This window comes from Dasypus novemcinctus, chromosome 22 (genome assembly GCF_030445035.2).
Source record: "Dasypus novemcinctus isolate mDasNov1 chromosome 22, mDasNov1.1.hap2, whole genome shotgun sequence".
NCBI lineage: Eukaryota > Metazoa > Chordata > Mammalia > Cingulata > Dasypodidae > Dasypus > Dasypus novemcinctus.
This window is the reverse complement of record NC_080694.1, coordinates 63,284,444-63,345,391: the sequence shown is the minus strand read 5'-3', so window position 1 is coordinate 63,345,391 and position 60,948 is coordinate 63,284,444. Positions and strand designations below refer to the sequence as shown.

General features: G+C 39.0%; 2 protein-coding genes and 1 pseudogene across 2 annotated transcripts; 1 reads left to right on the top strand and 2 right to left on the bottom strand.

Annotated features, from left to right (window-relative positions):
- Positions 1–14,434: 14,434 nt before the first annotated feature.
- On the top strand, positions 14,435–15,355 carry LOC101434709 (putative olfactory receptor 2B8; annotated as a pseudogene).
- Positions 15,356–26,588: 11,233 nt separating this feature from the next.
- LOC101435145 (olfactory receptor 2G6-like) lies at positions 26,589–28,083 on the bottom strand. The gene has a single exon (XM_023583381.3). The coding sequence runs from the start codon at positions 27,833–27,835 to the stop codon at positions 26,891–26,893; it is 945 nt and encodes a 314-aa protein (XP_023439149.2). The 5' UTR covers positions 27,836–28,083; the 3' UTR covers positions 26,589–26,890.
- A 10,124-nt stretch (positions 28,084–38,207) lies between these two features.
- LOC101435573 (olfactory receptor 2W3-like) lies at positions 38,208–39,149 on the bottom strand. Its single transcript, XM_012531231.4, has one exon. It carries the CDS (start codon positions 39,147–39,149, stop codon positions 38,208–38,210), a length of 942 nt encoding a protein of 313 aa, XP_012386685.4.
- Between the last annotated feature and the right edge of the window lie 21,799 nt (positions 39,150–60,948).

Here is a 60,948-nt window from a genome sequence, read left to right as displayed (position 1 = left end):
GAGTGAACTTCCCGGTTACTAGCTCCTGGGGGGAATTGGCTGGGAGGCGTCGGAGACTTTTTGGGACCGGCTGTTTCGGGATTTTTCCTGGTCCGGACGTGTCTGGACATCGATTTGGAGGGAAGGTAACAGAGAGGATCCGTCTGTGAAATATACACGGAGATCCCAGCTACGTGTGGAGGACTCCCTCCTTGGGTAGGCGGAGCCGAGGCAGCTAGCACCCCGCGGAGCCCCGGCGGGCGGCAGCCAGGGTAGCCTAGCTGGGCCGAGGTGGGCAGCGGGTGGGGGATACGAGCCACGCCGCGGCGGGCGGCGGGCGGGAGAGCCGAGCCGCGCTGTGCCGCGGCGGGAGGCGGGCAAGGGAGCCGAGCCCAGCCAAGCCTAGCCGCGCCGCGGCGGGCGGCGGGCAGGAGAGCCGAGCCGCACTGTGCCGCGGCGGGCGAAGGAGCTGAGCCCAGCCGAGCCTAGCCGCGCCGTGGCGGGCGGCGGGCAGGAGAGCCGAGCCGCGCTGCGCCGCGGCGGCGGGCGGTGGGCGGGGAAGCCGAGTCCGGCCGAGCCCGGCTGAGCCGCGGCGGGCGGGGGGGCGGAGCCCAGCTGAGCTGGCCGAGCCCAGCCGCGCCGCGCCGGGCGGCGAGCGGGAGAGCCGAGTCGCGCTGCGCCGCGCCGGGCGGCGGGCGGGAAAGCCGAGCCCGGCCGAGCCCAGCCGAGCCCAGCCGAGCCCAGCCGAGCCGCGGCGGGAGGGGAAGCCGAGCCCAGCCGAGCCCAGCCGAGCCACGGCGGGCGGGGGACCGGAGCCCAGCTGAGCCCAGCCGAGCCTGGCGGCGGGGTTTATGTTCTTTGGTTTTGTTTTTTTTTTTTTTTTCCAATTCTCTCTTTCTTGTCCCCAATATTCTTCTTATACTATTTTACCTTAACAATACAATAGGTCCTACAGGAAATACCTCACATTTGCTGGGTTTCCTCACCCTCCACTGCCTCATTTCTCTGTGAATAGATTTAGCCTATCTACACTATCCCCTTTCCCCTACAACTTGATATCCTCCACCATCTGCTATCTCTCCTATATTCCATCTCCCTTTCTTTGATCCACAAAGTGTCTAACTCTTAATTTCTAATACCTTTGTTTAGTTTTCCATCTGGTATTCATCCCTGAAACTATTACCTTTCTTTTCTCTTTCCCTCTCTCACGAAAACAATAGCCTCTTAGTACGTACCACGTTCCTCCTCCCATATTCAGTCGTCTACCTCATTATAGGTACTTTCCTACTACTATAACTCTACACAATTTACATGATCTAACCTCCATCCTCCCAGAACTCATATTGTTGCTTTGTAAACATATATCACCAATACTACTTCACACTTTTTCCTTCCTTACACAATTGACTTTCCCTAGCACTAATACTTTCCTTTAAAGTGAGCTTAACTAGCAATAAGAAATTGGAATAAGAAGAACAAAGTGACAAAGAGAAGATATAACACTTACACAAAAACAACAGCTAATTAATCTCCAAGACTAGACAAAGAAGCTAAGGAACTGATTAAACCCGTCAAGAAAAAATGTTGACAAGACAGCAACAAAAATCTACAAACCAAACCAGTAATCAGGAAAACATGGCTGAATCCAATCAACAAACTGAAAATCAGGAAGGGGGGCAGGACTTCGCACAAGCAATGAAAGATCTCAGAACATTTATCACCGACAAATTTGATGAAGTAATGAAAGAGGTTAACAGCGTGAAGACAACACTTGGAGGGGAAATTGCAGACATGCGCAAAAAAATAACAGATATGATGGAAATGAACACCACAATTCAAGAAATCAAAAATACACTTGCAGCAAATATCAGCAGACTAGAAGAGGCAGAGCAGAGAATTAGTGATGTGGAAGGCAGTGCATTGGAAATCAAACAGATAGTAGAAGTGGTCAATAAAAAGGTAGAAAAAATCCAGATAGGACTTAGGGACCTGAATGATAATGCAAAACGCTCAAACATACGTATTATAGGCATTCCAGAAGGAGAAGAGAAGGGAAAGGGGTCAGAAGGAGTGTTGCAGGAAATAATGAATGAAAACTTCCCAAATCTACTGAAAGAGACCGATGTACATATCCAAGAAGCACAGCGCACTCCACTGGTCATAAACCCCAACAGGCCCACCCCAAGACATATACTTGTCAAATTATCCAATGCTCAAGACAAAGAGAAAATTCTAAAAGCAGCAAGAGAAAAGAAAACCATCACATACAAGGGAAACTCCATAAGATTAAGTGCTGATTTCTCATCTGAAACGATGGAGGCAAGAAGGCAGTGGTATGATATAGTCAAGGTACTCGTAATAACACTGAATGTCAATGGATTAAACTCACCTATCAAAAGATTCAGACTGGGACACTGGATAAGGAAATACGACCCATCTATATGCTGCCTACAAGAGACACATCTTAGACCCAGAGACTCATGGAGGTTGAAAGTGAATGGCTGGAAAACAATCATACAAGCAAACAACAACCAAAAAAAGGCAGGAGTAGCTATATTAATATCAGACAAAATAGACTTTAAATGCGAAACAATTGTGAGAGACAAAGAAGGATACTATATTTTAGTGAAAGGGACAATTTGTCAAGAAGATCGAACAATCATAAATATTTATGCTCCTAACAAGGGCGCCTCTAAATATGTGAGGCAAACGCTGGAAAAACTAAGTGAAAGAATAGATGCATCTACAATTATAGTGGGGGATTTTAATACACCACTATCAACTCTGGACAGAACATCTCTAAAGAGAATCACTAAAGAAACAAAACATTTGAACAGTATATTAGAAGAGCTGGATCTAATAGACATATATAGATCATTACACCCAAACACAGCAGGATATACATTTTTCTCAAACGCACATGGAACATTCTCCAAGATTGACCATATGCTAGGCCACAAAGAAAGGCTTAATGAATTCAGAAAGATCGAAATCATACAAAACAATATCTCTGACCACAGTGGAGTCAAGCTGGAAATTTGCAAGGGACAGAGACCCAGACTTCACACGACAATTTGGAAATTAAACAGCACACTCTTAGAAAAACAGTGGGTCAAAGAGGAAATCTCAAAAGAAATCAATGACTACCTTGAAACAAATGATAATGATAACACAACATACCAAAATTTATGGGATGCAGCAAAAGCGGTACTGAGAGGGAAATTTATAGCCATAAATTCATATATCAAAAAAGAAGAAAGAGCAGAAATTGAAGAATTAACTGTACATTTGAAGGAATTAGAAAAACAACAACAAAGTAACCCAACAGGAAGAAGAAGGAAGGAAATAACAAAGATAAGAGCAGAACTAAATGAAATAGAAAATAAGAAAGCACTTGAAAAAATAAACAAGACCAAGAGCTGGTTTTTTGAGAAGATCAACAAAATTGACAAACCTTTAGCGAGACTAACAAAGAAAAAAAGAGAAAAGATGCAAATACACAAAATAAGAAATGAGAAAGGTGATATCACCACTGACCCCACAGAAATAAAGACTATCATAAGAGGATACTTTGAAAAACTATATTCCAACAAAAATGACAATTTAGAGGAAATGGACAAATTCCTAGAAATACATAAGCAGCCCATACTGACGAAAGAAGAAATTGATGATCTTAACAAACCAATCACAAGCAAAGAGATAGAATCAGTCATTAAAAATCTCCCAACTAAGAAGAGCCCAGGGCCAGACGGCTTCACAGGTGAATTCTACAAAACATTCTGGAAAGAACTAACACCAATCCTGTTGAAACTATTCCAAAAAATCAAAACAGAAGGAACACTGCCTAATTCCTTCTATGATGCCAACATTACCCTAGTACCAAAGCCAAACAAAGACACCACAAGAAAGGAAAATTACAGACCAATTTCTCTAATGAACCTAGACGCAAAAATACTTAACAAAATACTTGCTAAACGTATTCAACAACACATTAAACGAATTATACACCATGACCAAGTGGGATTTATTCCAGGTATGCAAGGATGGTTCAACATAAGAAAATCAATCAATGTAATACACCATATAAACAGATTGAGAGAAAAAAACCACATGATTATATCTATAGATGCAGAAAAGGCATTTGACAAAATACAGCACCCCTTCCTGATAAAAACACTCCAAAAGATCGGAATACAAGGAAACTTTTTGAACATGATAAAGAGTATATATGAAAAACCTAAAGCCAACATTATTTACAATGGCGAAATCCTGAAATCCTTCCCTCTAAAATCAGGAACAAGACAAGGATGCCCATTGTCTCCGCTCCTATTTAACATTGTCTTGGAAGTACTGGCTCGAGTACTGAGACAAGAACCAGATATAAAAGGCATTCAAATTGGAAGGGAAGAAGTCAAAATTTCATTATTTGCAGATGACATGATCCTATATATAGAAAACCCTGAGAAATCTACAACAAAGCTCCTAGAACTCATAAATGAGTTTAGCAAAGTCGCAGGTTATAAGATCAATGCACAAAAATCAGTAGCATTTCTATACACCAATAATGAGCAAGATCAGGAGGAAATCAAGAAACAAATACCATTCACAATAGTAAATAAAAAAATCAAATACTTAGGAATAAATTTAACTAAAGAGGTAAAAAACTTATACATCGAGAACTATACAAGATTGTTCAAGGAAATCAAAGAAGACCTAAATAAATGGAAGAATATTCCCTGTTCATGGATAGGAAGACTGAATATTATTAAGATGTCTATCCTACCAAAACTGATCTACACATTCAATGCAATCCCAATAAAAATCAACACAGCCTTCTTTAAGGAACTAGAAAAACTAACTATGAAATTTATTTGGAATAAAAAGAGGCCCCAAATAGCCAAAGACATATTGAAAAAGAAAAATGAAATAGGAGGAATCACACTTCCTGACTTCAAAACATACTACAAAGCTACAGTAGTGAAAACAGCATGGTACTGGCATAAGGAGAGACACACAGACCAATGGAATCGAATTGAAAGTTCAGATATAGAACCTCATGTATATAGCCATATAATATTTGATAAAGCCACCAAACCCTCACAACTGGGAGAGAATGGCCTATTCAACAAATGGTGCCTGGAGAACTGGATAGCTATATGTAGAAGAATGAAAGAGGATTACCATCTCACACCTTATACAAAGATCAACTCAAGATGGATCAAGGACCTAAATATAAGAGCCAAGACCATAAAGACCTTAGAAAGCAGTGTAGGGAAACATCTACAGGACCTTGTAATAGGAAATGGCTTCATGAATATCACACCAAAAGCACGAGCAGCAAAAGAACAAATAGATAAAAGGGACTACCTCAAAATTAAAGCCTTCTGCACCTCAAAGGAGTTTGTCAAGAAAGTAAAAAGGGAACCCACACAATGGGAGAAAATATTTGGCAACCATATATCTGATAAGAGACTTATAACTTGCATATATAAAGAACTCATAGATCTCGAAAACAAAAAGATAAACAACCCATTTAAAAAATGGGAAAAAGATTTAAACAGACACTTCTCCAAAGAAGAAATACAAATGGCTAAAAAGCACATGAAAAAATGCTCCAAATCCCTAGCTATCAGGGAAATGCAAATCAAAACTACAATGAGATACCATCTTACTCCCATAAGATTGGCAGCCATGAAAAAAACAGTAGAATACAAATGCTGGAGAGGATGTGAAGAAAGGGGAACACTCATCCATTGCTGGTGGGAATGCAGAAGGATCCAACCATTCTGGAGGACAGTTTGGCAGTTTCTCAAAAAATTATCCATAGATTTGCCATATGACCCAGCAATACCACTGCTGGGTATATACCCATCAGATCTGAAAACAAGGACACAAACCGATATATGTACACCAATGTTCATAGCAGCATTGTTCACCATCGCCGAAAGTTGGAATCAATCCAAAAGTCCATCAACAGATGAGTGGATCAATAAAATGTGGTATATACACACAATGGAATACTACTCAGCTGTAAGAACAAATACACTACAATCGCACGTGATAACATGGATGAACCTTGAGAATCTTATGTTGAGTGAAGCAACCCAGGCATTGAAGGACAAATACTATATGACCTCAATGATATGAAATAAGTTAACTGCCTCAGAGAGCTAGAGTCTGGAAAAGTGGCTTACTGGAAATCGGGGGGTGGAGGAAGGCTGTGAGTTAATGTCTGTAGGGGTGGAATCTGTGATGAGCTGGGGGTAAGTATGAGCACAAAGAAGGGACAAAATGGGGGCAAGGGGTTACCTTCGGGTGGGGTTTTCTGGGTTTGAGGGCGGCTGGGGATGGGAAGAGGGGTAATATGGTCCAAGAAATAGGTGGGAGGGAGGGGCAACATACAAACATGGGAGAGTGCCAGAAGTTCATTGAGAACTAAATGTTGAGTAAAACGTATCAAAGTATAAGTAGGAGGGTTACCTGGTTAGGACGCTCAGGGGGTATGGTCTGATGCGGGACGGACTCCGGAGGGAATAGCTGAAGGCTCATTTTGCCAAGGTGGGTTCTACCATTGGGTGGGGTGGACCCATATCCTGGGGAAGACTAATGCCGTCGAATAGAGAGAACTGTATCTCTCGTGAGAAAGGACGGCTCCCAGGGCATTAGATTGGCAGGCGTTGTGGGCCCTAAGGGGAGGGGAAAATGGACGTGCAATGGATGGAACAAAGGTAAATAAGGGGGCAAAAGAGGAGTTATGTGAGAGTACACGAGGATGAATATAAAACAGCTAATATTACACCAAAAACATATAGGGGACGACAGACTAATAATGAAAACCATAAGACAAAACATAGGATAACTAAAAAATTTAGAAAACTGTACAACCTAAAGTATGGACCACATAGTAAGCACAAATGTTACCTTGTTTGAAAACTATAGTTTTGGAATCTGTACATCAGTTTCAGGAAATGTGATATGAATAAGTTAAAAGATTATTGCTGTGGAAGGGAAAAGGTTTTATGGTGGATCTGGGGAAATACTGTATATTGTATAGATGAATTTTGGTGATCTAAGACTCTTCTGAAGCTGACATTATGTTGGGATTCACTTTACGGGAAGTTTCGGATCACAGAGTGGTTCAACAATGGCAGCGGAGGAATACTGATATGGGATGTTATTGACAGGATATATATGGTTGACAGGGAGTTATACAGGGCATATGCCCAGGGTATATGGTAATGTCTATATATACTCATAGTGGAAACAATTAAAAACAACAGCTGGGGGGGTACTGGGCTCCTGGCCGGGGGGACACTGTTGTGGGCCCTGCGAGAGCAGTGGCAATCCTCCAGGTGCAACGGCAAGAACCAGGAAGGAAGGAGGGCCCAACAGTGGGCTCTTGATACTAATGGCTACACTTTTGAGCCTATGCACCTGCAATAAGAACAAGGCCTAGAGTAGCATTGTGCCTGGGGGTTTCCTCCTGACAGCCTTCATGTTACTCAAATGTGGCCACTCTCACAGCCAAACTCAGCGTGTAGATGTGATGCATTCCCCCCAGCGTGGGACACGACACCCGGGGATGAGCCTCCCTGGCACCGAGGGATCACTACCACATACCAGCTGAAGAAGCAACTAGAAAATGACCTTGAATTAAAGATTCAATGTGGAACAGCAGAATATACCTGCCTACATATAATAACATGACTTCGGGAAGCAGTTTGACCTAATGTAAGGGGGAAATGGAAAGGAGAAATGAGATTATAAGGCTGTGAGTCTCTAAAAAAGAGTCTGGAGGTTGTCAGAAGGAATTCCCCTATGTACAACTGAACAGAGTCTAAGAGACAGATAGGGTGGATACAAACCCAGGTATTGGTTCTTTTGAGGGATAAAGAGACCCACGGGTTCTATGGTCATGGCAGAAGGGGTTCACTGCCATGACAGATGGCCCTTCTTTGGAGCTGGTGTTTCTGCGTGATGGAAATGGACTCAGAGGGGATCTCTTTTCACAAGACTTGCATGCTACTTTATTGGAATTGTAGTTGGTGCTGAGTTTAAGATATATGTAGGGGATTTGAATCTCTGGACTGATAATATGACACCCAGGCCCAGAGCCTCAACAGACTTCAGCTCCTACACTTTGACTTATTGGACTTACTCCACTCAGCTAACATGGAGTTGAAGAAGGTCAACCACCACAACATGGAGCCTAGAGTGTCTACAACTAGAAGCGGGAAGAGTGCATCCAGTACCCATGTGGAATCTAAGCCCTCACTTGACATAGGTGTGCAATGGACACAACCAATCCAATGTTCACAGAGAAAATGTGGAATGGGTGTGGGAACGGTAGCCATGGGGGCTGCTGGGTGTGGGGAACGGGAGGAAGAGATGAGATGTGGAGGCGTTTTCGGGACGTGGAGTTGTCCTGGATAGTGCTTCACGGACAATTACGGGACACTGTAGATCCCCCCAGGGCCCACTGGATGGAACGTGAGAGAGTCTGGGCTATGATGTGGACCATTGACTATGGGGTGCAGTGATGCTCAGAGATGAACTTACCAGGTGCAATGGATGTATCACGATGATGGGAGAGAGTGTTGCTGTGGGGGGAGTGGGGGGCGGGGGCGGTGGGATTGAATGGGACCTCATATTTTTTTTTAAATGTAATTAAAAAATAATAATAATAAATAAATATTAAAAAAAAAAGAAAAAAAGAAAAAAAAATAATAATAATAGGGTGGGTTGGGGAAAAAACACACCAAATGTAAGAACTATGATTAGTAGTAAGATTTTGACAGTGTTCTTTCATAGTTTGCAACAAATGTCTCATTACAATATAAGTGTTGGTGGAGGGTTGATATATGCGACCCCTGTATGACGTTATGCATGTTTGCCTTGTAAGTTCACAACTTTTATTATACACTTAATTGTTTGTGTATGTTCATATATAAATGATTTAGAGATAATAATAATTGGATTAGGGGAAAAATTGTTTAGTAGTAATATTTTGACAATGTTCTTTAATCAGTTAAAAAGTTTTAAAAACAATGCAAATTATTGGTGGTAGGGTGAGATGTTATACATGTTTGATGTTATATGTTTGTTTTTTAAGTTCACAACTATTATACATTTATTGTTTATGTATGAGTGATATATTTCAATTTTTTAAAAAGTTAAAAACAAAATAAAAAAACAACATTAAAAAAAAAATCCCTGTTCTCTTCACTGCTAATGTAAAATTGTGTTCTTGGGGGATATCATTTCCCGTTATATTCTTTTTTTCCCCAGGATATTCATTTTTTAAATTAAAAAAATTTTATTGAAGTATATATTCATATATGGACACACATAATAAGTGTATAGTAAAGATTGTGAACTTACAACATAAACATACATAACATCACACAGGGGTCTCATACATCACCCCTCCACCAACTCTTTGCATTGGTGTGAAACATTTGTTACAAACTATGCAAGAACATTGTCAAAATATTACTACCAACTGTATTTCTTATCTTATATTCGGTATATTTCCCCCCCAACCCCCATACTATTTTTTTAAATGTATTTTTGTTGCAGATATTGTGAACTTGCAAAACAATCATACAGATGTGTAGATTTCCCATACAACTCCACACCCTGGTGGAACATTTGTTGCAGATTATGAGATAATACCATCAGCCTATTACCACTAATCATGATTCATAGCATATATTTGGCACACTTTTTCCATACACCTCCATTATCAACACAGTACAGTTTTGCATTAATTCAAGAATATTATAATATTGCTGTTAACCACAGTCTATAGGTCACACCAATTGTAGTTTTCCCATATTTCTCCATATTCCCATCATCCTGCAATAGTGATGTACATCTGCTCTAGCTCACAGAAAGACTCTCTTGCATGTGTACCCTTAACCACAATTCTCAACGCCTCTGGGTTCACTGTGTTATTCAGTCCCTGAATTATTCTTTAGCTTTCTTTCTATTGACGTTTACTTCCCTAGACTACTTTTTTCGGTCACAATCCCATTTACGAACCAGTTGTTACTCACTATATTGTGTTACTATCAACTCTAGCCATCTCCACACTTTTATAATCAGGTTAATTAAAACTTCTACATACATTAAGCATCCATAGTTCTTCTAAACTCTCCTATCTCCTTATAACCTATACTCTAGGTTTTAATTCCATGTGTTTATTATTTGTATTTCATTCATATTAATGAGACCATGCATATTTGTCCTTTTGTGTCTGGCTTACTTCGCTTAGTATAATGTCTTCAAGACTCATCCATGTTATCACATATGTCCCAATTTCATTTCTTCTTATTGCAGCATAATATTCCATTGTATGTATATACCACATTTTGTTTATCCATTCATTGGTGGATGGACACTTGGGTTGATTCCATCTTTTGGCAATTGTGAACAATGCCACTATGGACATCAGTGTGCAGATGTCTGTTTGTGTCATAGTTTTTAGTTCTTCTGGATATATTCCTAGTAGAGGACTTCCTGTATATGTATATGGCATATATATGGCAAATATATGGCAGTTCTATATTTAGCTTCTTGAGGAACTGCTAAAAGGTCTTCCACAGAGGCTGCTCCAATTTACACACCCACCAACAGTGAAGGAGTGTTCCTATTTCTCCACATCCTCTTCAGCACTTACTGTTGTCTGTTTTTTAAATAATGGCCATTCTATGTGGTGTTAGATGATATCTCATTGTTGTTTTAATTTACATTTACCTAATAGCTAGTGATATGGAACATTTTTTCATGTGCTTTTTGGCCATTTGTATTTCCTCTTTAGAGAATGTCTATTTAAATCTTTTGCCCATTTTTAAATTGGATTGCTTGCTCTTTTATTGTTGACTTGTATGATCTCTTTATATAGAATGGAAATCAAACCCTTATTGGATAAATGGTTTCCAAATATTTTCTCCCATTGACTGGGCTGCCTTTTCACCTTTTTTAAAAATTTCTCTCCCCTCCCCCCCCCGCCCCCTGCCCCCCTGCCCCAGTTGTCTGTTCTCTGTGTCCATTTGCTGCATGTTCTTCTTTGTCCACTTCTGTTGTTGTCTGCAGCACAGGAATCTGTGTTTCTTTTTTTTGTTGTTGCATCATCTTGTTGAGTCAGCTCTCCATGTGTCCTGTGCCATTCCTGGGAAGGCTGAACTTTCTTTCATGCTGGGTGGCTCTCCTTAAGGCAGTTCTTGTGCTTGGGGCTCCCCTCTGCGGGGACATCCCTTTGTGGCACGGCACTCCTTGCATGCATCAGTACTGCATGTGGGCCAGCTCCACATGAGTCAAGGAGGCCTGGAGTTTGAACCACGGACCTACCATGTGGTAGACAGATGCCCTATCCACTGTGCCAAGTCCGCTTCCCCCTTTTCACCTTTTTGATGAAGTTCTTTGAATCACAGAAATGTTTAAGTTTGAAGAGGTCCTATTTATCCATGTTTTCTTTTGTTGCTCATGCTTTTGGTGTGAGGTTTAAGAATCCACCACCTACCACCAGGTCTTGAAGATGTTTCCCTACATTTTCTTCTAGGAGCTTTATTGGACTTCTTTTTATATTTAGGTCTTTGGTCCATTTTGAGCTGATTTTTTATAAGGTGTGAGGTAGGGAGTCTTCTTTCTTTCTTTTGGCTATGGATATCCAGTTCTCCTAACATCATTTATTGAATAAACTGTTCTGCCCCAACTGGGAGGGCTTTTGACAGGCTTGTCAAAAATCACTTGGTGGTAGATGTGAGTGTCTGTTTCTGAACCATCAATTTGGTTCCATTGGTTTATGTGTCTATCTTTATGCCAATACCATGCTGTTTTTTTACCACCATAGCTAGGTAATATGATTTAAAGTCTGGAAGTTAGAGTCCTCCAGCTTCACGTTTCCTTTTTAAGATGTTTCTGGCTATTTGGGGCCTTTTACTCTTCCAGATAAATTTGATAATTGTGTTTTCCATGTGCTTAAAAAATGCTGGCAGAATTTTTATTGAGATTGCATTGAATCTGTATATCAATTTGGGTAGAATTGACATCTTAATGATATTTAGTCTTCCAATCCATAAGCATGGAATCCATTTATTTAGGTCTTTTAAAATTTCTTTTAGCAATGCTTTATAGTTTTCTGAATATAAGTGCTTTCCATCCTTGGTTAAGATTATTCCTAAATATTTGATTCTTTTAGTTGCTATTGTAAATGGAATTTTTTCCTAACTTCCTCCTCAGATTGTGCGTTGTTAGTGTATAGACACACCACTGATTTTTGCATATTTATCTTGTATCCTGACACTCCACTGAAATCATTTATTAGCTCTAGCAGCTTTGTTGTAGATTTTTCAGGATTTTCTAGATATACAATTTTATCTTCTGCAAATAGTGAAAATTTTAATTCTTCCTTTACAATTTGGATGCCTTTTATTTCTTTTTCTTGCCTGATTGCTCTAGCTAGAATCTCTAGCACTATATTGAACAACATTGGTAACAGTGGTCATCCTTGTCTTGTCCCTGATATCAATGGGAAAGCTTATAGTTTTTCACCCTTGAGTACAATATTAGCTGTGGGTTCTTCATATATGGTCTTTATCATGCTGACAAAATTTCCTTCAATTCCTATTTTTTTGTAGTATTTTTATCAAGAAAGGATGCTGTATTTTGTCAAATGCTTTTTCTGCATCATTTGATAAGATCATGTGATTTTTCTTCTTTGATTTATTAATATGGTGTATTATGCTGATTGATTTTCTTGTGTTAAACCAGCCATGCATGCTTGGTATAAAACCCACTTGATCATTATGGATAATTCTTTAATGTGTTCTTGGATTCAATTAGCAAGTATTTTATTGAGGATTTTTGCATCTGTATTAATTAGAGAACATTATACATTTTTTTGAGGGTTCTTGTTGCATAGTATGCCACATTTTTTTTTGTAGAGTCCATTTATCTATTTTATCAATTAAATTTTTTTCAAAATATATGACCATATAATCTCTGCTTGCAGTATTTTCAATTGTTTATTTTTGTGTACAAATTAATAATTCATGTGTAATTTTTATGACAGGACTTTCTTAATATATCATGTGATGATGGCTTCTAAGACCACCATTCTCATTCCTGTACCTAGGGTGAATGTGTGTAATATTTCCAGTCATTATTATCCAAATGATTTCTTTAAACTAGATCTTACTATATTAGGTCAATTAACTCTTATCTAAACTTAGATGATAATCCCCAAATTAGGCAATCATTTTAATGTGTGATGACATGTGGAATGAATGAAATGAAATGTCTCATTTAATCTTAGCAAGAAAATAGTCCTTCTCTTGGAAGTTTGTCTTTTGTGGTCATGCAAATAGCTTTGGGATAGGTGAATTCCAGCCAGGAAAGGAGGCAGGCAACCAAGAGATCCAGATCAGAACACACTCTTGAGAATCAATTGGATGATACATCTTCAGTTAGCTCTTTCCCATAGCCAGTGCTACAAATGCATAATCATTTTCAAGAAAACAAGAGGCAAGAATATGAATTAGTAGCCTAACTACCTCCCAGTGTGCACTGAAATGTCATTGGGAACATTTGTAACACAGAGACAATCACGTTCTCTCTTCTGGTCGTGTGCCTCCTTTGCCTGAAATGTTCTTTCTTTTTCAATCTAAAATCATATTCATTTTTAAACAGATCAGAAAGGATGTCATTTGGCATTCTTTCTTTTAATCAATATGTATCACATCCTAAAAAAGCTTAGTTTAACTACTTTAAAACCAGGGTTTTATCTTTTATCAAATGCCTTTTGGTGTTTATTGATATGGTAAGGTTGACATATCTTGCATTATTATATTGGTGTGTTTCCTTGGATGAGTCTGCATTTTAGCTTTTCCCCATCACTTTGGTGAAAGTTCCCTTAATTAGATAATTGTTTTTTGCAAGCTCTTTATTTCACATCATTGGATCTGCATTTGTGTATCTGTGCATGAAACTGAACTGTTATTTTGTATTTGCTCTTCAGAGTAGGAGTGAGTAGGGCATATACCCTGTTTAGACTTCATAATATTTTATAATGAATTCTGTTACGAAAATTATGCTGCATAATTTTTTTGTGGGTATCACTGATCATATCCTTATAATATATTTAGGGAAAGATAGTGTGGTGATTAACGGTATGGACTGTGGAATCAAAGGGACCTGTTTTCGGGTTAAAATAGGAGTTTACTGATCTTGGGTAAGCTATTTTAACAAATTTAATCTATTCATATTTGAAAAGAAAGTTCATAAATTTTTAAAAATTTAGAGATTAGATGAGATAATGCATGTAAATGATTTAGAGCATATCAAATACTCAGCAACGTGTTAAAGTTCAACTTAAAAAAAAATTATAAAATATCCAAAATGCTTGCTCTGGACAGGTGTGCTAACAGTGCTAGCACTGGTGTGCTAACAAAGGATGGACCAGAAAAATGGAAGTTCTTTTACTGGATTTATTCTCCTGGGTTTCTCTGACAGGCCTCACCTGGAGCTAGTCCTCTTCGTGGTTCTTGTGATCTTCTATACCTTCACTTTGCTGGGAAGCGCGACCATCACTGTATTGTCCCAACTGGACCTGCATCTTCGCTCCCCCATGTACTTTTCCCTCTCCAGCCTAAGCTTTCTGGACCTGTGTGACACCACCAGCATTGTTCCGCAGCTCCTGGTTAATCTTGGGGGAAGAGACAGATCCATCTCCTATGGTGGTTGTGTGGTCCAGCTGTGTATCTCTCTCCACTTGGGATGCACAGAATGCGTGCTCCTAGGGGTCATGGCTTTGGGCCGGTATGCAGCAGTTTGCAGGCCCCTCCATACACAGTAATCACACACCCTCGTCTCTGTGCCCTGATGACCTCTGCTTCATGGCTCACTGGTTTTGCCAACTCCTTACTGCAGACAGTGCTCATCTTCCTTTTACCGCCTTGTGGAAGAAATAATTTAGACCACTTTCTTTGTGAGGTCCCCCCGTTGCTCGAGCTGGCCTGTGTTGACTCCACTCTGAATGAATGTGAGCTCTTCTTTGTTAGTGCCATCTTTCTTCTTTACCCCTTGCATTAATCACATTCTCCCCTTGCTTTAATCACATCGTCGGGGCAGTCTTAGGCAGGAAGTGGGCAGCAGGGCAGAGGAAAGCTTTGGGACCTGGGGGTCTCACCTCATCGTGGTATCCTTGTTCTATGGCACGGCCATCTATGCCTACCTCCAGCCCAGCAACAACTACTCGCAGGATCAGGGCAAGTTCATCTCTCTCTTCTACACCATCATCACCCCCATTATCAACGCACTCATATACACGCTGAGGACCAAGGACGTGCAGGGAGCAGTTAGGGAGGTGCTTTAGAAGGACCATGATGCCTCGTGACTTTGATGCTAGGACTTCGATTGCTGGAGCCATTATATATATATATATATATATATATATATATATATATATATGTTCTCCACATGTTCTCCAAAATATTTCCTAATCTGATTCTCTTCGGAAAATAAATGTTCAAAATCTAAGCTCATGAACTCAGTACAACTCCAGACATGCAGACTACCATTTCTAGAGCATGTGCATCATCATTATTATTTAAAATTTCTGCAGGTTCTTCTTATTTGTACCCATTCTGAGAGCATTATTCCATTTCTACTTTCAAAAAGACATTACTTGTAAAGACTTTAATGTGAAGGCCCAGGCTACGTTAAGAACATGAAACCACTGAAATGTGGTAAAGAATATTAACATTTTAACATTCTGCAAGAACAATTAAGTATTATTCTAAAGGTTTATATATTTTTGACTACATAGAATTCACTTTTATAGAGGAACCATAATTTTCACCAATACCTTGTCTTTGGACATTTAGACTATTTTCATACAACATTTTTATAATTAATTCTGTTATGAAAATGATCACATCCTTTTAAGAAATTAAAGGAAGAGCATTTTTTTCCCAAGAAATGTTTGATAAATATTGGTACTTTTTAGAGACATTGTAAAAATATTGTTACTTGGTAAGTTGATGCTAATTTATATGGCCATGAATTCATAGCATCATCTCCTATAGGAGGCATTTGTAAGCCAAGCCCAGAGTTCCATTTTTTTATTTTTTCATTTTTATTTACTACCTATATTGAAATATTTTTCACTAATTTATTAAGCATTAGTTTGGTTCTTCCAGGAACTGCCTCTTTCTGGCCTTGCATATTTTCTATTGAATTATTCATATTCATACTGACTTTTTTTATTTTAAGGGAAATAAGCTACTGTCAATCAAATATGTAGCAACTATTTTGTCCCAAAGTTGTTTATTTACTTTTATTCTTATTTATTGTGAGTTTTGTATTTAATTTTTATGTAGTCACTTCTATTGGTCTGTTTCTTAATGATTCTGTCTTTAATGAAGAAAGTTCCCCAATGAGAGTTAAGTATACCTATATTATTCATTCTGTTTTGTTTTTTGAAATAAATCTCTTTAAGTCAGTCCGATTTGGTTATTTGATATGAAGATTTAATTATGCTTTTGGGGGAGGCAGATATTGGAATGGATTTTATTCAAATGTCCTTATTTTCCATATCTATCTCTTTCTCAGTTTATACTATCTCCTTTTTCCCACTTGCCAGAATCTCATCACTGAAATTTTATAGTTTTATATAAATTATAGAATTTGTCAATAAAAGTTTCCATTATTTCTATATTTTGGCCTTCTGGGTGTACATTTAAAATAATTTTCATAAAAATGAAAATAAGAATAAAAAACAAAAAAAATAATTGTAACAATTCCAAGAGATAAAACTCTTAGATTATTTGGAATTTCATGACTCTATAAACCAGTCAGATGCAGCATTCCAAGTTTTCCTTTGTACAAGGGGTGTTTTCATTCTGTAGTGTTGGTTGTTACCAGCATATGGCACAAGTCAGCACAGAGAAGGCATTTAGCTTTGGGGGAGATCTCAGTTTCTACACTACTGTAGCCCTATTTGTGCTATGGGACTAACATTTATTCTTCAGCACAACTGCATTCTGTAAATTGCAGGTGTGTTAATAATAAACACTCAGACTATAAATCCTGCTAAAAGCATGACTAGATCAATTGTCAGTATATAACAAGCCCTGCAAATCCCTCTTTTATCTTCTAGTTGGTAAATTCCAGCAGTTACTGTGTGCCATGGCTCCTGGTCTGTGCCACACTCCTTAGGGAGAACGAAGCAGTTTACAGACACCTCACTTCTTTTTTTTTTTTTTAATTGACTTTGTAATAATATTACATTAAAAATATATATATATGTGAGGTCCCATTCAACCCCACCCCCCCACCCCCTCTCTCCCCCCCCAACAACACTCGTTCCCATCATCATGACACATCCATTGGATTTGGTAAGTACATCTTTGGGCACCTCTGCACCTCATAGACAATGGTCCACATCATGGCCCATACTCTCCTCCATTCCATCCAGTGGGCCCTGTGAGGATTTACAATGTCCGGTGATTACCTCTGAGGCACCATCCAGGGCAGCTCCATGTCCCAAAGACGCCTCCACCTCTCATCTCTTCCTGCCTTTCCCCATACCCATCGTCCACCATGTCCACTTTTCCCAATCCAATGCCACCTCTTCTATGTGGACATTGGATTGGTTTTGTCCATTGCACCTCTAAGACATCTCACTTCTGATGTGAGTCCTGTGTATAGTAGCTGAGAGCTTTTTTCTACTGCATTAGTATCACTGCATCTTCCAAAGTCTGAGCTGGCAGACTCTTTAAGTATGGAAATGCCAATTACTGGAAAGGTGGGATATTGTAAATATAGAAGTGAATGACCCCTAAATTAGAGGGATTGGGGGACAGAGTTCTAGACAGCCTTAGAATCTGGAGCACTGCTGTTGAAATCTACTGATTCACATTGTTTGGTGGTTTTATTCTAATCATTTTGAACTGAAATGCAATCTAGTAGGTCTTTAAAGACTGCAAGTTCTTCTGAGAGTAAAACCATTCAGTTCTTGTACATTTGACTGTTTAGAGGCATCCTGGATATTTCCAATGATTATTTGTGATACAATCAATAGGATGTTGTTGTCAGTATCAATGTCTTTCCTGGGAGCCCACCCCTGATGCTGTGTTAGCAGGTTAAAAAGAGTATTTACCAAGTATTTTCAAGTTCCAATTTCAGGCATTTAGAAACTGTTTTGTTGGACAGTTTTGCAATATTCCTTTTGGAACATCGATTTATTAATCTTTCTACAGGAAAGAGAACTCTCTTTGCTTTAATGTAACTAAAGGGAGCATCTTGGATGATGGTGATTAGCATGAGATCAACCTCTTCTGTATTCAGTCTCCATCCTGGAAGGAACATCCTTATACTGCTCAAAGAATATGTCTTCTTCTATTCCTCCTCAACATGTAGTATTTTGGCTTGTATATGACCTGCAATAAAATATCTATCTATATATGTATGCACATGCATACTCACATACAAAGCATACATACCATTCGTGACTGTAGCAGTTAGATATTATTTTTTAATTCCTAAAAAAGATTTGATTATGTTTTAAACTAGTCTGTTCCTCTGGGTGTCATATCTTTGATTGTATTAAATTCAAAGGCTTTATGTTTACTTGATTAAATCAAGATCAGGGCTTTGATTCAACCACATCAGTAGGGCACGCCTCAGAGTTGAGTCCCCGGCCCCTTGGTTGGCTGACAGAAACAGACATAGAACATCAGAAGAAGAGAGAACTTGGTCATTTTGGTGCTGCTATATGACAGAAAAGAGAGGGTGCAAACAGCTGAAGCTCCAGGGAGAGCTGAGCCGTTCATCTGACAATTTGCAGCTGAAGAGACAAGAACCTGAGCAGCTGAGAAGGCCTGGATAAAAAAGAGCCCTCCAGCCTACAGCTGAGATTGGAAGAAGCTGGGCCCATGGAGACTTTAGAGGAAGAGGAAGGCTGAACCCTCACAGAGATCGGCAACAATCTTGCTTCAACAGGTGACAACAGACTTGGGTGAGAAAGTATCTCTTACAGTACTTTGAGTTGGACCTTTTAGGGCCTTGTAATTGTAAGCTTCTATCTCAGATAAATACCCTTTATAAAGCCCAACAGTTTTCCGGTACTTTGCATCAGCACCCCTTTGACTGATTAATACAGTGACCTAAAGGTCAATCCCTTCATTTTTTTAGTTCTCTGCTTCTTAGGAGTTACAGGCTTATAGATGATGTAATTCCAATGTTTTCCAAAATAAATAAAAAATATACACAAGTGAATATTCCACTATAATTTATTCTTGCAAGACACAATGTAAAGGAAAAACAGCTGGAGGTGGTAGGAGTATCTGCAATTGATAGAATCTTGAACCACTAAAAAGTTTCAAGGAACAAATTATACCCCTAGAGCTATCATAATAGATATACATAGGTTAAAAAATTTAGAAGCACCCTTCTTTCAGCCCCTGGGTTGAAATTTGGATCATCAAGAGAGTATTGTGTTTGTGGGTGAGATATTGCTAGAACATTCTCATTCAATAACTTTGTAGAGATTTTGTATTAAACAGTAGTAAAAACCTGTCTCTAGGAAAGGAAGAATAAATGGAACAGAGGAAACAAATTAACCCAGGACCACCCATGTGGGAGGTAGGCACCCAATTCTTAAGCCACTTCCACTCCCCTTGTTTGTTTTTAAAGAGATAGTATTTATTATTTACAGACCAGTCAACCATGGCAGTGAGAGAATAACTGTCTCAGCACAGTCACCCTGTCATATTGCTAGGGCAGTAGTTTGAACTCAAGGACTTCTATAGAGCTAATCCCTTGCATTTTAACTCAGGGTCTTTCAAAACCAGGTCCCAACCTTAATAATGGATGAGGGTCTGAGTTTTCAATGCTACTTTTTCATATGAAAGACTCCTATGTTCAGATTCAATTTACATTACAAAACCTAGAACTTTTTATTGGCTTTTGATTTCCAACTGAGCTTTTTATTGACTTTTAACTTCCAGCCCCCTCCCAACCTTTTAAAAAAATGTTGTGCATCATGGGAAAGCAGTTGTCAATTTTTTCCCATCTCATCACAAATTTGTTACTTCAAAAGCTGGAAGAAAATTTTAAGTCCAGCTTGATGTTACTGTGAATAAAAACAAGAAACCTCATCAGTTGTAGCCGGTCAGTTCCCTTGTCTGTTGAGAATGCACTCAAAATTGTATGTATAATCATGATAAGCAGGATCCTGAGGCACACCTAGGGTTCCCATACCAATTATGTGCCCACATTTGGAGAGTTTCTAGTGGTATAAATTATATTTTTTATTTCTAGAATACCTAATTATTTTACATAGATTATAATTCTCTTGTGAAATTCTACATCTTTTTATTAATTTTCCATCCTTTTCTCTATTTTTCTTGAAGGTATCAATTATAGCTATTTTAAAGTCTTTGGCTGTTAACTCTATCTAGATCATCTATCAGTCTGCTTCTATTGTCATTTTTTTCCCCTTGTTTATCAGTCCTGTGATCATCCCTTTTTTCATGTCCTGTAATTTTTAATCATATGCCAGACATAGTGTATTTGAAAACCACAGAGGGAAGAGGATTTGGCCCAATGGATAGGGCATCTGCATACCACATGGGAGGTCTAAGGTTCAAACCCAGGGCCTCCTGAACCCATGTGACGAGCTGGCCCATGTGCAGTGCTGAATGCTGATGCACGCGAGGAGTGCCGTGCCACGCAGGTGTGTCCCGCATGTAGGAGAGTCCCATGTGCAAGGAGTGCGTGCCGTAAGAAGAGCCACCCAGTGTGAAAAAGGGCAGTCTGCCCAGGAATGACACTGCACACCTGGAGAACTGACACAGCAAGATGACACAACGAAACAAGACACAGATTCTGGATTCCACTGACAAGAATACAAGCGAACACAGAACACACAGTGAATGGACACAGAGAACAGACAACTGGGGCGACGGGGAATGGGAGAGAAATAAATTTTAAAAAAATCTTTAAAAAAAAAAAGCAAACAAACAAAAAAACCCCACAGAAGCTCCAGATGATGTTACCTTCTATTAGGGAGAGTTTTCTCTTTCTTTGGTTAGGACTTAGTTGTATCAGGCTGAGTTGGGGCCCACTGGATGGAATGGAGGAGAGTATGGGCCATGATGTGGACCATTGTCTATGAGGTGCAGAGGTGCCCAAAGATGTACTTACCAAATCCAATGGATGTGTCATGATGATGGGAACGAGTGTTGTTGGGGGGGGAGAGGGGGGGTGGGGGGGGGGCTGAATGGGACCTCACATATATATTTTTAATGTAATATTATTACAAAGTCAATAAAAAAAAAAAAAAGAAACTTCAAAAAAAAAAAAAAAAAAAGAGTTAATAAGACTCAGTCTACTTCCTGTTTCCTGCTAAGGGATTTTGACAGAAAGAGGAAAGTTTTGTTCCTCAGTCCTGAAAAACTTGGGAGATTAAGTCTTGCCTTCAAGGATGTGTTCAACTTAACCCTCACGTCTCCTGCTCAGTGTTTGGCAAATGCCTTAATTGGTAAAGCAGTGTGATAGATGCAGCCATACTTTATCTGGTGAGTCTTTGTTTCCTATGCCGAAGGAAATTGCAGGAGGTTTTATTCTATCTTTTCTGAAGCTATGGGCCTAGCTCTCTAGCCTCCCAGGCAGCCCTAGAGCAAAACTCTATTGGGAACTTCTGGCCATGTATTTGAGGTCTCTCAGGTTTTTCTTTTGCCATTCTGGCCTTTCGTGATTGATACATGCCTGATTCTCAGCTCATATCCAGGCTTGGCAAATGTTCCCAAGGGCAAAAAATGATGGTGCCTATTAGCTCAGTTCAGAGTGGTTATCTCATTTCTGTCATATCATCCTCATTATTCCCATAGTTCTCTGTTTTTAAAAATATGATTGCTAAAAATTTATCTGACTTTTCATATATGTGCAGTGAGAATACTGATCTGCCATAACCTAATACAGTCTACCTGGAAGTAGAAATCTCAAAAAAGGCTACCTTAAATTGGATAATAAATTGAGTTAGAAATATGGAATCAGTGTTTATTTTCTTTTAAAAAAATTCACATTTTCTACATTACACTTAAATAATAAAAAATCACTCAAAACTATTCAGTACAGAGACAACATCATTGGGGAACTCAACATTTCACTAATCAATTTTTATTTATGTAAAGAAGCCCTTGCTATTCTGTCATTTAATTAGAATAATAATATATAAGCAAAAAATAATACCTCAAACTTGGCATTGTCAAAATATTTAAGAAGGGAAACGGATTTGACTCAACTGTTAGAGCGTCTGCCTACCACATGGGAGGTCCAGGGTTCAAACCCAGGACCTCCTGACCTGTGTGGTGAGCTGGCCCATGTGCAGTGCTGATGCATGCAAGGAGTGCTGTGACACGCAGGGTTGTCCCCCACGTAGGGGAGCCCTGGGAACAAGGAGTGTGCCCTGTATGGAGAGCCGCCCCATGAAAAAAAAGTGCAGCCTGCCCAGGAGTGGCGCCATACTCACAGAGAGCTGACGCAGGAAGATGACGCAGCAAAAAGAGACAGATTCCCATGGCCACTGACAAGAATAAAAGTGGACACAGAAGAACACACAGTGAATGGACACAGAGAGTAGACAATTGGGTGGGGGGGAAGGAAAGGGGAAAGAAATTAAAAAAAATAAATCTTTAAAAAACATATTTAAGAAGATTTGTGTTGTTTATCAGAAAATTATTTGATTGCTTCTTATTTTGCTTTGTAAATCCCCTTTAATACCACCAAATATTTGAATATCTTGACCTCTCTAATTAATGAAAAATATTTTAAGTTTTTATATGATTGGTGGATTTTTGTAGACTACATACGTACATATATACACACAGGTATACACTAAACATCCTTTTCACTCAGAAAATAGTTGTCTGGACGATCAAAAATTTAGTAATACATTTTTATTTGAAAATGCTCACTTTCATTTTTGCTTGCAGAACTGACCACTAGGCATTTACATAGAATGAAGAAGAGAATAGGAAATTCACCATATGAATGATCTTTGATGTGAGAACTTCAAATGAAAATTGGCAAAGTTCATTTTAGTCTGCCTGAATTTTATTAACAAAAAAATTTTGTTAACCAAAAAAATATATTTGAGCACCTAGTAATTAAGCTCAATGGAAAGAAGTAACTTGGACCATTTAAAATGTAAACCCAAACTTTGTGTAAAAAGAAAAAATACTTACGTGATTATTTAGTATCATACTTTTTTTGTTAATTTCTGGCTTGCTTTTAAAATTTTAAAGGTAATGTTATTGAAGTACAACATGCACACAGAAAGTGCAGATATCATAAGTTTGTAGTCTGTTGAATTTTCATAAACTGCATGCCATATATAATCATAATCTAGAAAAAGAAATAGTTTATGACCAGAACCCCTGAATACCCCTTCACCATTTCTCCTTCCAATCACTAATCAACCAGAATAACCACTATTCTTGCTTATAATACCATAGATTAGTTTTGCCTAACTTTGAATTTTATGTAAATATATTCATACATTATGAACTGCTTTGTAACCGGCTTCTTACACTCAATACTATTTGTGAGAATCATCCATGGTTTTGTATTAATTATAGTTTGCTTATTCTTATTATTGTACCATATATGTGATATACCTCAATTTATTTTTATTTTGTTTTGTTTTATTTATCTTCTCCCCAGTAGAAGGGTTAGCTCCATGACACGGGTTTCTCTGTTCCAATTGCTGACATATCTCAAGTGCTGGTACAAAGCAGGTGCTTTCTGAGACTTTAAAAGGATTCATTGAATTAAATTAAAACTAGTGGTTAGTTGCTGTGGTGCTTTGAAATTGTAGGTAACCCAGGAAAACATGTTCCTATGATTAGTCTATTCCTGTGGGTGTGAACCCATTGTAAGTAGGGCGTTTTGATGAGGCTATTCAATTAAAATGTGACTCACCTCAGTCAGGATGCGTCTTAATTCTATTACTGGGGAAACGGACTTTGGCCCAGTGGTTAGGGCGTCCGTCTACCATATGGGAGGTCCGCGGTTCAAACCCCGGGCCTCCTTGACCCATGTGGAGCTGGCCATGCACAGTGCTGATGTGCGCAAGGAGTGCAGTACCACGCAAGGGTGTCCCCCGCGTGGGGGAGCCCCACGCGCAAGGAGTGCGCCCGTGAGGAAAGCCGCCCAGCGTGAAAAGAAAGAGCAGCCTGCCCAGGAATGGCGCCGCCCACACTTCCCATGCCGCTGACAACAACAGAAGCGGACAAAAAAACAAGACGCAACAAATAGACACCAAGAACAGACAACCAGGGGAGGGGGGGAAATTAAATAAATAAATAAATCTTTAAAAAAAAAAAAAAAAAAAAAATGGGAAACGGACTTTGGCCCAGTGGTTAGGGCGTCCGTCTACCATATGGGAGGTCCGCGGTTCAAACCCCGGGCCTCCTTGACCCGTGTGGAGCTGGCCATGCGCAGCGCTGATGCGCGCAAGGAGTGCCGTGCCACGCAAGGGTGTCCCCCACGTAGGGGAGCCCCACGCGCAAGGAGTGCGCCCGTGAGGAAAGCCGCCCAGCGTGAAAAGAAAGAGCAGCCTGCCCAGGAATGGCGCCGCCCACACTTCCTGTGCCGCTGACGACAACAGAAGCGGACAAAGAAACAAAAGCAGACAAAGAAACAAGACGCAACAAATAGACACCAAGAACAGACAACCAGGGGAGGGGGGGGAATTAAATAAATAAATAAATGTTTAAAAAAAAAAAAAAATTCTATTACTGGAGTCCCTCATAAGAAAAAGAAAATCAGTCAAAGAGAGAGAAAGCAACAGGAAGCAAGAAGCTGAAATGGAACAAAGGAAGAGAACAGCAGATGCACCATGTTCCTTGCCGTTTGACAGAGGAGCCAGGGATCACTGGCAAGCCGGTCTTCTGGAAGAAAGCATGGCCTTGATAATAACTTGATTTGAACATTTTCATAGCCTCAAACCATAAGCTAATTCTCATTTTTTAAGCTGAACCATTTCATCATGTTTGTTTAAGCAGCCTAGGAATCTGAAAGAGATTTAGTACCAGGAGAGTGAGGTGCTGCTAAAATGTGGAAACAGCTTTAGAATTGGGTAATGGGTAGAGGCTGGGAGAATGGTGAGGACTTGAGAGAAAAGTCCTACACTGTTTTGATGAGACTGCTGGTAGAAATATGGATGCTAAAGGTACTTCCAGTGATGCCTTAGAAGAAAATGATGACTGTTTTGTTGGGAGCTGGAGGAAAGGCAATCCTTGTTTTAAAGTGGCAGAGAACTTAGCAAAATTGAGTTCTCATGTCAAATGTAAGGTACTTTGAGAGTGATGAACGTTAATATTTAGCTGAGATTTCTAAGCTAAATGGGGTAAATGCAGCCTGGTTTCTCCTTGCAGCTTATAGTGAAATGCCAGAAGAAAAGGATAAGCTGAGAACTGAATTCTTGGACACGAATCAGATGTTGATGATTTGGAAATTTTTGAGATTCCAAAATGTGAATCCCCAGTGAATAGTGCTCCATGTGAGGGCTTAACTGAACATGGATCCAGTCAGAAATTTCACTGGAAGTCAGGATTGGAAATGCAATTATGCAGGAAGGATCTGTAGAAAGTTCTTTTGTCAGATGATTTGGACCTCTGTGTACTACATGCAAAACTGACAAGTTTTTTTTTTTCTTTCAAGATCTGTATGAATGAATCCACTGCCATCCTGGACTAAAAGGGACAGCAAAGGGACAGATAGAAGGAAAAATCACTTCAAGGGTGGACCATGTAAGCTGAGGTCTGGACAGAAGACATCTTCTTGGGCCATAAGGCAGGCCTACCCACATGTGTGGAGAGGGTGAGTTTGTCCTGGCGCTTGGAGAGGGAGCCCTTCTACCCCATTGTTCAGGTAGAACCGCAGCCTGTGTCTGGGATTGAGAGAGCCTGGCCCCCATGCCAATAAATGGAGAGGATGGAGCCCTTATCCCAGGGTTCAATTGGCAAGTACTTGGAAGGAGTGGGGTTGCCACTCCAACAGGCCTGGAGGACAAGCATTTTTCCATAGATGACTCTCAGACCTTCAAATCTAATGGAGTACACCGGGCAGAGATTCAGAACTATTTGTGACCTAATTCCAATTTCTCCCATAGGCATAGAAATGTTTATCCTATGCCTGTCCTTCCATTGCATATCAGAAGCAGACAACTTGTTCTCTAGGTTTACAAGTCCACAGATGGAGGGGAGTTGTGCCCCAGGACAGCCCACACCTGTAATCAATTGTAATGAGACTATATACTAAGCATTGTTTCTGAAATGACTTGAGGATTTTGGGATAATGTGATGGAGTGAATGCACTTTGAACGTAGAAACAACATGTCTTTTGGGGGTTCAGAAGGAGGAGTGTGGTGGTTTGAAGCTCCATGAACCCCAGAAAAACATGTCCTTAAAGTAAATCCATTCCTGTGGTTGTGAACTCATTGTAAGTAGGACCTTTGAATGAGGCTGCTTTGGTTAAGCTGTGTCCCACCTTAATCAGGATGGATCCTAATCCTATTACTGGAGTCCCTTATAGCAGAATGAAATTCAGACAAAAGAAAGAAAGTCACAGGAGGCAAGAAGCTGAAGTGGAACAAAGGAAGAGAGCAGCAGACTCATATGACAGGTGAGTGAAGGGTTATGGGCAGCTGGTCTTTGGGAAGGAAGCATTGCATTGATGATGCCTTGATTTGGCCATTCTCCTGGCCTCCAAACCTTGAGTGAATAAATTCCCATTGCTTAAGCCAACTCATTTCATGGTATGTACTTAATCAACCCAGGAAACTGAAACAGTTGCTGAGAAGTCTTGTAGTGCACAAGTGCTTGGTCCTGCAACCCCTGCATTAGCTCTCTCTAGAGTCTATGGCTCTCCCCACTAGTCTCCTTAGTGCCTCTTTGACTTCCTTGTTCCTCAGAGTGTAAATCAAGGGATTCAGCAGGGGAGTCACAAAAGTATAGAAGAGTGCGATGCTTTTGTTCACATCCTGAGAATACCTGGAAGGAGTCTGGAGGTACATGGAGATGAGCGTGCCGAAGAAAATGACGACTACGAGTAGGTGAGAACTACAAGTTCCAAAAGCTTTCCACCTACCCTGTGCTGACTTTATCTTCAGGACTGCATGGGCAATGTGACCATAGGACAGTAAGATGAGTGAGAGGGGCACCACCAAGAAGAAGAGACCGATGGCAAAGAGTTCAGCCTCATTGATGGAGGTGCTGGTGCAGGCCAGCTTCAGCATCACTGGAATTTCACAGAAGAAATGGTCGACGTGGTTTTTACCACAGAGGGGAAGAGACATGGTCAATGCTGTCTGCACCACAGAATTACCAAAGCTTCCAAGCCACGCTGTTACCACCAGCTGTAAGCAGAGCTGGGGATACATGATCACCGTGTAGCGGAGGGGATGGCAGACAGCTGCATAGCGGTCATAGGCCATGACAGACAGGAGGACGCACTCTACTCCCCCCAGTCCTGAGGCAATGAAGAGCTGGGCCACACAGCCACCATAGGTTATGGTCTTGTCCTTCCCCTTGAAGTTGACCAGGGTCTGAGGAATAGTACAAGTAGTCAAACAAAGATCCATGAATGAGAGGTTGGAGAGGAAGAAATACATAGGAGTATGGAGATGGGAGTCCATAATTGACAAAAGTATAATGGTGCCATTGCCTACAAAGCTCAAAAGGTAGATGATCAGGATAACCACAAAGAGAGCTGTTTCCAGGTGAGGCTTATCAGAGAAGCCCAGTAGAATGAATCCAGTGAAGGTGCTGTCATTAGCTCTTTCCATTGTATCTTACCTGGGGGAATAAAGAGGCCTCTATACTTTTATCAGGCATGTTTAATCCACCCTATTTCCCTTCAGTGTTTAAATACAGTTTGATTGGGGGTCTGAAGTATTTTCATAATGTGGTAAGTAGATATTATATACCAGTGCTTTCCTTTTTGCAGGCACTGTGCATTTTTACTATAAAGACCCTATGGGATTGGCACTATCTTCATCTCTATTGCAGAGCTGAGGATTGAAAAGGCCCAACAACTTTCCCAGGGTGATTCATCTAATAAGTGGCAGAGGGAGGATTCAAACAACTAAGGATCATACTACCTTTTGATTATTGCATGAACGTTAAAGATAGCTTGAGTTTCTCCCTAAATTAAATCTAATTTTCCTGAATAAATTGCAAACCTGTACTCCACTAATCCCCATATCTTGGTGCTCCATCAAGAATTGAAATATTTCATACTGGCTCTCCTACTTTTGTTTGAAGTAGAGAAAAAATATATTTTCTGAAGATACATAGAAGATAAAACATACCATTTACCAGTTTTACCAGAGGGGTAAAATACATGTCAATGCATAAACTGGTGGAAGCTTTGGGCACTGAAATCTGGACTCATGTATGTATGTATATATATATATATAACTTCTATTGGAAATGAATTAATAATTCATTGTATCCAAATCCCTTATTCTGGGAAGACCAATCCTGAGTGATTATCATCAAAACCATTTTCACCAATCCAATGCTTAGTCTTTTCTCTTCTCTCACTTTATAACTCTCCTTTTACATTCTTCAACATAAGACTGCAATTCGTGTCTTCAGTTTCTCACTTTGTACATCCTGAAATATCAACCTAAGATAAAACATCCTTTTAAAAATTAAAACCAGTGGGACATGCTATTAGAAACAAATCTTTCTCCCTATCTCTCTCTCTCATATACACACAAATATCCCATGATGCAATTTTGGTAGTAAATAAAACCTGACAAGAGTAATATCATTATGAAGCTCATCAAAATTAGAGACCTCATTTGTCTTGTTCATCATACTATCCCCCACAGCCTAGGAAAGAGATTGGCATGTAGTAGACTACAAAAATAATATTTATTGAATAAATGAAAATATGGAATAATCTTAAAAAAACATAATAGACTATCAAAAGTAAATTTAGGGGCTATAGAAATTTATAAATGTGCAAAAAAATATACTGAACAGTATTTCTTAAAGGGTCTTCCTATCTCTCAGATAAGGAAATCTTTAGCTGCCTAAAAAATGTGAGATATTTGAGGAAATGTAGTTTCATCTCAACTTTATTTTTCAATTTTCACCCATACATTTGATATACATGGTAATAAGTGATGATGAATGTTCAAACTTTAGGTTGTTAACTAATGGTGTGTTGAATGGAACCTTGCAAAACTCTCTCAACAATTTTGGAAACATCATTTTCTATTAGGAAAATCCATGAGTAGGCAAGAGGATATTTTGCCACTTCTCCATCATGCCTTTCCTTGTAAATTCTGGGTACCTCTGATCCTGTTATTCCTCAAGCCTTTCAGTGATTGCTTTGGTGACCATTGTTCCCATGAAACCAAAGAGAGAAATTAATTTGGAAGATGTTTTGAAATACAATAAATGGGAATAGGATACTTGGATTCTAAGTATAAACCTTTCATTAATAAGCTTTGAGATTCTAAACTCTTCACCCCTCAGGCCACTCCTACTTCCTGGCTAGTTTCTCCATCCAAATAAAAGAGATAGTCATTAGCCTTTAGCTTTATACTGAATCATAGCAGGTTTAAATACTGTACATCTATTTTCATATTTTAATAAGCATTCCTCAGTTCTAGCACAGTCTTCAGTGACTCCATGGTTCTTAATTTCTATATCTTCCAGATTTTCAGATCTTGTTTCAAGATACTCAGAACTGCAAAAATGGCCTTAGCTCCTAGAATTTGTCTTATCAAAGGTTGTTAGTACATACCTTCATTTCTTCTGGCTATACCTGTATTTTAAGAATCACAGAGAAGGAGCTTCTCCTTTCTGCCATGGTGCCCAGCTACAGACTCTTCCAGTGTTTCTGGGCAGGTTGGTATTTCCCAGAGGCCATATAAATGTCTCATAACTTAGCCAAGAACATGCTTTTGATGATTTTGTTCTTAGTGACACACAGACAGTGACCTGAATCAAGAAAGAAAGATTAACAGATAAGAAACGTGTAAAATTCATCATACCACAAGAATAGGATTAAATTAACAGAGTATTTTAATGTGCATTTCAATATGGTATAATTTAATCATGCCTGCTAAGTTGTAACAATTCTTTATTATGTATGCCTGCTGCACAGAGAAAAGCTTAAAATGGAGGTATTAGTCCTTATGGAACTCCAAGCTTATAAATGAGTTACAGTGTGATTATGGTAATTGTTTTTAAGATTATTACTGACAATATTGCTATTTCTGTTACTTCTAAGAGAGCAAAAATCTACAATAATAGGAAAAAGTGATTTCTCTTATTTGACAGGAGTATCCAATGAAGACTTTCTCCTGTATTCATCTTTATTAACCTCTACAGATTCAAAACATAAATATTAGGTTGCATGCCTATAAAATCTACCATGTAGTGCTGAGTTTGAATAGAATAAAATTCAACCTTTCACTTCTCTAGCACAGGAGTATTCAGCAAGTCTAGAGTTCATAGTCCTCTTCCAGCCCAGAACTTGCTCTGTATACACCTGGACATCAAATCTGCACGTAGTTCTACCACTTTTTTGAGTCTAAAGAAGCAGGAAAGAAAAGAAAAACACCAGCAGGCCTTGGGAACATTTGAATAGGTGTTGGATTAAGAATGTGGCATCTTCTTCAATAGAAGAGTAAAAAAGATTACAGATATCTAACTACCTTCCAGAAAACATGTGATGGCCTTTAAAGGACCACGCCAGTTCTATGAAACTATAAGATGGGCAAGCTGATGGAAAGCTAATACCAGATAGATGAAACCACATAAATGCTGGGTCCCCAAATATGGTATATTTGGTAATTATGAAATGGTGAATTTAATCTTGGAACTGGAGAAAGGTGTTAGGGAACAAAGCAGGAAAAACAGCATCTTTAGAATCAATACAGATCCGTTAAAAATATGCCACCTTCAGACAGGCTAATCCTTGAAAATGCTAATTGTCAAAGGCAAGGAAAATGAAAATTGCTACTTACTCAGACTCTGATAAAGATAGCACCAATTCATTTTTAAATTACTGTTAGCATAACTCTCTTTCACCCCTAGGGTTTTCCCAGGAATATTGTCCACTTATTTCATAGAGTGTTTTATTGCATAAAGAGAATAAAAATTAGGGCCAACAGTTGAGTCAGTAACTAAATAGATGGTTGAAATCTGCTGATGTTATATCTGAAGGATATTTTATAATCAATCATCAAGCAAGGTACAGGCTTTCGGAATTGAGATGCTTGAGGGTATGTTTATTTTTAGTGGCCCCAAGAGTGTCCTGCCTCATTAGCCTCAGTTCAGGTAGCCAGAGTTTGACTACCTCTGGGGAGCAGCCCAAGAGGAGGGCCCTGGAGATGTGATATCAACAGAGAGTCAATCTTTTCTGCCAAATTGACTAGGTGTGAACATATTATTCTCTACTTAACTTCCACTTCCCATATCTAGCAGTGTTGATTGCATATCTTTCGTAACCTTTACATTCTTCACGCTCAATATCAGAAATAACATTTCTTCCTACAAAAACAGGGAAAAAAATAGGCCATTAGGCATACATTTCTGTGCCTTTTACTTTTTATATTAGTTATATGCTTGTATTATTCTTTTTTTTTTTTTTTTTTTAAAGATTTATTTATTTATTTAATTCCCGCCCCTCCCCTGGTTGTCTGTTCTTGGTGTCTATTTGCTGCGTCTTGTTTCTTTGTCCGCTTCTGTTGTTGTCAGCGGCACGGGAAGTGTGGGCGGCGCCATTCCTGGGCAGGCTGCTGTTTCATTTCACGCTGGGCGGCTTTTCCTCACGGGCGCACTCCTTGCGCGTGGGGCTCCCCCACGCGGGGGACACCCTTGCGTGGCACTGCACTCCTTGCGTGCATCAGCACTGCACATGGCCAGTTCCACACGGGTCAAGGAGGCCCGGGGTTTGAACCGCGGACCTCACATATGGTAGACGTACGCCCTAACCACTGGGCCAAAGTCCGTTTCCCTGCTTGTATTATTCTTGATACACTAAAGAATGACTTTTTCCAATGATGTTATCAACTCTAGTAACTTCCAACTCTTTTGATACCTTGTTACTTAGTTATATCTGATCTCTTCCATATCGTCAGTTTCTGGTACTCCATTAAATCTTTATCAATAGCCTAAAATCTGCTCAAGTCTATCCTATTATAAAAAATACATATAGAATTCAGCCTCCCTCCCCCTCAAACCCTTCCAATTCTCCTCTTTCATTACCTTACAGTCTTTTTGATAAGGACACAAAACATCCATATTTTGTCCCCACCCATCCACATTTCCACAGTTATTATTTGCTTTCTTCCCCTACCACTGCTGATGGAACTACTTTTAGTAAAATCTCCAGTACTCTTCCCATCACACAAACAGATGAGATAATGGTCATCTTACTTGATGTAATTTGGCATTGATGATTTCCTCCTCCTTCATGAAATCATATTATCCACTGGTTATAACACTCATGTGTTGTTTTTCTTTTATACCTTAGACTTCTGATTCTTAGGCTTCTTTCCCACTGGGCAAGACTTCAATGTTCAGATTCCCTAAAATTCTATCCCTGATTATCTTCTCCTCTCTCCATACTGCCCCTATGCCTAACTACCATCAATTTATATAATAAATCTTCAGTTCTACAATTTAGACCACTTTTCTGGAGTTCTATACTAAACCAAATGAATTCTTGGCTTTATACCCATGGATTGTTTGTGAAATCTAAAATTACAATGGTTTTACAACCAAACGTATCATCTTCTGAAACCAACTCCTATCTTTGTATATCAAATTTCCAGAATCTCAATATCCAGCCCTCATTACCCTGAGAAAGAAAGCCCTGGAACTACCCTGGACTCTTCCCTTTTTTTAGTTCCAAAATTCAGCCAAAACCTTGTTGTTTCTCTCTCTGATAAATTTTGAAAATGCATTCACTCCCCAATCCACATTTCCCATTTGTTAATAATACTTTAGGACTATGTGGCAAGCATGGCATATGGGAATCCCCTATATTTTTTTTGTCACATTTCTGTAGGTTAGGATGTGGAGAATTAGGAACACTGATTCACTGATGGTAGGACTGTGAAATGGTGCAGCTGTAGAAAACAGTTTCGAGGTTCCTTAGAAAGTTAAGTATGAAATTACCATATGACCTTAATTCTAGGGATATACCCAAAGAAACTGAAAGCAGAAAGTCAAACATATTTGCAAACTGATATTTATAGAGACATTATTCACAATTGTCAAAGATGAAAGCAATCCAAGTGTCCATCAACCAAGGAATGGATAAACAAAATGTAGCATATGTACACAATGGAATATTATTCAGTTGTGATAAGGAAAGAAGTTCTGATACATGCAACAACATGGATGAACCTTGCAGATAGCATGTTGAGTGAATTAAGCCAGATGGAAAAGGACAAATATTGTATGATCTCACTGATATGAAATACTTAGAATAAGCAAACTCATAAAGCCAGAATCTAGAATATGGGTTACCAGGGGGAGGGTGGGGTAAGGAATGGGAAATTAAGGCTTAAAATGTACAGAGTTCCTTTTGGAACGATGCAAATGTTTTGTTAATGGATAGTGGTGATGGTAGCACATTTTGAACATAATTTATAGTACTGAACTATATATCATATCTGAATGTGGTTAAAAGGGGAAATGTTAGGTTTTATGTAGGGTAATAGAATAAAAACTTAAAAGAATCATGGACGTACACCAAGTTAAACCATGGACTATAGTTAATAGTACAATTTAAAAGTTCTTTCACCAACTGCAACAAATGTAACACACGAATGCAGGATGTTAATAATAGGGTGTTATGTAGAAACTCTGTACTTTATGCATGATATTTCTGTAAACTAACAACCTCTCTAATAAAAAATAAAACAATAATAAACCTTAATAAATAAACTTCTACCATAAATTGGAGGAGTTTGAGCAGCAATACAAAGACTTATGAAATGCAAAAGTGACTCTGCAAATAGTGAATCCAGGTGCTGGCTGTAATTCCCTGCCCTCAGAAAACAGAATAGAAATTAGCCAGACCAAGTAATTAGAAATAGAGCCTCCTCATAGCAAATTAATTTCATATGAGAAGTATGCTGTAAAGATATTCTTGTGATTGGAAGCTCTCAGTATATTTGATGATCACTTGTACTTGGGATAATGATGGAATCTTAGAAGATGAAGCCATGCAGAAAAAAGAGACATTGTGTATTAAAATTGTCATATTAACTTACAAAATAGAGTTTCAGAAATGTAAAACATCCCAGCAGAAGAGTATGAAATGAGAAAAGCTAGACTTTTAGCTAATTGGGAGGAATGGAAACAAAAAGGAGAAGGAAAATAAAAATATATACACAAGCTAGAATTTAAAATTGTTTTAATATTAGTACCAGAGTTACCCAAAGGAATCATATTTTTCGTTATTTGTTTGAGTCATTGACAAAGTTAAAAAATACTTGTACCAAAATAAAACTTGCATAAACTAATAATGAAATAAAATAAAAATTGACTAGATCACAAGGCAACTTCTAACACTAAAGAATCAACATAATATAGGTCACTTTCAGTGACCAGAATGATATCAAATTAAAATGAATAGCAAAGATATGAATTTTTAAATTTCATAAACTTGAAAATTTAAAATTCTCATTCTAATATAAAGGAGATATCATTCTGGAAATTAGGAAATAACTAGAACTGGACAATAATAAGGATATTGCAGACTAAACATACTATAGTTCTGTTAAAGCTGTATTTAGAAGGAAAATTTTTAGCCTGAAATGGTCATATTAGATGAGAAAGATGTGTCAAAATATATATATGCCCTGAGCGTCAGCAGACTTGGACTCCTACACTCTGGTTTATTGGACTTACCCCATTCAGCTAACATGGAGGTGAAGAAGGTCAACCACCACACCAGGGAGCCAAGAGTGCCTACAACTGAAAGCAGGAGAATTGCATCCAGCATCCATGTGGAATCTAAGCCCCCTCTTGATATAGATGTGGAGTGGACACAACCATTCCAAGGTCCACAGGATGGAGGAATAGAGTATGGATTAGAGTGGACTTACTGATATGCTATTCATGAACTATTGTGATTAGTAATCAAAGAAAATGTAGCGTTGGTGTGGAGAATGTGGCCATGGTTGGTGTGGAGAATGTGGCCATGGTGGGTGCTGGGGGTAGGGAGTGGGAGGAAGAGATGTGATATGGGGGCGTTTTCAGGACTTGGAGTTGTCCTGGGTGGTGCTGCAGGGACAGTTACTGGACATGGTATGTCCTCCCATGGCCCACTGGGTGGACTGTGGGAGAGTGTGGTGTGGACCATTGACCATGAGGTGCAGTGGTGCTCAGAGATGTATTCACCAAAAACAATGAATGTCTCATGATGATGGAGAAGGTTGTTGTTATGGGGGGAGGAGTGGGGTGAGGGGGTTGGGGGGTATATGGTGACCTCATAGTTTTTTGATATAACATTAAAAAAATAAATAAAGAAAAAATAAACCCTATATATTCTTAATTCAACAACTTAGAAAAAAAGAATATAAACCCCCCAAAATAAAAAGAAGGGAAAAGTAAGGAGCCAAAATGATGAAATAAGGAAATAAAGATATAATCAAGGATATGGAAATAACCATAAATCTTGTCTTTGAAATTTTAAGTTTTCTAGAAAGACTAACCAAGTTTGGGGTGGGGGTAGGAGGAGGCGGGGGGGGGGGGGGGAGAGAAAGAGGCTAAATAAACAGCATTAGAAATAAAAGGGAGGTCATATCTACAAATAGAGTAGGAAATAAGTATGGTCCATTTTTTTGGTTGAGTGTGAATTCTAGGCTGAGAAATTTTAAATTATTTTGGAGGAGACGGGAGAAAATGTAAAGATTCTGAGTAGAGGGCTGATATACATGTTTTAAGAAAATATAACTGGCACCATTATATTTGGATGAAATGGAGAAGAAATCAAACTGTTAAATGAAATAGTTTATCTGAAAACCAATTAGGACCTGAATGGCTTGGGGTTGCAGAGGATTTCAAATGAAGGTAGAGCTATGAGCCAAGATCATTCAAATATTTAGAATCTATGTAAATATTCTTTCTATTGCAGGAAATGATGAATCAAGAGAGAAAAACATTTTGCTTTATATAGGTTGAACTTGATGTAAGTAAGTTAAATTTGTCCATAATTTTGGTCAGAACATAGTTGGAAATACAATACCTGGTGGGTGGAATAGATTTTTAGCACAGATTTGGTAGTCATCTGTATAGGAGACAATTGTAGCCAGGAGGACTGCTGCTATGATGTGAGTGAGAGGAAACCGGTAAGGGAAACATGCCAAGGGCAGGATGACCTTCTGAACCGAAAAACAAAAGTGTCCTTACCTGGTTTTACTCAAGGAACACCCTCCTTTTTTATACTCTTCAAATCACCTTATTACTTTTCTACACTGGATGCAAAAAGATACTACATAATGTGGTACCTAGCCCATAAGAGCTGTGTAACATGGTTTATAAGCAAATAAGTGCAAGTAAATGTCTCCAATAAAAAGAAAACATACAATTATTTGGTTAACTCTTTGGATTTTTTCATTATGTTTAAGCTCTATTCATTAATGTCTACTTGAAATTTTTTAAATGGACTAAGTAGCTATTTAAAGGGCTCACCAGGCTAGAACCCTGTCTTTAAGATGAATCTTACTGAGAAGACACTTTCAAATATATCTCATTTTCATCTAGCATCAGGAAAACAGGGTCATAAATCCTGAGTCTCTCATATATTACAGGAAAATTAATTATGTGTAATCTGCACAATCACCTTAATGGTTGTGTGTTTATATAGGTGTGTATGCATGCACACACTTGCACACACATGGGTGTCTTTATTATTATTTTAAATAACCCCTAAAATAAATTTTCTTGTAAAGAAGTGAGAACATTTTTACTCATTCTGATATACACAAGAGACAATGTTAAATTCTGAGTTCTACTATTTGTGGTCCGTTTGATGATAAATATATTTCAGTGTGCCTCAGTTTCCTAATGTGTAAAACGAAAGGACCCAGAATGGATCATTTGCTTTTAAACTTAGATCCATATCAGAATACACAGGGCGGCGGACTTGGCCCAGTGGTTAGGGCGTTCGTCTACCACATGGGAGGTCTGCGGTTCCAACCCCGGGCCTCCTTGACCCATGTGGAGCTGGCCTATGTGCAGTGCTGATGCGTGCAAGGAATGCCCTGCCATGCTGGAGTGTCCCCCGTGTAGGGGAGCCCCATACACAAGGAGTGCACCCCGTAAGGAGAGCCGCCCAGCGTGAAAGAAAGTGCAGCCTGCCCAGGAATGATGCTGTACACATGGAGAGCTGACACAACAAGATGACACAACAAAAAGAAACACAGATTCCTATGCCGCTGACAACAATAGAAGCAGACAAAGAAGACGCAGCAAATAGACACAGAGAACAGACAACCGGGGTGGGGGGAAGGGGAGAGAAATAAATAAATAAATCCTTAAAGAAAAAAAAAGAATACACAAGGACCTTTTTTAGCCAAATATTCCCAGACTTAATAAACTTTAGAATTTCTTGGTTTGGGAACTGATTATTTAAAAATATTTCAAAATTTCCAGGTAATTTTAATGCAATTGGTCAGTGAAATGGTGCTTGAGCTCAAATAATTTAAATGGTATCAAAGGCCTTGTCCACCCTAAAGCTCTATCTTCTCTAGAGAATGAAATTTATAGATATCAGATGACAGAAAGTAGTGTAAATATTTTGACACTCCATTGGCTTAATTCCCTGATAAAAATGACAACTATACAAAATAACAATAAGAAAGAAGATCATCATAAAAACATAACTTGTTAGTTGATCCACAGTATTGAAGCCTTGGTTCACGGTTTTGTTGGTTTTATTTAGATGTAGCCTAAATACTTGGAAAGGTGGAGAAAATGTGTGAGGTGCCACCCAGAAGATGTTTAGAAATTAATTTTATCATAATCTAGCTAATCATCAGCATGATATCTGGGGCTTTATAGTACATGTTCCCAAGCTTCACCCCTGGAGGTTTTTTATTGGGTAGGTAAGAATATTTAAGTGAGTTTTAAATTTTCATTTTGAGAAATATTTATTATAAGTAAAAGTAGCACTTAGGAAAAGTCACTGTCACTTTGTTTTCTTGACACAAGCCTCTTCAGTGCACCTTTGACGTCCTTGTTTCTCAGGGTGTAGATGGCAGGGTTCAACATGGGGGTAACCAAGCTGTAGAAGAGGGTAAGGAATTTCCCTTGGTCCTGAGAAGAATTATTTCCTGGTTGCATGTATATGTAGATAATATTCCCGTAGAACAAGGAGACCACGGTGAGATGGGACCCGCAGGTGTTGAAAGCCTTCCTTCTTCCGGCAGCTGATTTGATTCTCAGCACCGCTAGGGCAATGTAGCTGTAAGATGTGAGGATGAGAGACAGGGGCACCAGGACAAGTATTACGGATAAGATGAAGACAGTGCTCTCCACGGCCACCGTGTCCACACAGGCGATTTTTATCAGTGCTGGCAACTCACATAAAAAGTGCTTCACCCTGCATCTCCCACATCGTGGCAGCTGCATGACCACTGGAGACATAACCAGGGTGTTGATGAGCCCAATCCCCCAGGCCACAGACACCAACGTCCAACAGAGCTGAGGGTGCATGATGACAGAATAGTGGAGCGGCTTGCAGATGGCAGTGAAGCGGTCATAAGCCATGGCTGCCAAGAGGATACATTCAGCGGTGCCCAGTCCCAGGAAAACGAAGAGCTGGATGGCACAACCTGTGTAACTGATGGTCTTGTCTGGGCCACCCAAGTTGAAAAGCAGCTGGGGGATGGAACTAGTGGTGAAGCAGATGTCTAAGAGGGACAAGTTGGTAAGGAAGAAGTACATGGGTGTGTGGAGGCAGGGGTCCAGGCAGGAGACTAAGGTAATGATGATGTTGCCCATTAAGGCCACCAGGTAGAAGATGAGGACAAACACAAAGAGGATCTGCTCTAGCCTGGGTCTGTCGGAGAAACCCAATAAGATGAACTGATCCTGGCAGCTCTGGTTGCTCATGGCAGTGGACAATCAATACATGTCTGCAGGGAAGCAGAGAGGGCACACCAGGTTCTTAATGAAGCTAAAGAACTGACAGAGAGCAAGGGAGATATTAAGTAATCATGCATGGTAATTATGAAAAATTTTAATATTCTGTTGGGGATACTGAACATATGTTTATGAAGATACTTTTTTTATTGCCTTCTTTCATTTCTCTTTGAATATCAAAGAAGTACAAATCATTGCAGAATACTTGGAAAATACAGACATAGATAAAAAATAGGGAAAAATTACCCACATCCCAGAGACAACCACTGCTACTGTGTTGATTTATGTTCTTTCAGTCTTCTCTTATGAGTGTACATCATTTACCACAATCTAAATCATGGTATGTTTAAAGTTTTAAGTTCTGAATATTCTCTCATTCAATACTATATGTGAGAATTTGCTTTGGTTTAAAAATTCTGTTAAAAATAATTGTTAACTCTGTTGGTGTTTCTGCTTGATGGAGCTGGAGTCAGATATGTTCTCTTTTCAAAAGCCTTTCCTGTTACTTTACTGGAATTGTAGTTGGTGCTGGGGTTTAAGATATATCTAGGGGATCTGAATCTCTGGACTGACAATATGATAGCCAGGCCCTAAGCTTCAACAGACTTCAGCTCCTACACTCTGGTTTATTGGACTTACCCCACTCAGCTAACATGGAGTTGAAGAATGTCAACCACCACACCATGGAGCCTAGAGTGCCTACAACTGAAAGCAGAAGGATTGCATCCAGTATCCATGTGGAATCTAAACCCCCTCTTGACATAGGTGTGGAATGGACACAACCAAGCCAAGGTCCACAGGAAGGAGGAATATAGTAAGGATTAGAGTGGACTTACTGATATTCTATTCATGAACTATTGCGGTTAGTAATCGAGAAAATGTGGCATTGGTGTGGAAAAAGTGGCCATGGTGGCTGCTGGGTGCGGGGAATGGGAGTAGGAGATGAGATGTGGAGGCATTTTCGGGACTTGGTGTTGTCCTAGGTAGTGCTGCAGGGACAATTACTGGACATTGTAGATCCTCCCATGGCCCACTAGATGGAACGTGGGAGAGTATGGGCTATGATGTGGACCATTGACCATGAGGTGCAGCGATGCCCAGAGATGTACTCACCAAATGCAATGGATGTGTCATGATAATGGGGGAGGGTGTTGCTGTGAGGGGAGTCGTGGGGTGGGGGCGGTGGGGGTGAATGGGGACCTCATATTTTTTGAATGTAATATTTTTAAAAAAATGAATAAACAAATAATTGTTAACTCTGATTATATCAAATGCCATTGATTGTACGCTTTAGATAAATTATATGGTTTATGAACAAAAAATGTCAACATCTGTATAACATTACATAGCTGTGGTGTCATTTATCCAAACATTTACCTATAATTGGTAATTAAGGTATTTCCATGTCTTAAAGGTCTTAGCAGATTATGGAAATGCATGTTTTACTGTAATCTATCCAGCAAGTTTTCCCCTATTTTTTTGTCAATTGTTTGGTGCAATTGCTTAATTTTGCTTAAATTTTGCTTAAATTTGAAATTCTCTGCAGCAACCTTGTTCAATTTTTAAATGTTTATTAGTTCATTGCATTTGTGATAACATTTTTTTGTCAATGAGTTAGCAAGTCACAAGTCAGAGAAAAATCTATCAATGTGACTACTAACAATGCCTTTTTGCATAACAATGAAAATATAGTAATAGTTTATGTCATTTTGCTCAATGGAATTCAAGGCATAACTTTTCAAGCTTTTTCAACAGTTAGCTACACAACAACATATAATTCCACCTTATCTTCATAATCTTTATATGAGATTTTTATTTTCCCTGCCTACAAACATGTACTCTCAAATTTCATGAGATCAAAAGTTTGTGAAAGTCACAACTATGTAGTTTTCCATGAATAGTGTATTTAACAATTTCTTCTTTTTGTGAGTTGATACTTTTAAACTGGACATAACAGAGGTAGACCTATTGTTCTTCATCACAGCAAATTTTTAAATATGGTATAAAAGCCAAAAATAAACTTGATTTTAAAAAGTTTAATCCAGAGAATGCATTATCTTGCTTTTTAAAAATAATAGTATCCTTTTTCCCTCAAGAAAGAGCTAACTGTCAAATAAGCAAAAAATCCAGGCAAATCATTTTATCATGTTCCAAACTGTTAGATAAATTTAAAAGTCATAAATATGGACTTTATAAAAACTTTTCTATGCAGAAGAAAAATATCAAAAAGCCTTTAATACTTCCTAGAACCAAAGATTCCCTTGATTGCATTATATAATTAGAGAAGTAAACATTTTACGCTGGTCTGAATGTGCCAAAGCCAAAATCAGATCATTTAAAAGACTCAAAGATGACTTCATGACTTGTCAAAAGAGGGGACATATCTAAACATCTGAAATTGATGAAGATGTTTCCTGAAGAAGAGCTTGACTCAATACTGTCTGTGGTCTTGTGAAATAATTTCATTACCTTGCAAGGTCATTGTGAAGTTACAGCTTTCAGTGCCACCTGTCCTTTAGGTACATCTAGAGCTTTATGAGAAAGCAGATGCGGCTCAAGCAATTGAGCTCCTGTCTACCATGGGAGGCCCCTGGTTCAGTTCCCAGTGCCTCCCAAAGAATCCAGCGAGCTGGCATGTCAGGCAGGTGCAGCAAGGTGATGTAACAAAACGGTGCAATTAGAGACACAAGAAGAAAAACATCATGAGACAGGACATTCTTTTAAAATACAAAAAAATATATATGTATATATAATAAGCAGTATTAGTGGCCAAGGCAAAACAACTTCGGCAGTTTAAATTAATGAGAGGCCTGAGAATAAATCTTTTCACTGGGAGTTATATTCTAAGTATAAAAGGGATCTGCAAATAAATATGTTGATACAGCCTTACGTCTGAGAAGTTAGTCAACTTGTGCATTTTTGAAATAAAAATTCCTGGGAATATTTATATTAAAAGCTAATTCTATATTCAGTGGATACTTACCAAGCTATTACATGCCAAACTCTGTGTTAAATCCTGGAACTGTAACAATTACTGAAAGATATAGCAGTTGACCTCATTGATGTATAGAATCTTGGAAGAAACATTCATGAAAAACTCAAAAATGAATATATACTTATTATCAATGTTTTTGAGCCCTTAGTGCCAGGCACTGTGCTGAGTGTTTTTGTGGACTGTCTTATTTCATCTTCATAACTGAATTAGAGGTACAGAAGCTTTAAGTAACTTACCAAAGCACACAGCTAGGAAGTAGTAGATGCAATGTTCAAATCCAGCCCTTTTGACTCTCAAAACAGGTTTCTAAATGCTGTGGAGCTAAAACAGAAAGATAGTGTTAGCCCATGACTCCAATATCTCCCATTAGATCCAGCTGAGATGAACTGAGTCCTTTAATTACTGGTTTGGTCCAACTGAAGGTCAAAGAGGTCCACATAAGAGAAATCAAAGCTAATGAAATGTCTCCACATGAGAAAATTTTCTAAAGCAAAGAAAAAAATACATGAGTATTCAATAGTTCAAAATTTTGTTAGATTAAAAAAAATAAATTCAACCATAATATTATTATGGTTGAATTTCAACTGCTAAAACTAGCATTTTTGGGTGGGAAAACTGGACATTGCACCTACAGAAAACAAATTTTCAAAAGGATATGAATCAATTTACTAGAACAATGTGATGTGGGGAAGCAGACTTGGGCCCAGTGGTTAGGACATCCGCCTACCAAATGGGAGGTCCCTGGTTCAAACCCTGGGCCTCCTTGACCCGTGTGGAGCTGGCCCAAGTGCAGCACTGATGTGTGCAAGGAATGCCCTGCAATGCAGGAGTGTCTTTGTGTAGGGGAGCCCCACAAGCAAAGAGGCACCCCATAAGGAGAGCCACTCAGCACGAAAGAAAGTGCAGCCTGCCCAGGAATGGCATTGCGTACATGGAGAGCTGACACAACAAGATGATGAAACAAAAAGAAACACAGATTCTCCTGCCACTGACAACAACAGAAGCGGACAAAAGAAGATCACGCAGCAAATATATACAGAGAACAGACAACTTGGGGTGGGGGGATGGGGAGAAAAAAAATGTAATGTGTATTGTCTCATGATCAAAGAGTAACATGGTTCAAATATGCAAGAATCTTTAGTTAAAATTTTGCAAATTTTTAAACCAGTAAGTATAGGCAGAATATACATTATGTAAAACAGAGGAATGCACATGGAGAATGTGGCAAATGCTATAGGTTGCTCCTATATTTTCCTCTTCGTACTTAAATTATCTTCAGGTATCAGATGGGTGAAATGTGCTGAGATATATGGAATAATTGTAATTTTTTCTAAGGCAATTTTGCTAATAGGATTATCCTTCACCTGTAGTCGATTTGGAAACATTAGAAAGCTGAGGTCAATCTTGACCATGCAAAAGTTAACTGCCAACAAGAGTGGAGGTGTGTGATAGGAAGAGAGGAGGGAGGAAAGCAAGAAGACACAGAGTATCTAAATGTAGTGGAACGCAATATGGAAGTTTGAGGATGTCATAAAAGTTACAATAAATGAAACAATGACAATTATAATAAAACAGCTGGTGGTATCAGTGAAAGCCTTATCCATAGATACTGAAATTGGTAGATCAAGAAATCAAGATATAAATATATATATAAAATTATTACAGTGCACTAAAATTAGCAATAGTTAATATTTCATCCTTGCAGTGTGCAGTTCCATGTGGGAAGGTATAGTATGAAATTTTTGTTTTTTTATGATAAACCTTTTTGTGCTTTTTGTACCTTTACCCTTTGCAAGTATTACTTTGATAAAAATGCACATTTTAAAAATTAAATTTACAATTTTTCTTAGGACATATATATATGTGCATATACATATGAAATGTATAAGCAGTATATTATGACAATTGTTTCAAAATATAAACATGAATTTTTCAAATCAAGCATGGTTTTAAATCATGGCTCTACCTTTACCTGTGTGGTTTTTTGTGGGTTTTGTTTTGTTTTAATTTTTAATTTTCTTTCTTTTTGTTCTTCTTATTTTCCACCTTTACTGTTGTATGACCTTGGTCAAGATATTTAACTGCTCTCTCTACTCACTTTCCTTATCTGTGTAATACAGATATTAAAGTACATATAGTGTATGGATGAGATTATATACGTAATTATGTTGGATAGCATATTAACCTATATAGTACCAATGTAATAAAGATTAGTTATATTGTTGCTATTATCAGTAATATTTTCATTGAATTTTTCTTTGTCTCTTTTTTGGATTCCATGTAAACTCTTTTCTACTCCATTGTGCCATGGAACCTAACAAAACATAGTACTCCAAGAATGAAAATAAGCAAAAGTATCAAAAGCTGACAACATGGCATGTAAAAAGAAATAGCAGCATCAATATTTTTCATGATTTTTGAGTGTTAATTCTCCTCTCACCTTGGATCCAATTCACTACAACATTATTTTGAGCAATAGCTCCCTTTTCCCTGGACTCAAATACCATTCCTATGTTGGTGATTTCTAAATTAATAGCTCCTGGGGTTTTCTTCTGCAATGGAGTCCTGCACATTCACCCTTATCCTGATATCTTCACTTGGGTAAGCAATAGTTAGTGGAGAAATAAACAGCCTAGTGGTCAAGAGCCCTGACTCTGGAGCCAGAATGGTTTCAGATCCCAGTAACGCCACTGAGCAGCTAAGAGATCTTGGACAAATTACTTAAACTCCGTGTGTCTCAATTTTCTCTGTGTAAAATGAGGAGAATAATAGTTTGTACTTCAGAGAGTTCTTTGAGGAATCAAATGATTTAATATTTGAACTGTTTATATCCTGGTTAAGAAAACAGAGAGTAAACAAAATAAATGTACACCTTTACCTTGTTGAATTATCTACTAGAACTTTAGTCTTTCAGATGAACTGGTTCTGGACAGGCCCAGGTACACCTGCAGCTCAGCCTCTTTCTCAGGCACACTGTCACGGCTATGGGAAATTGTTAGGCTCAGAACACAAGAAGACTTTCAAGGACCTGACAGGCAATAGGTTCTGAAATTTGGGGACGTGGGAGGTAATGGGCTCATGGGTGGCTCTGGCTTGCTGTTCTCTTCCACCTTCACCCTCGGTCTGCACGTGCTCAGTTCTGGGGAGGGCAGTAAAGATAGTGGGTAAGTCCACTGTGGTGAAACCCACCTTCTGTGAACTGAGGCTCAGTCTCCTGGAGCTCTGAGGCCTCAGGCAGATTACATCCACTTGAGAGTCTCTATCTGTCCAGAGGGGATGACAACAAGGACACCTTTTGCACTGGTGTAAAGATAAGGGAGCTAATTTAGGAAATGCTTATGCTTCATTATCAGAGCAGTTATCTTCCTTGGAAGTGCTCCCGGCCACGTGTGGCTCTCGGATGCTGGGCTTTAAAGGAGCTGTGGTGTTTGCCTCCGTCACCAGCTGCACCAAGGCAGCAGGCTGGAACTAGAGCTGTGAAGCCCACTGGAGCCTCTGAACAGTGAGGGATTCGCTTGGCCTATGATCGTTTGAGTAGAGGCATGAAGCAAATGCTGACCTTGAAGTCCCTTCTGCCTGGCCATGTCTGCACTCTTACTGTCCTATTTCTTCTCTCCCAGTTATTGCCTGACCCACCACAACAAACAATACTGTTGTCTTCCTAATTTTTAAATTTATTTTTCATCAGTGTCTTCTCTTTTTTTACAATTCACAGACCTTTTCTAGCCCATCCTTTATTCAAAGTCCCTAATAGTTTAGTCAATTGCAGGTGTCTTGCATGGAATGAAAGACTGGGGAGTATTTTTGAAAAAAATAATACAAAAAAAATCCCTTCCCCCCACACAAGTGTTTACCATATAAAAGACACTGTGCTGAACGCTAGGGTAATATTGCAAATAAGATACAGGTGATCCTTGCCCTCACAGAGATTAAAGTCCCGTGTTGGAGTCAATGAAAAAGCAACTGTAATATAGCATGATATGTCATGTGATTGGGCGGCATATACTTGTGCCCCGGGCACTGACTTAAAACCCAGCAGTCGAGAGAGGTGTTCTCGGAAGAAGTATCTCACATCCTAAAGAACATCAGGATGAGAGAACTAGAGTAAAGAGAGCATGTGGCGTCTTTGGAGGGATTGTACACTTCGGATGGATTGCTTTATTAATATGTGTCAATAAAATTGATTTAAAAAGGAGAGTGTGGCATTTGGGAGAAGCTGAAAAACCTCAGTATGGTAGAGTGTGATGACGGAGTGACATTCACTCAGAATGGCTCGGTGTGCGTGGCCTTGTAGCACATTTCATGGAGTTTTGTCTTTATGTAAAAAAAATTGAGGAGTGTTGAATGATTTAAAGTAAGGACTGAATTTAGAATTTAGAACATACTCTGCCTGCAATGGATTGGAAGAAACCAGTACTGGAAAATGGGAGACAATCACGATGGCCACAGTCATCTAGAAGGAAACGCTGGCGGTCTGCTCCAGTGGGAGAGCTGCACAGAGAGAGGTGAACAGATGGACAAGCCACGCTGGAGAGAAGAGGGTAGCTCTGGGAGAGTTATCAGGTGAGAGGTAGGTGTGGGGAAGCAAGAGCTTCACGTTTGTGACTGACTGGTCATGCAGAAGTTTAATGAAGTGGGGGCAGAAGGAAAGGGAGACATTTAGGTTGATTGAGATAATCACTTTGGGGCCTAGTGAGTATGGCATTTCTAGACACCACAGAGTGAACAGATCCACTAGGCAGATGGACTTTTCCAGGTTTTCCAATCACTGATATTTAATTGTATGTGCTTCCCATATGTATTGCATATTTATATTTACTTATTTTTATTCATAAATTGTTTTTCTGGAATACAAAAATAACTTTGAGGGAAATTTTCCTTTTTTTAAAATTAAGGCGACTAATTCATTACAGCACCATGATCGTTATGAACATCCTGAAGGTTGGGGAAACAACTCATTTTGCTAATTGATTAGTATTTCACTTTGCATTTGTTTATGATTAGTTACCAGTTGGTTTAAGAAGTTTATGTACAGTAAGTTTGTTCTCAAAACCGGGACTGATGCACAGTAATAGCAGTCCATGCTTAGATGTAGAAATCATGACATCTGTTAAACTCAACAGCTTTCCCAATACCAAAATAAGAACCTGATTCCACTGTAGCTGGAATAAGTGAAATCTTAACCTGCGGTGAATCAGGATTGTTACTGATAGATTCTCAAAAGTGTGAAAGATTTTGTCTTATCAACTTTTCTCTCTGTTAAAGTATTCAAAGACAAAGGAAATATTTTGAAAAATTTTTATCAAAACTTATATCAAAACTTATGGATCTTCTACAAAGAACTTATTATCACTATCTAAACATGGCCTAAAAAATGAAAGCTGATTATTTATACCTAGGAATTTTAGTATAAGTTACATTTCTGACATCATCTTCCCTAAATGGTGAATATGTAGAATTCTTGGAGGTTAAGAAGTTTTGTGTGTAGATCCAGGAATCTGAATTTGGCAGTGTGGAATTTTATAAGTATGGACTAAAAAGTACTTCATCTGTCTATGTAAATTACACTTTTAGTATTTAACTGGCCAGTTCATATTACCTCCTGTCTTACAAGTTATATTCCAGTCCAGTATTTTACTTATATAATTGTCTCTACAGCCCTTATTTTCCTTAGATACTTCAAAGAAAAACACAGACATTATTCATGTCAATAAATATGACTACCAATCACATTTTAAGGTTAAGAGATAAGTAGAACAGGGGAAGGGGGAAAAATCAGTTTACTGTTAAAAATAATTAAATCCATTGAAATGTAACTTGCCTCCTTGTAATGTCTCCATGGGGCAATGCTGCCAGAAGTTAGCTCTGTTCTAGTTCTTCTTATCTTTGTCCGTTCTCTCTCTTTTTCTCTTGTGAAAATCCTTTTAGTCCCAGGAAGCTGGTGAGTGGTCCCTGGTCTTGAGGGCATTTGCCCTTCTGTGGCTTCACCTTGCGACTTGCTCCTGAACTTGCACAAGTAAGTCCTGTAAGGAGGCGACTGGGAGGGAGCAAATGTGTGATTCACATCTAAACCCCAGACCTCAGGCACTCTGACCCTCCACTTGCACTGAGCTCACACCCAGCGGCAGAATTCCTGTAAATCTGTGCGCTTTCCATCTGTGAAGCCATCCTGAGGCCCTGAGGCTTTGGAGTACCCCACACCAGGAGTCTGAGATCAGATCCTCGGACGCCGACAGGGTGGTTCTGAAGTAATAAAGACCACTTATACTTTAGAACGTTACTGACTGTCTCAGACTGGAGAGCTGAAAATGTTTTATTCTCATCACTGAAGCCTTTGGGAATATATGTTCCATTCAAGCAATTAAAGAAGTTAGCTGCTCTGTCCAGAAAGGAAGACCCGTGGGACACGGCTGAGAACACTTGCAGCATCTGTGCTTCCCTCTGCCTTTGAGCATGTCTGGGGGATGGGGGCGGAGCTTGCCTTCCTTCTGATTAGGTGCCTGGGTCCTCTAGCTCATCTTTGAGACGAAGGAAATTCAGCCAGGTTTGAGTCCACTCCAAAACATTTTTAGGGTTCTTTTATACACCAGAAGTTTTAAATATTTTTGTTTTGTAATGACTTCAAACTTAGTAGTAATTTTGATTTCAAATCCTAGATTTGTCTAGTAGGAACCCCTTCAACTTAGATTATGTCCTTTATTAAAAAAAAAACTTTTGATTTTGAAATGTTTCTAGATTTGCAGAAGAGTTGAATTATAGTACAGAGAATTCTTGTATATGCTTCACTCAGCTAATGTTAAAGTTTTACATAACCATGACTCTGTCCCCTTTTGCTATGTTCCCATAATTCTTTAAAAACTTCCCTACTTTTAGCACAAAAGATATTCCAAGTTAATCTCAAACATTCTGTGTCCCAGCCCTGAAATTAGCCATTTTCCCAAGGGGACCTGATTCACAGGAATCTGTGGCAATGGCCTCCAGAATATAAAATCAAACTTCTTTGCCCAGTTCCCAGATATAAGCTCAGACTTCGGGACCATAGAATGAAAGAGACTAGTTTCCCCTGAGGAAGGAACTACATTGCCATAGCAATGATATTAATTAAGGTTTCATCTTGATCTTCGGTAGCAATTTTCCCAGACAGAGACGCTGCAGTCATTTACTGGGATAGATGTATACTGGGGAAAGGGAATTGTCATATTTAGGCTCTAATTTTTTTTTTCTTTTCTTCTGCTTGCTCTTAGCCTGTAAATAAATTTTACATCTTCACTATTTTAAGTTAATTTATTTTCTGCTTAATCTGTTATGGATTGTGTGGGTTCAGGTGCATTTTCCTATAGTTTAGTCAGTGAAATATCTTTTATTCTCCAGCATAAATGAATTATTTATACAAAATGTTATCATGCTAGGTCAAAAGCACACCTTAAGGTATTTCAAAAAGTAGCATCATACAGATCCCATTTCCTGTCCACATAGTTAGGCTAGAATTTAATGATGAAAAGTAAATAAAAGTCCACATGAATCTGGAAATAAAAATAATTCAAATTAAATTTTGGGTCTAAGTAATCTTAGAAAGAAATTTATCCCCTTACAGAAATATATTTTATAGTATAAAGGCTAAAAATTAATTAATTTCTAACTTAGAGATAAAAGAAGATTAAAGATAAAAGTAGAAATGGAACTTCTGATTTCTGCTCAAAGATTTAGTGAGAGAGTGTCACACTCACCTGTAAAATAAAATTGAAAAAAGCTTGAGAGACAAAAAATTCACAAATTTTATTGAACCAGACAGAGTGCTAAGGTCTTAGGGCATCCAGCTGGCCCAGATTCTGGAGAGACAGGGGCCTTTCCTGACTTACTGGGCAAGACGCACCCTACCATCTGTACGAAGAGCTCAGGGAGGGTGATTGGTGAATTGGTCGAAGCTGGTTGAGGGCACTGGCAAGAGTGAAGCACGTGAGTTCCAAAATACAGAAGCAGTCCACAGCACCTTGCACTCATTTTCTTCACAAATACCTCTGGGCATTCACAGTAAAGACTGGGAGAGACCAGAACTGTGAACATGAGAAGCTGCTGCAAAAGGGCAAGAAATCCTACCTGACACTTCTTCCCACTTTTCTTGGTGGGGGAGGGGGTGAGGGGAAACATGTCGTGTGGAGAGAGGCAAGAGACACTCTTGTCCTTATGTGCCCTTAAGGTGCTGGTGAAATGCCATTATAGCTGGGAGTCAGAAACAGAAAATCTACTCAAACCCCAGTGGAGGGGTGAAGATACAGCCTGGGTACAGAACTCTACCAAGCATGGAGCAAGATCCCTAAAATGACCTCATCCTCAAGGCCCAGGGACATGGCACCTTCCTCAGCCTGGCATTTAATCAGAAGAACAGAAAATGTCTCCCATTCCTCATGCCCACTGCCAGGCTACCAAGAGCAGCATAACAAGTAACTGGCGGAGGTCAGGCAAGTTGGCGTCTGAGTGAGTGCATCTCATAATCTCCTGCAAAGAAGCGGCTGAGTAGGGCTGGAATCCTGCTGGACTGGGCTGTTTCAGGTGCTTGCAGGGTAGGAGGTGTCTGCACGTCGATTTGGTGGGATGGTGACAGAGGAGAGTCTTGTAAGAGGTATAATTTTGGGTCTCTTTCATGGAGGTTGGGGTTGTGGATGGGACTCTTCCCCCTGGGGCTGGCAGTCCAGCGGCGGCGATTCCTGAAGGCTTTCCTGTGCTGGGGAGTTCCCACGCCCTGAGCGGGCTGTTTTGGGGGCTTGCGGAGCGGGAGGTGTCTGGAAGTTGATTTGGTGAGACAGTGATGGAGGAGATTCTTGCGAGAGGTGGAATTTTGGGTTTCTGACTCGGAGGTCAGAGGTTCTGGGTGGAGCCCCTCCCCCTAGGTCTGGTGGTCGGGCGGCAGTGATCCCTGGGAACTTTGTTGTGTGGGGTGTTCCCAAACCCTGAGCGGGCTGTTTTGGGGGCTTGCAGGGCAGGAGGTGTCTGGATGTCAATGTGGTGAGACAGTGACAGAAGAGATTCTTGTGAGAGGTGGAATTTTGCGTTTCTGACACGGAGGTCAGAGTCACAGGCAGGACCCCTCCCCCTAAGGGTGGGGCCCAGCTGCGGGGATCCCTGAAGGCTGTGTTGTGCTGTGGTGCTCTCAGGCCCCCTGTTAACTGGATGCATGGTTCCCAGGTCTGTGTCCCCTAGACCCTGGTGGCCCACGCTCCAGAGACTCACACATCTTTAGTCTGCAATATCACGACTTCCCATCCCTGAATCCACCGCGCCCTGAGGTCCATCTGAGGTCCTTCATTACCCTAGCCCACAGCGTTAGTGTTTTTCTTTTCTTTTCTTTTTTTTTCTTTTTTTTTTGGTCTTGGTTGCTAATATTGCATTGTCTCCTGGTCTTTTCTCCCGTTTTATCCCCCAAGGTCCTTTTTCATTTATTTAGTTTTTTTCCCCTCCTTTTCTTTTTCTTGCTTGTTTCCCTCCCTTTTCTTTGCCTACCCCCTTTTTCTTCTCTTTTTTTTCCCTTTTCTCTCTTTTTCTTCTCATTTTCTTCTCTTTTCTTTATATAATAGGTGCTGCAGGGAGCGCTTCACATTTGTTGTGTTTCCTCATCCTCCATTTCCTCTTTTCTGTGTGAATTGATTTTGGCCACCTACACTATCCCCTTTCTCCCACATCTTGCTATCCCCCATCATCTTCTGTTTCTCTTACATTCCACCTCCCTTTCTTTGGCCCCCAAATTGACTGGCTTTTAATTTCTAATACCTTTGTTTTGTTTTCTGTCTTTTATCCACTCTTGATATTATTGTCTTTCTTTTCTCTTTCCCTCTCTCATGAAAACACTGGCTTTATAATTCATACTATATTCCTCCCCATATTCAGTTGACTGTCTCATTATAGGTACTCTACTTACTGCTATAACCCTACACAACTTACATGAGTCTAATATCCATTCTCCCAGATCTCACATTGTTGCTCTGTTAACATTTATTACCAATACTACTTTATACATTTTCTTTTCTTACTCATTTTGCTTTCTGTGGCCCTAATATTTTCCTTCAAAGTGAACTTAGCCAGCAACAAGAAAATAGAGTAAGAAGAACAAAGTGACAAAGAGAAGACATAACACTTATGCAAGAACAACAACTAATTAATCCCCAAGATTAGACAAAGAAGCTAAGGAACTGATTAAACCCATCAAGATAATATGATGGCCAGACAGCAACAAAAAACTACAAACCAAACCAATAATCAGGAAAACATGGCTGAATCCAATGAACAAACTAAAAACCAGGAAGGGGAGCAGAACATCAGACAAGTAATTAAAGATCTCAAAACATATATTAGAGACCAACTTAATGGAGTAAAGGAAGATATTAACAATATGAAGAAAACACTTGGAGAGGAAATTGCAGACATACATAAAAAGATAACAGATATAATGGGGATGAGCACCACAGTTCAAGAAATCAAAAATACACTCTCGGCAAATAGCAGCAGATTAGAAGAGGCAGAGGAGAGAATTAGCAACATGGAAGACGTATATCTGAAATCAAACAGATTGTAGAACTAATTGATAAAAAGATAGGAAAAATCCAGCTGGGACTTAGGGACCTGAATGACAATGCAAAACGCATAAACATATGTATTATAGGGATCCCAGAAGGAGAAGAGAAGGGAAAGGGGACAGAAGCGGTGTTGGAGGAAATAATGACTGAAAACTTCCCAAATCTTCTGAGAGAGATGTATGTACATGTCCAGCAAGCACAACATACCCCAAACACCATAAATCCCAACAGACCCACCCCAAGACCTATACTTGTCAAATTATCCAATGCTCAAGACAAAGAGAAAATTCTAAAAGCAGCAAGAGAAAAGAAAACCATCACATACAAGGGGAGCTCTGTAAGATTAAGTGCTGATTTCTCATCTGAAACCATGGAGGCAAGAAGGCAGTGGTATGATATAGTCAAGGTACTAAAAGAAAAAATGTTCCAACCAAGAATACTCTACCCAGCTAAACTAGAATTCAAAAATGATGGAGAGTTCAAAATATTCACAGACAAACAGAAATTGAAAGAGTATGTCAACAAGAACCCTGCCCTTCAAGAAATACTAAAGGGAGTTCTGCAGGAAGAAAGGAAAAAACAGGAGAGGCAGAGTTGGAGGACAGTGTAAGAGCAACAAAAAAGACAAAAAGAAAAGGAAAAAAACAAACAAAATATGACAAACACAAGTCCAAACAAAATATGGCTAACATAAATAATTCCTTGAAAGTAATAACATTGAATGTCAATGGATTAAACTCACCTATCAAAAGATTCAGACTGGGAGATTGGATAAGGAAATATGGCCCATCTATATGCTGTCTACAAGAAACACATCTTAGACCTAGGGATTCATGGAGGTTGAAAGTGAATGGTTGGAAAACAATCTTACAAGCAAACAATAACCAAAAAAAGGCAGGAGTAGCTATATTAATATCAGACAAAATAGACTTTAAATGCAAAACACTGTGAGAGACAAAGAAGGATACTACATATTAGTGAAAGGGACAATCTCTCAAGAAGAATGAACAATCATAAATATTTATGCTCCTCACAAGGGCACCTCCAAATACATGAGGCAAACACTGGAAAAACTAAGTGAAAGAATAGATGCCTCTACAATTATAGTGGGAGATTTTAATACACCACTATCAACTCTGGACAGAACATCTCAAAAGAGAATCAATAAAGAAACAAAATATTTAAACTGTATATTAGAGGAGCTGGATCTAATAGACATATACAGATCATTACACCCAAATACAGCAGGATATACATTTTTCTCAAGTGCACATGGATCATTCTCCAAGATAGACCATATGTTAGGGCACAAAGAAAGGCTCAATGAATTCACAAAGATTGAAATCATACAAAATAATATCTCTGACCACAGTGGAGTGAAGCTGGAAATCTGCAAGGGCCAGAGGCCCAGATTTCACACCAAGATATGGAAATTAAACAGCACGCTCTTAGAAAAACAGTTGGTCAAAGAGGAAATCTCAAAAGAAATTAATAACTGCCTTGAAACTAATGATGATGATAATACAACATACCAAAACTTATGGGATGCAGCAAAAGCAGTATTGAGAGGGAAATTTATAGCCATAAATTCATACATCAAAAAAGAAGAAAGAGCAAAAATTGAAGAACTAACTGCACATTTGGAGGAATTAGTAAAAATACAACAAAGTAACCCCACAAGAAGAAGAAAGAAAGAAATAACAAAGATAAGAGCAGAACTAAATGAAATAGAAAATAAGAAAGCACTTGAAAAGATAAACAAAACCAAGAGCTGGTTCTTTGAGAAGATCAATAAAATTAACAAACCCTTAGCGAGATTAACAAAGAAAAAAAGAGAGAAGATGCAAATACATAAAATAAGAAATGAGAAAGGAGATATCACCACTGACCCCACAGAAATAAAGACTATCATAAGAGGATACTTTGAAAAACTATATTCCAACAAAAATGACAATTCAGAGGAAATGGAAAAATTCCTAGAAACACATAAGCAGCCTATATCGATGAAGGAAGAAATTGATGATCTCAACAAACCAATCACAAGTAAAGAGATAGAATCAGTCATTAAAAACCTCCCAACTAAGAAGAGCCCAGGGTCAGACGGCTTCACAGGTGACTTCTACAAAACATTCTGGAAAGAACTAACACCAATCCTGCTGAAACTCTTCCAAAAAATTGAAACAGAAGGAACATTACCTAACTCATTCTATGATGCCAGCATTACCCTAGTACCAAATCCAAAGACACCACAAGAAAGGAAATTTACAGAAGAATTTCTCTAATGAATCTAGATGCAAAAATCCTCAACAAAATATATTGCTAACTGTATTCAACAACACATTAAGCGAATTATACACCATGACCAAGTGGGATTCATTCTGGGTATGCAAGGATGGTTCAACATAAGAAAACCAATCAATGTAATACACCATAAAAACAGATTGAAGGAAAAAATCACATGATTATCTCTATAGATGCAGAAAAAGCATTTGACAAAATACAGCACACTTTCTTGACAAAAACATTGCAAAAGATTGGAATACAAGGAAATTTTCTGAACATGATAAAGAATATATATGAAAAACCCACAGCAAACATCATTTACAATGGTGAAATCCTAAAATCTTTCCCTCTAAGATCAGGAACAAGACAAGGATGCCCTCTATCACCTCTTCTATTTAACATTGTCTTAGAAGTACTTGCTCCAGCACTGAGGCAAGAACCAGATACAAAAGGCATTTGAATTGGAAAGGAAGAAGTCAAAATTTCATTATTTGCAGATAACATGATCCTATATATAGAAAACCCTGAGAAGTCTACAAGAAAGCTTCTAGAACTCATAAATGAGTTTAGTAAAATCACAGGTCATAAGATCAATGTGCAAAAATCAGTAACATTTCTGTACACCAATAATGAGCAAGCTCAGAAGGAAATCAAGAAATAAATAGCATTTATGACAGTCAATAAAAAAATTAAATACCTAGGAATAAATTTAACTAAAGATGAAAAAAAGTTATACACAGAGAACTGCACAACACTGTTCAAGGAAATCAAAGAAGACCTAAATAAATGGAAGAATATTCCCTGTTTATGGATAGGAAGACTAAATATTATTAAGATGTCTATCCTACCAAAACTGATCTACACATTCAAAGCAATCCCAATAAAAATCAACACCGCATTCTTTAATGAACTAGAAAAACTAGCTATGAAATTTATTTGGAAAGGAAAGAGGCCTCAAATAGCCAAAGACATATTGAAAAAGAAAAATGAAATTGGAGGAATCACAGTACCTGAGTTCAAAACATACCACAAAGCTACAGTACTGAAAACAGCATGATACTGGCATAAGCAGAGACACAAAGACCAATGGAACCGAATTGAGAGTTCTGATATAGATCCTCATATATATAGTCATATAATATTCGATAAAGCCACCAAACCCTCTCAACTGGGGGAGAATGGCCTCTTCAACAAATGGTGCCTGGAGAACTGGATATCCATATGTAAAAGAATGAAAGAGGATTACCAACTCACACCTTATACAAAAATCAACTCAAGATGGATCAAAGACCTAAATTTAAGAACCAAGACCATAAAGACTTTGGAAAGCAGTGTAGGGAAGCATTTACAGGACCTTGTAATAGGAGATGGCTTCATGAATTTCACACCAAAAGTACGAGCAGCAAAAGAACAAATAGATAAATGGGACTTCCTCAAAATTAAAGCCTTCTGCACCTCAAAGGAGTTTGTCAAGAAAGTGAAAAGAGAGCCTACACAATGGGAGAAAATATTCGGTAATCATATATCTGATAGGAGACTTATAACCTGCATATATAAAGAACTCCTATATCTTGAAAATAAAAAGACAAACAACCCATTTAAAAAAAGGGAAAAAGATTTAAACAGTCACTTCTCTAAAGAAGAAATACAAATGGCTAAAAAGCACATGAAAAATGCTCCAAATCTCTAGCTATTAGGGAAATGCAAATCAAAACTGCAATGTGATACTGTCTTACTCCCATAAGATTGGCAGCTATGAAAAAACAGAAGACTACAAATGCTGGAGAGGATGTGGAGGAATGGGAACACTCATCCACTGCTGGTGGGAATGCAGAAGGATCTAGCCATTCTGGAGGACAGTTTGGCAGTTTCTCAAAAAAACTAGCTATAGACTTGCCATATAACCCAGCAATTCCACTGCTGGGTATATACTCAGTAGAACTGAAAACAAGGACACAAACTGATATATGCACACCAGTGTTCATAGCAGCAGTGTTCACTATTGCCCAAAGTTGGAATCAACACAAATGCCCATCAACAGATGAATGGATAAATAAAATGTGGTATATACATACAGTGGAATACTACTCAGCCTTAAGAATGAATACACTACAAACACATGTGATAACATGGATGAATCTTGAGAACATTATGTTTAGTGAAGCAACCCAGGCATTGAAGGACAAATACTACATGACCTCAATGATATGAGATAAGTAAACCAAGCTGCCTCAGAGAGCTAGAGATTGGATGATACGCTTAAAGGAAATTAGGGGGTAGAGGAAGGATGTAAGCTGACACCTACATGGGTGAAATCTATGATAAGCTGGAGGTAAGTATTTGTACAAGGAAGGGATAAAATGGGGGCATAGGGTTACCTTTGGGTGGGGCTTTGTGGGCTTTAAGGGGGCTAGGGATAGGAGAATGGGTAATATTGCCCAAGAAATTGGGGGGAGGGTGGGGAAACATATGAAAACAGGAGATTGTCAGGTACTTGATTGAGAATATAATGCTGCGAAAACTTTTTCAAAAATATATTAAGGAAGGTTACCTGTTTAACATTGTTAAAGGGGATAATCTGATGCAGGACAGTCTTCTAGGGAGTGTGTGAGTGCTCATTTTGCCATAGTGGGTTATATCATTGAATAGAGACCCATATAATGAGAGTGAAGGTATACTCACATCCTGGGGAGGACTGATGTTCTCAAATAGAGGGAATTGTATCTCTCGAGAGAAATGGTGGCTCCCAATGCATTAGGGCAGTTGAGAATGTCAAGCCCTCAGCATTGTTGCAAATATCTCTGAACATGGCCCTTCAAGCAATGAAGACTGACTGTCACTGTGGGCCCTGAGGGGAGGGGAAAAGAGATATTGAATAGATGGAATCAATGTAACTGTGTGGGCAATAGAGGTGTTCCACAAGATTATGTAATGATGGATATAAGGCATGTTAAATTACACCAAAAATGTATAGGGGCTGATAGGCTAAAATGTAAATCATAATGTAAAACATAAGATAACTAAAAATTTAGAAAATTGTGTAGTCTAAAATATAATCCACAATGTAAACCCAAATGTTAACTTGTTTGAAAGCTATTGTCTCAATATCTGTACATTAGTTTCAGTAAATATAGTATGAATATGTAAAAAGATTATTGCTGTGGAAGGGAAAAGGGTTTTATGTTGGATATGTGGGAGTACTGTCTATTGTATATATGAATTACTGTGATCTCAAACTTTTGTGAAGATAAACTTACTAATTAGGAAAAAAAAAGAAAAAGAAAGGATGTAGACACTGAGGATAAGACAGAAGAAGTTGCCTTGCCAATTTGCATACAGGGCAACACTTATTGCAGTGATGGAATGCAAAACATCAAAAACAAAACTTTCGCATTTTTTAATTTTTTGAAACCCCAATTTATTTTCACCTTAATTTTTCTAAATTAATATGTATTCTATATCTAATCTTTAAACTCATCACTATATTGCATTTTACTATTAATGGAACCTGGCAATATATTGGGTTTCATTTTTCAAGAAGTTTTGGATCACAGAGAGGTTCAACAATGGCAGGGGAGGAATACTGGTGTGGGATGTTATTGACATGGGACACATGGTTGGCAGGGAGTTCTCCAGGACATATATCCAGGGTACATAAAAATGTTTGGATATTTCATAGTGGTTACAATGGAAAACAACAACTGAAGGAGTGCTGAGTTCCTAGCCACGGGAGCTCTATCACATTCCCTAAAGGAACAGCAACAATCCCCCAAGTGCAATGGCAAAGACCAAAAAAGAATGAAGGTCCAACAATGAGCCCTTGATACTAATGACTAGGCTTGTAAGCCTGTGCACCTAAAAGAAGAACAAGGTCTAGAGCTGCAGGGTGCCTAAGAGTTACCTCCTGAGAGCCTCCGTGTTGCTCAAATGTGGCCAGTCTCGAAGCCAAACTCAGTATGTAAATGTGTTGCCTTCCCGCCAGCATGGGGACATGACTCCCAGGGATGAGCCTCCCTGGTGCCGAGAGATTACTACCAAGTACCAGCTGATGATGTAACTAGAATATGACCTTGAATAAAAGGGTCAACTCGGACCTGCAGAATATCTCAGTCTACATATAATACCAGGAGTTAAAAATGCTTTTTGACCTGAATGAAAGGGGGAAATGGAAAGGACAAATGAGTTTATATGACTATGAGTCTCCAAAAAGAGCTGGGAGGTTACCAGAGGGGTCGTCCTTATGCACACCTCAGCAGAGTCCCAGAAACAGCTAAAGTAGATACAACCCCAGGTATTGGTTCTTCTGAGGGCTACAGAGACCCACAGGTTCTATGGTCATGGCAGATGGAGTTCAGTGCCATGTCAGTTGGCCCTACTTTGGAGTTTGTGTTTCTGTGTGAGGGGGCTGGACTCAGATGTGATCTTTGTCCACAAGCCTCTCCTGTTATTTTACCGTATCTGTAGTTGGCGCTGGGGCTTACTGTATACCCAGGGGACCTGAATCTCTGGACTGACCATGTTATAGCCTGGCCCTGAGCCTCAAAAGGCAACTCCTACACTCTGGGGTATTGGACTTACCCCAGCCAGCTACCAGGGAGGTGAAGAAGGCCAACCACCACAGCAGGGAGCCAAGAGTGCCTACAACCAAAGCAGGAGAACTGCATCCAGCATCTATGTGGAATCTAAGCCCCCTCTTGATATATATGTGGAGTGGACACAACCATTCTAAGGTCCACAGGATGGAGGAATAGAGTATGGATTAGAGTGGACTTACTGATATTCTATTCATGAACTATTGTGATTAGTAATCAAAGAAAATGTGGCATTGGTGTGGATAAAGTGGCCATGGTGGCTGCTAGGGGTAGGGAGTGGAATGAAGAGATGTGATGTGGGGGCATTTTCGGGGGTTGGAGTTGTCCTGGGTGATGCTGCAGGGACAGTTACTGGACATTGTATGTCCTCCCATGGCCCACTGAGTGGACTGTGGGAGAGTGTGGGCTTACCATGAGGTGCAGCAGTGCTCAGAGATGTATTCACCAAATGCAATGAATGTCTCATGATGATGGAGGAGGTTGTTTTTATGGGGGGAGGAGTGGGTTGAGGGGGTTTGGGGGTTTTGGGGGACCTCATATTTTTTAATGTAGCATTAAAAAAATAAATAAAGACAAAAAAAAAAGAACCTGATGAGATACCATTTCACATCCCCTAGAATGGCTACTCCATTGGAAAAAAAGAACAGAAAATTACAAGTGTTAGGATGTGGAGAAATAGGAACACTCATTCATTGAAGGTAGAAATATAAAATGGTGCAGCTATGGAAAACCCTTTGGAGGTTTATTAGAAAGTTAAGTATAAAATTACCATATTACCCTACTTCTAGGGATATAGAGAATTGAAAGAAGAAACTCAAACAGATATTTGCAAACCAATATTTATAGAGGCATTATTCACAATTGCCAAAGATGGAAGCAATCCAAGTGTCCATCAACCAAGAAATGGATAAACAAAATGTGGCATATTTACAGAATGGAATATCATTCACTGTGAAAAGGAAAGAAGTTCTGATACATGCAACAACATGGATGAACCTTGCAGATAACACATTGAGTGAATTGTCAGATGAAAAAGAAAAAATATTGTACGATCTCACTGATATGAAATACTTATAATAAGCAAATTCATAAAGCCAGAATCTACAATATAAGTTGCCAGGGGCAGGGTGGTGTAAGGAATGGGAAATTAAGGCTTAAAATGTACAGAGTTCCTTTTGGAATGATGCAAGTATTTTGTTAATGGATGGTGGTGATAGTAGCACAACAGTTTGAATGTGATTTACAGTACTGAATTATATATCTGAATGTGGTTAAAAGGGGAAACGTTAGGTTTTATATATGGTAATAGAAAAAAAACTTAAGGGAATCAT

Excerpts from the sequence above, each read along its gene's own strand:
- LOC101435145 (XM_023583381.3), bottom strand. The coding sequence starts at position 27,835 with ATGGAAAGAGCTAATGACAGCACCTTCACTGGATTCATTCTACTGGGC.
- LOC101435573 (XM_012531231.4), bottom strand. The coding sequence starts at position 39,149 with ATGAGCAACCAGAGCTGCCAGGATCAGTTCATCTTATTGGGTTTCTCC.